This window comes from Patagioenas fasciata, chromosome 1 (genome assembly GCF_037038585.1).
Source record: "Patagioenas fasciata isolate bPatFas1 chromosome 1, bPatFas1.hap1, whole genome shotgun sequence".
NCBI classification, from domain to species: domain Eukaryota; kingdom Metazoa; phylum Chordata; class Aves; order Columbiformes; family Columbidae; genus Patagioenas; species Patagioenas fasciata.
In genome coordinates this window covers 93,666,235-93,727,182 of record NC_092520.1, presented here as the reverse complement: position 1 = coordinate 93,727,182, position 60,948 = coordinate 93,666,235, and the positions used below count along the sequence as shown (strand labels likewise).

General features: G+C 41.1%; 1 protein-coding gene and 1 long non-coding RNA gene across 2 annotated transcripts; one reads left to right on the top strand and one right to left on the bottom strand.

Annotated features, from left to right (window-relative positions):
- Positions 1 to 9,926: 9,926 nt before the first annotated feature.
- Positions 9,927 to 22,603, bottom strand: LOC139827015 (uncharacterized). Its single transcript, XR_011737193.1, has 3 exons — positions 22,468 to 22,603; positions 22,091 to 22,291; positions 9,927 to 10,073 (listed from the first exon to the last, which is right to left on the bottom strand). It is a non-coding gene; the product is annotated as an uncharacterized lncRNA (long non-coding RNA).
- Positions 22,604 to 22,946: 343 nt separating this feature from the next.
- CLDN14 (claudin 14) lies at positions 22,947 to 52,100 on the top strand. Its single transcript, XM_065852769.2, has 5 exons — positions 22,947 to 23,032; positions 25,851 to 26,036; positions 46,164 to 46,255; positions 47,597 to 47,694; positions 48,999 to 52,100. The coding sequence occupies exon 5, from the start codon at positions 49,116 to 49,118 to the stop codon at positions 49,824 to 49,826; it is 711 nt and encodes a 236-aa protein (XP_065708841.1). The 5' UTR covers positions 22,947 to 23,032; positions 25,851 to 26,036; positions 46,164 to 46,255; positions 47,597 to 47,694; positions 48,999 to 49,115; the 3' UTR covers positions 49,827 to 52,100.
- Positions 52,101 to 60,948: the final 8,848 nt, after the last annotated feature.

Genomic DNA, 60,948 nt, shown 5'->3' with positions numbered 1-60,948 from the left:
CATCAAAACTGTTTTTCTGGGGAAATTATTGTTAAAAGATTATTTAGGAGAAAAAAAGCTTCTCCTCTTCCTTCAGAAGGAAGATTAGAAATTCTGTTGCAATAGGGATGTGACTGAATGCAAATCAAAAGATTTGTAACACACGCTTAGTACAGAAGCAGGGCTACCCCCTGGATTTAGTAGAGAGCAACCACTCCAGCCTGTCTCCCCTGCTCTCCCGTCCTTTTCCGTGAGCACGCTGAAGATGAGGTATTACATTTGATGAAATCCAGGGCTGCAGATCAATACACCGTGGAATCAAGATATGCTCTGGAAAATGTAGTTCCTGCATCTTTAATATTCTCCATTTCCTTTTATCCTAACCTTCACACTCCCAGGAGCTTAATAGCTCTTTGTCAGCTTGGTGGTTCCAGTGCCCCTCTTCTTCCTGCTGCCAGACACATGCCTTCCGGCTCGAAATGCCGGTGCACGTAGGACAATCTAATTTATAATCTTAAATCTTCTGGAAAGGGTTGCAGAGGCCAGGCCATACAGGGCTTTCCAAATGAATTCTGAAAGTAAAACAGTATATGCAGCAGGCGGGTAACTTTATCTAGATTTCAGAGATTTAGTTACATGAAAGTGAGAATATAAAAACACTTTTGCATGTAGCAGAATACTGTTGAACACATTTGGAAAGGATCAAGTCAAGACTACCTAAATCATTCAATAAAATCTGCTACATAAAACATCTAATAAATTGTAATGGCAAGGACTTGAGCAGAGAGGCTGAAATTCCAGCTATGCACTGAAAATAAAAGTTTGGTCACATAGTCACTCTCTTTTCTTTCCTTTGCTGACTTTACTAGCCATTGGGCTGGAAGTGTCCAGTTTCACTGGAACACCACAGAAAATGTTTGGCACCGGTCTCAAAGGAAAAATGATTTGGTATGCTGTGATTTGCTTTATGATTTTGGGGATACTTTATTAATCCCTGAAGTTTCAAATCTCTTAAGACCATGATTAAATTAAAAAAAAAAAAAAAAAAAAAGAGTCCCTTGGTGCAAAGGCAACTCTTATCATTAAGAGAGCTGATCATAAAACTCCTGTGACAAAGCAATAAGGATTTCATAGTAAATTACGGGGTTAAATAATTATAGCATCTCACATGAAAATAAAACTTACTAATTCAGTTAAGCACTCTGTAAGTAAAACTGGAATGCTGCTAATACAATAAGATTTTTGTAATCATGTTAGTAAGAATGATAGCTGTATTTTCCATATCCTGTTCCTCACATTCAGTACCTATAGCATGCAGTGCAAGAAAAAAAACCTCACAGAATACGTATGAGTAATCTGGAAGTATCTGTTTCTGTTGTTCTTTGTTCTAGCCAATAGATTTGTTGGTTAAATTGCATTTATCTGCCTTTTTGCTGCTGAACAGCCGTAAAGACATAACAATCAAGGCTAGGAAGCTGTTCAGCACATGCAATAGCATGTATTATGTATTGGCTAAACCAAGCTGTCTCAGAGACAGGATATAAGATAGCCGTTATGAGTTATTGGTTGTCATGATCCAGGAACTAAATTCATTTGGGTGCATCTTAGAAACTGGACATGTTTTTTCTTGGTATTGTTTTTAAGTGACATTGCCCAATGCATTCTCCTCACTTTAAATGTGACTTGTGGTGTCCCCGTAATTTTAACTAATAATTTAGACTAATTTCAATGAGCACTGAAGAAGTTAACATGGAGGCACCTGGAGAAATATGTGATATATCACTACAGCCTAAGCAGGAGCAAAGGTTTCCTTAGAAACAGCTTCCTCTTCATTGCCTTCCAAACTTTTGCCTACACTTTTGAACTTCAATGTAGATGAAGGCCTTGTGTTGCATTTGAACCTATTAATTTTTTGCTTCTTAATGACTAAAGAGCTCAGTAAGGCAACAAGTCTGCACTGTCCATGCAAAAGGTGGCACACAAGTTCACATGTTATAAGCAAGTTAGCTCTGCCTGGACTTGAGCTTCCTGGGTATGGCTGCAGTGCCAACGATTTATTTTCTCTGTAGCTTCCCTCCCTTGAGTCCAGGCCAGTGATTTAGCTTAAAAGTAGGGGTCAGATTGTGGCTGTACAGCAGGAGAAGTCATACAGTGTCTACACACCAGATCTCCAGCTTGCTGCCTACACTAGGCTCCTGAAAATAAGATGAGAGTGGTATGAAGGTATGACCACAATTCAGTGAAGTTTCAAGTAAAACCAGCTGCCCAATATGGAGGGGAGTATAAAACACACTCTTAAAAAAACCCAAACCAGAACAAGTGCCATGACTGCTGCAACACAAAAAGCTAAGGAACCAAAAGCTACAAACCCAGTCTTTTCTAGGTTGTTTTTTTTGCAGTGATACTGTGACTTCCATGGGCCAATATCTGACATAGTTTTTAGCTCACTAATGTCTGCTTCTCTTTTGATTTGGGCTCAATTCCAAGCACTCTGATATTACTGAAAATATTTATATCGACTTTAATGGGGATTTGATTGGAACCAGAGGTAACAGATAACAAGTAGGGGATTGGAGAGCACTTTAATGTAGTAGAAGTACCTGAGAAGAGAGGAACAAAACAAAAAACACCAAGTGATAATAAATTCTCACAGGGTCAGAATACTAGCCTAATGGCATCTGGTCAATATAGTCCAACTCAAAGAAGACAGTAATTGACAAAGTCTTTCCTTGAGTGTATCTGATTTAGAGAATTTTATGAAAAATTGTGCATCATGGATAGCAAATTTGAATCATAATTACCTGGAGACAACTGCACATGCAAATCCCACATATTTCCAATGCACAGATGAAATTGTGCATATTATTTGAAATATTCATTACAACTCTAATTGTGAAGTATGTCCCAAGCCTTGTCCCACCCTCTTGGACTAGAAATAGCAACATAATTTACTAACAGCACAGGATAGGAAAGGCACAACCTGAAAAGTATCAACAATTTAAAGCTTTCCTCCACTGAAGCAGAACTGACAGAAACCAGCAACATTGCAGATCCCAGTGTCCAAGAAATGCTGCAGTGAGACATACACATGGCTATAGTCCAGGGGGGTCAGCTTTCTCCTTCCATTGCTGGTGGCAATGCAGCAGGGCAAAACCAACCATCAGGAAGAAAAAGGTGTTTATGGTACAAAGTCTGGACGGGAGTTTGACATAATTGAAGGAGGATTAGTGAGAGAAATTAAGGAGAAAAAAGGTGTGATAGAGCTGGGAAAGGGATGAGTGATGTCCAATGTGTGGGGTAGCAAACCTTATCCATAAGCCAAGACGTACCAGACATGAGTCACAAAAAACAAAGAGGGGAGGAAGAAAAGTGTGTTTTACTCAAAAACCACCATTTCAGGAGAGTCTTGCAATATACCCTGACTGACTATTCTCTCTCCTAAGACAAGCCTTTGGGTTCTGGCACCTCATTTTCATGACAAATATTCCAGCAAGAGCAGGAAAATACACAGCCTCCGTATGGTTTAACAGCAACTGGTAGGCAATAGAATAGGAAATGGTACATACATGAGATATTTTTATTATCGTCTTAGATTTTGTAATTTTACAGTCTTCCTTGAACGACTTATTACCAGTCAAAACCTATTCCCATACCTTTGTCCTATTATTATAACTATTATTATTATTACAACAAAACCACCATCAAGAAGAAAGTTTCCTTCTCAACACATGCTTCAGAAGTACCTTCTAGTTTTCCTACATTTGGCACTATACAGCACGTTGCTTACAAGGAACCTCGTGACTCCCAGCCAAGTTTTGAAATATATAATCAGTTGCAAATGTTTTGGGGTGGTTGACTGATGAATGCAGTAACTTTACCATTTATCACATTTTTGACCATTAGTAAATCTTAGATATTTTCAGGACAGCAGCACTTTCCCTTTTCTAGGATTAAAAAACTCAAAAACTTTTGAAAATTATCAAACCAGATGTTTAACACGTTGATTAATCTGGTCCTCATAATAATAAATACAGTAGTGGTATTACAGTGATGAACTTCTGTAAGAACTGCAGTAATAGGATAATTTCTACTATAATAAAACACAGTGTCGAAATATAGTTACCTGCCATTCTTTATACTTCATAAAAACCACTTTATTTCCTGTATTCTCATTTCAGCTTCTTCCTCTCATAATGATACACTTCATCGTTTCAGGAAAAAATTGGTGACTCACGGAACAGTTCCTACCCTGCTTTGGGCCAGAAGGCTTTGCATTTATTCATGCTCTTTTCAGTTCCAAACTTGTTTATCATTTAGACTTGCTCTTTTTTTTTTCTTTTTTTCCCATTCAGCATGTCATCTGTGATTTACACGAATAATAAAAACATTCAGAGGCACATTAGTGAGGACTTGCACATTTTGGAAGGTATATAAAGCGTTGTATTTCAGGACATAAGCCAAGGTCTAAGTAATAAGGAGCTGTTACTATATGAACAGCTTGAGCTAGGATATTTTCAAACTTCTTCATGCTGTTGGCCCCTGACCACTCTCAGAATGAATATGAACAAGGAGGACCACTGGTCTTCTCCGACATAGAAATTCCACAAGAGATTATTCAGACAGTTACAATTTATTTAGGGGGGTGTGTGTGTGTGTTTTCAAGAATTTCTTTCTAGGCTTGCCAATGAGGAGTGAAAACCAAAATGTCTCCAAATAACAAATACATATTGTCATATTAATTGCTCTGGCAAGCACGGTGTGAGACTGCTTCCACATCGGGGAAAGAAACCCCTGGCAGAACACCTGTAGGAATCATTTACTGGGAACCTACCCCTCCAGTTAGTAAAATTATCTCACCTTACTTTGAGGGCTGGAAGCCAGAGATTTTTCTCCTCCATTCATATTTCAACACCAAATGCATCCTTCTCATTTTGCAGCATTTAAAATACAGTTCTGCCACTTCAGGTTCTGGACATGTTCACAATGCATTAACCTGCATTTTCAGAATTACTAAACACTACAGTAATAAAGCAAACCAAACCCATCCTTCAGGCAAATAATTTTGATTCTCTGTTCCCTCATGTCCCCAAATAATTACATGAATGATCCAAAATACAACTACCTAAGCATTTTTTCATTTGTATGCCAAGGAGCTTTGAAATTGTCATTGGCAGTACACAACCTTAGTCCACAGCATGACACATTAGTGCACCAGCAGTCTGTAGACTGGGTTCCACTTTTGGCATTGATGTTGACCTGCTGCAAAAGCAGGGGGAAATCACTGTGCCTTACTATGTCTGTGTATCTTGTCCCATCCTTTGTCTTATATTTAGACTGCAGACTCTTTGAGGTAAAGGCTGTCTCTTTTGAGAAATTAGAGATTCAGAGTAGAAACAGTTACTTTGGTCTGTTTGGGTTTTTGGGTACTACCACAATTTAAAAATAGAAAGCACTTATTTCTGAGCCTGGATGAATTTTGCAACAAGTTACTGTAAACAGATTTCATCATCCTCCTGACTTCTGCTCTTTGGCATTCCCAAATTTTATACCTCAAAATAGGAGCTTGAACTCAGCTAATGTAGGCTGTTAAAATGTTATTTATTTCACTGACATCATGACAGTTCACACCAGCTGAAAATCTGCTTTGCACATTTGAGCTTCCACCCTGTAGATGATGTTCTATAACTTGCATAGCTAAGATAGAATTTTCAAAGTTATGCATTTCAGTCAGGGCAAGGACAATCCAGAAACAATGTGATCACACTTATCACACTCTTGTTCCCTGTAAATGTGTTGAAAGTCCATGCTTTTAGCCAACAAATCTTACAGTAACATTTGTAACTATGGCTCTGAAAGGTGTAGAAGGAAATGGCCTGTGGTTTTATTTTTAAATACGGAGTAGCACATGCCTATCTCAGTTTATTTGCTACTTAATATTTAAAAAAAAAAAAAAAAAAAAAGAGTATTTTGTTGGGAAATAAAAACCTTAAGAGGCTTCAAATTCATTTCCTACCCAGAACTGAAAACTGCACTTGCTTACTGGTGTGAAAGAGAGTATACATTAATATAACTGCTGAATCTCAACTGCTCTACAGACTTCGAATTTTGAATATTTGAATATGAAGTGCTTTTCTTCCAAAAATCCCATGACTGCAAGAAACACTAAAGTATTTTTTGAGTAAATTAGAACAAGTAAGTGTTAAATAATTGCTAATAGGCATTCAGTAACTAGAAGAACTAAAAAACTAAATACATTTTTCATCAAGTTTTATTTGGTTATTTCTAATAAAGAACTAAGAAGTACTACTGTTGAGTACAGGACTGCATGACCTGTAGCATTCAGAATCTTTTACTGCCCACACTGCATTGCAAATATTTAGGTAAAAAAAACCCCAAGGTTTCAGTCGTTTGGGTGTCTAAATAATTGCAATTTTGGGGCAGCAGTGGTGAGGGAAGAGACAAAAAACCCATCCCAGGAAGACTCTGCAAGAAAACAGCAAACTGGCACATCATCCACGTCTATACCAAGGCTCTCTGTGCATTATAAAGGCTGTGGAGAAAATATTTACTGCTGTGCTTTGAGGATATATTATCATAATGGTCCCTCTCCCCACAGACTGAAATGTATGCGGATGGTGTTAGTGATAAAGGCTACAGTAGTATGAAAACACTTTTTTGGGTGAGTGCCACTACTCCAGGATGTCACTGGCATCCCATAGAGTGTCTGTTGGTCTCTACTCCTTCAGATACTCTTCCTGCTGCTGCCTGATTTTAGAGATACTCCCTTTTCCTCTTCCTCCAGTCTTCACCTGCCTCCCTCAGTTGCATTCAGTGACTCTTCCTTCCTGCTGTATGTCTGGAGCATCACGATTTCCATCACCATGCAGGGTGCTCAGTAGCTGCTTCTGGAGTCTTGCCTTCCCTGCTTTGTGTACAGCTCAGATCTCCATGGGAGAGCAGTTAAAATGACCATCCATTACTGCAAAATCCCTGGACACCATCTGGGAAACCAAACTTTCCATCTGCTCCCTCACACGGAGAAGATGCTTTGTAGTGGAGATGGTTGAACTTTCTTCAACTGACAAAAAATAAAACTCAAGGCCTAAACATTTTTATTAAAACCAGAAGCATGTTCAGGTCCTGGTATTTCACCAAGACACAAAACGTATTTCAACAGGAAATTAATTTTTTTCAAAGTTTCCAGCACCCCTCTCCTTTAAATCTGCCCTGAACTTCTTTAGCAGCCACATGAACTCTCTGATAACCTCACTGTGCCATCAATATGGAAAAAGAAGATGGAAAAAAATCTGAGCAACACAAAGAGGAAAGGATGCCTCTCTACCAAGGGCATCTAGCAGTAACTGTCTGCTTAATCCGCTTCTGTGCCTCTGGAAACCTCCTGCCTGCTTACTGCAGAGCCAAACAGAGGCTCTACAGCCGTCTTGCTTTGCTTGGACCTACGGTAAAGTGAGTAAAGACAGTCAAGACACTGTGCATCTTCAAATAATGGCTATCAGGCCCTTGCAATTTTCTCAAGTCAAAATAGTTTTTTTACCAACACTTCTCAGTGGGTGCAATGGGATCATTGCTGAAGATTTTACAAGCATGGCAAAGTTGGGCTTGCAAAGGAGCTAGCAGTCAGGAGCACTATATGTAGCAGTCGTTCTCCACCTCCTTTTACAGCACAAAACTCATTTGGAAGAGTTGGAAACACTTTGAGCCTCACTGAGCTCAGCTTTTTTCCACTCTTTGCCATCTCTCCCAGTTTCCATTGCCCTGCTTTGCCTTCCACTTCTGCAAATACTGATTTTCATGTAGGGATAACTCACAGGACCACAGGACTAGCACAGATCCACCTATAGTTTATCCTGTCTTACTTGTTTGAAACTAGAGTTGCTTTCTAAAAAAGCTTTTTTTTTTTTTTTTTTTTTTTTTTCCCATGGCTTAGATCATTATAACTAATGTTTGTAACTTGTATTTGGAAATTTAGGTTCAGGCTTTGATCTTCTTTAAGCATATAACTTAGACAAAGTTGTTCTATTGAACTGAAAGAGACTTACATTCCTGAAGTCAAGCATATGCACAAGCATTTTAAGAATTATGGCTTCAACCTAAGTCAATCCTAAACCTTACATGAATTTTGGATATTAAAAAGAAAAATGTTTTTAAACCCAAGTCTCTAGGGAAAGCAATAAATACTTATATATGTCCACTATATTATGAAAACTACTGTACTTGAATAAGACAGTCATGAATGTTTTTTAGATTTAAGAAAATAATTTTGAAATAAAATATATCCATACACACATGATTAATGTGGCTTCTCTGTTCTCTTCTGCTCGAATTATTTATATTCCTAGTGAGAGGGAAAAAATTATTTCCAGCTAAAGAAGCAGCCTCTTTTATGAATAAAAATGAGCTTTTTTTTTTTTTTCAGATAAGTGAAAAAAGGGTCTCCTTTAAGCTTGATTTTCTGACATCGAAATAATATGGTGCAACTCTGAATATGATCTTTTCTTTGCTTTCTACCATGTCAAATTTTCATAACAGACTTCAGCAACGCTTAAAGACTCCAATGAAGAATTTGGTAAAGCACACAATAAGTAGATAATCATGGCCCAAAAAGTCTATATGGAGAAGACGGTTGGAGATAGCACAGACAGAAATAATAAAGTATCACAATTCAAATAGTAAACAGCAGTCACCTCTCACCCATTTCCTTACCATTGTAACAGAATGATTTCCCAGCATATATATTTATTATATAAGCTCCTACAGATACCTGTGTTCAGCAAGATCCCAAAAATTCAAGTCAAGAAAACTCTAAGAGGCCAGACATTTAATGAGCAAAGAAAGAAAACTGGAGAGAAGTGTAATCCACATGTCAAGTAGCCACATTGCAAAGCAGACATTAGCCAGGAAAGAAATGTTAGAACAAAAGGTTTTTGTTAGATCAGGTTACTAAAAAGTGGAGAGTTCTTGAGACAACCCAGCAATCTGGGCAAGCTCCAGAAAGTGAGAAAGGCTTCGTCCTGTAGGGTTCCCTCCCTTGCCAACTCGATACACGGTCTACTTTTTCAGATTATGGAAATTTTTCCACTTAGTGCAGTGTCTTAAGCCATTGGTGATGTCCTCATTCTCTTCTTGGGACACACTTTAATACCTGAAATTGCTACAGATCTCCTCTTGTCCTCTTGTATTTACTTATGAAATTTGCTCAAAGGTCCCAAGGAACACTTTGGGGCTTGCAGGTTTTTGTTTGTTTGTTTATTTTTGTTTTATTTTGTTTGTTTGTTTGGGGTGTTTGTTTGTTTTTCTCTCCAGACCAAATTTCTATTCCATGCTTGTTTGTAGCTGTGGGAGGTTGGGTTCTATGATCCCAGGGGTCCAGTCCAGGTGCATTTCCACTAGCCAGTCCTCAGAGCTGTTACCAACAGATCAAACACTACTGATTGCTGCACTAGCATCTTTCTTCACTTAGCCAAAGGATGAAGGTCAAATAGGAAAGACAAAAATTTGCAAAACTAGACTGGTATAGAACAAACACGGGTGTAGGAGCCTTCAACCAACATGAACAGCCCAGAGATGAGACGACAAGGTCAAACTGGAAATTGTATAGAGACAGAAAAGGAAGAAGATAGAGCGTTGATTCAGAGGAGAATAACAAGGATAGTGGGAACAGAAAGCAGTCTTTTTGAAACAGCAGTTTTCTGAATGTCTCCTCAAAAGTGGCCTTTTCCTGCTACCCCCTCCATACTGAAGAACTCTGATGACAAATAAAATAGCAATAGGTTATCAGACACAAGGACACTGCGTATCTAAAGGGTCCATTTGTAAAAGCAGCATTATTAAACTCTCCAGTAAAAATAAACTATTAAAAAAACCTCTGCTTAAATACTGCACACTGGAGATGAAGATAAGTTTGGATTACATGTTTCCCTCACCTCTCCAATGCCTCAAAAGCACCAAAGGTGAGATGACCTCTGTTGCCAGCTGTCTCCCAGCAGCTGATGAGCTGGGGACCAGTGGTGCCTCCCTGCTGTGGGCAATGCCCCGAGGCGGCTCTTGGTTTCCAGGAGGCTGCCTTGCAGGGCCTGAAACAACACAGCGGCGATCAGGGAAGCCGAAGGAGATGGGAGAAAGTTGCCTTGATGTTTAGGAATTCAAGAAATAGTATAATATGTTTTTCAGAAATGAAGGTCAGCTATTCATGGCCTTGCAACTAACTACTGCTACTTCTCCCACCTCCACCTGCAAAACCAGAGGTTTAAAAGCAGTTTCAAATCTTAATGGTTCTTCATGATTTTTTAAAAAATCACTCTCAGGGTAGCTATCCAACTGTTTCATTTACTAAATCATCTCAGGAAAAGCCTGATAAAGCCTAGTTTGTTTCCCAGGATTTGTACTTAAATAATAATAAAGACAGCAAGCTATTTGCATCAATATTGTAGATGTCAGTACTGAGCCCACTCAAGGTAACAGCAAACTCCCTTTCAATTTAACCTCACTGGGCCACTTGGCCATGCTTCTTTAGCACAGGTACACAAGCGAGTCAGTCATAAGCTACAGCAAACAGCGAATCAGGTTGCATCATTTTCCATTGGTGAGTAATAGACGGAAAATGTGAAATGTCATTACAGGGCTAGTTAACCATCTGGTAAAAGCTCCTGTATGAACACTGCAGATGAACTACATTGAAGTATTAAGGAAACATCAACTGAAGCTATTTAGCCCCTCCAGAGACCTATGCTTCACGCATGGTGGGCAGGTAATAATGTCCAATTATTCTGGAAACAACTAAACAAGTCACTGTAAAATTATCTCATGTGCACTGGATCCAACAGTAAGTATTTTTTAAAATATTCATCATTCATTCCAGGTAACAAAACAAATCAACTAATCAATCTCCAAGGAACTACCCATAAATCAAAAAGCCGTACAGAGAAGCTAGCAATTTTTCATTATTCCAGAAGTAATATTTTAAAGCTGACAAGCTGACAGGGTGGTCCAGGTCTGTGACATTATCACATCTGTGATGAAAACCCAAACTTTACACAATTACAGTAATAATTGTTAGAGTTACTCTAACAAGTTGTCACAAAACTTGTGGAACAACAAAGACTTTTTTTTTTTTTTTCAATCTACACTGACTTTACTTAGCAGATAAGTTATTAAAATCAAGTCTTGGCCAAATTAAAGGCATTTTGTTATTACCATACAGAGAAAAATCTCAGCTTGGCAGCCCCTTATGGTGATTAGCCACAGCCTTTCACAAAAGTCTTATCTTCTGAACAGAACTGTACATTCAGCATCTCTTTATTTCAGAGCAAGTTGATGTGAAAAGACTAGAAATACTTCAGTGAATGGCAAATCAAGTTGTAAATTTGAAGCTATCCTTCTCGTAAGTCGTGCACATTGTTTGATCACCTGATGGTGGTGATTGCTATCAAATAAAATAAAGTTGTCCATTGTATTCCATTCCTGCCTGCTGAGGATGTAGTTCAAGATTCTACCAATGCCACCTAACTGCCTACTGAAACAGGTAAAACCAGGGTCAACAAAGCTTCTGGTGTCATGCTGGATGCTCATCTTACCTCTTAAGCCACTCCTAACTGCTGCAATAACTTAAGGTATGAGCAAGAAAATCCTGAAAGTCCTTTAAACACACAGCCTAATTGTGCACAGTCTGGGGATGACCGGTTACACACACACACAATGAAGATTTAAAAGACAGCAGGCAAGGAAAAGAGCATAGAAACTAAAAGTCTGGTTCAACAAAGCAATGGTATTCAAACATATGGGTCTTCTTGTAGACATGCAATTTATCACTTTTTAATTTTTTTAATATTTTTTTTTAACTCGGAGCAAATACCAGTTGCATATACGGATGGTCTGGGAAAGGTTTGTGTTTTGGATAGTTCAGTTGAGGAGAAAATGTCATCCAGGCTTGTACTGCATCATAGTTTGTTGTATAGGGACTTGCAGCAGAGTGAGAAACTGCAAAAAGGAGGCTTTGAATATGGACCCTGAGCACATACAGCATTGCATACATGCAGAAACACCCCACAAGACAAGCCATCTCCCTGCGAGCGTTATGTATATCCATAGAGCACATATTATCCAGAGTGTGGGAATAATGTGTTTAGGAAACACTCTTTTGCCCTTTCTTGGCAAATGGTGTGACTGCAGCTAAGTATGGGATAGGGAGGTCACAAAAGTTTTGAGTGATATGAAGTGAAGGACTGAATGTCTGAATTACCTGCTGTTTTGCTCAGTTTGCTTAGTTCATCGACCAGGGAACTTCACATATATAAGACCTCAACATGGTGTTGAATCATATGCCCAGAAAGACTTGACTGACTGACTTGTCTGAAAGCTTCTGTATGCAGTGCTGTGGTTACACTTGGCTCTTAACTAGCTCAAATATTTGCTGACAAAAACTGGGGACAGGGCAAAGACTGTTACTTCTGCTGGCATTCAGAGACACACAAAAAAGAGCAAAGTGCTGCTTTTGCCTCTGGTCTTTTTATTTTGCCCCAAGTTTACTGTAAGATACAAGGGCCTATTTTCCTCATTTTTGTCCACTTTCTTCACCTGCTTCTCTCCCTCATCATCTTTTCTCATCTGTTAAAATAAAAAGGATTTGTAAGTTTCTACAAACTGTCTCTTTTAGAATTTTGATGCCAGAACACCAGAAGTTTAAAAAACCAAATTGCTATATATTCAGATGTGGCCACACAGCCTCTATTTTTGGACATTTATCCTCTCTATCCAAGCCTTTAAGCTTTGTTTACAGACTGAAATCATGTTGTGTTTCTCAGGCATCAGTTGCAAAGCGGAAGTCATTAGGTAGTAATACATTATCAATTGTCAAAAGAGACAACTTGCAAATTCACACACTCAAACTTCAATTCTGGTTCCCTCAACCTTTAGCAAATTCTAAGAACAAACACCATGGCACAACTCTACGTGTTTTAGAGACACCTTTTAAATCACAAAATGCTCCAAATGGCATACGACTCCATAGCCAAGAGCTTTGTACTGCTGAATTTGAAGAACTCTCAGAAATATTCTCCAAGTGAGTTTTGTTAAACTCTCAAACTGCAAATCTAAGTCTACATCTATGTTAGCAAGCACATGGCCTGATGAGAGTGGATTTATAGAGTGAAAAAATGGTGCTGAGTATCTGATGTGCAGATGATACATGCTTCAAGGGAATTTACTCCAGGCTAGTTTCAGTCTGGGCCCACAGACTGAATACGTAGGAATAATTGGAGAGCATTAAGACCAACACTGGAACACATTGTCTGGTTTCACTTAATCCAAAAGGAAACCAGTTTGTGTACTCAGAGACTGGTCTGTGCTGTGAGCCAAAGCATGTTAAGTGGCAATGATCAGGAGATCACTAATGTAGCTGCACCATAATTAAGTGTCAGTCTGATCTACCTGGAAGGTTCAAATTTACATATCCTAAGACAATTACTAGCAAATTTAGTCAGAATGGTTATATTTCTAGTCCTAAAGAAATCTCAGTGATAACCGAACTTGTCTCTGATTTGTCAAAATTTCCTGTCCCATTCTACAGATACTTTGATCAAAAATAAATTGGAAATTTCTGTGTGTCCTTGCAAAATTCCTGTATATATCAAACCTAATGACTGAGGACTAGAGAGAGAATTTGAGCCAAGTCATGGTTCATAACTCGATTTTGAGCCTGTTCCAGTAACACCACCCTGCCTCACGCCAGTTTGATTTAGAGATAGGCTTTGTGCCCGGCATCTAATTTTGTATATAATTACAGGTTTAATGTTTATACTATGGTCTTTGTAAAAGGAGGAACGTTCAAACTATGCCAACAGTCTGAATAGCTGCTTAGGTTGAGACTCAAACGCTTTAAAAAAACAAAAACAAAACCAGAAAAAGTGAATATAATAGATTAATACAGCTCAAACACGTTCAAGCTCCTTATCTGGTGCAGTACTGGCCCTTGGGCAGTGCAGGAAGCTGCCCTCTGTACAGACGTGTGCACAATGTTTAGATGGAAGTGGTAGACTGAGATTAGGATTGCCATAAAAGAGGCTTGATTTCAGCATGTAATGTGAGGATTATTAGCTATACCTCAGAGATGTGTTTTCTTTTTGGGATTCCTCTTCCATTGGCATACAGATTGCTGAAAGGCAGGAATTAGACTCTGCTAGTCAGCAGGACTGATTCTGCAGCTGCTTTGACTCCCTTGCTTCCTTCATCCTCAGAAATCTTTAGCCATGCTGTGTAGGCTTGTCCTCAATAATAAACTGGTACTGCTGGAAAATTTCTGTACAAGATTCACAGAAAATGGACAAATAACTATCAGTTTTAGGCACAGCAATGCAATGATTACAGCATAACACCTTCATATGTGCCTATATCCCCTTGTGTAAGATAGCACTGATGATAAAGCTGGAACTACATTTCAGAATTATTCAATAACTTTTAAAAATAATCCAAAAAAGAACTGATTTTTTGCCTCAGAAGTCACTCGCAGAGGAGACTTCTGCATAGTCCTGATCACAAACTGTAACCAGATCAGTACCTGTGAAGATAATATAGAATAACATAGTGCTGCAATTCTTTGATCTAAAACTGAGATCAGTTCCAGCTTTCCTCTCATGTTCCTGTGTGCTACAGCTTGACTGGTTGTGTGTTTAACAGGCACTGCCAACCTTAACGGGCATTTTGACTTCTGAGACTGGTGATACACTTTATAGACTGGGTACTCTTCAGAAATTAAATTAGAAATTATTGTTTTTACTTTTCAAATAACATACAAATATATTAAATTATTTAAAAAATATATATAAGGTCTTCAACTGCAGATTTCTTCATAGTTTTAATACCCTGAGGCAACTCCTATTGATATAAAAGCTATTTTGCTAATAACTAACAGTCAGTTTGCCACTTCTTGTGGCAGGGGGAAAATGGTGGCTTAGTTACCACATGATTAAATATGCACTGCAGTCTGTAAACCTGTATTGCATCCCAGAACTCATAACTGTCATTATTAGCATACTGTTCAGTTTAGCTGCAAACGATGTTCTTCCATATTATTTGAGGTGTCTTTTTTTTTAAGAAATCATATTCTATAGAAAAACCATCGTTCAGATATTGTCATCCAAGTCAACTTCTAAGCTTGATGTTCTGCTCCTATTAGAAAAAGGAAACGTCTTTTTAGCTAAAGTTGTTGGTGCACTGTACAAGCACAAGGAGACACACCACACAGCTGAGAACACATTTTGCACTGAGTCACGTAAGTTTTTTCTCAGCTGCAGGGCTTGGGATTGCTCCTGACTTCAGACTCTAGGAAAATCCTTGACTAGACTTTTACACCACCCAGAGTCAGGTGAGATCAAGGTCTCATCAATCTTGCCCACACCCGGCTTCTAGGAGAAAACTTGGCTGTGTAAGGCAAAGGAGAACTGTGGTGCAGCACAGACAGGTCTCTTGGCACTCCACAATGGCACAGAGCCTAAATACAATGAGAAAACCATTTTAGGAGTTGTACCTAATAGGAATGTGGAAAATGAGTGGGGAGATGTCTGTGTACAGCTCTAACCTTTCCCTGAGGAAAATAATGGTATGGAGAACAAGCTCAGGAAGGTAAAACCAGAAGAAATATCAAACAATATTTACCTCTCAGAGCAGTAAATGCTTAAAGTGTACAAGATTGGGCACAAGGGCTCACGCTGGAAAAATTAAGCCAGTGAGATGCTCATGCCAGTAGTCTTCTGAATGAAAAGTCACCTCCTTGTGCTGCTCTCCTGTCTTCTGATCATCCTCCTGACAACCGTACACTCTCCCAGATGTGGTGCAACTACTGTCTGTGTTCCCCAGCAGCTGCCTGGCAGGACCCTCTGCAGGACTGAGTGTTGCTGAAGCCCAGCAGCTGCCTTGCCCCACTCCCTTCTCATTCTGTTTCCAGTCCCCAAACCACAAGAAACCACTTTACACAAGCTGCAAGCAAGGAGAAGACTGGACTGCGCACACAGTGCTCCTTAGGATGCAAGGGTAAGGGCAGACGGAGAGACAAAATCAGAGCAACTTCGGCACTTCGCAGGTAGAAAAGGACCTGTACCATTCACTCTTTTTGAGAAAATGTTAATCGAAGAGTTTTATTTTGGTGTTCTCCCTCTCCATATCTGTTACAAATAAATAAAGAAATGTAATGGGGTAACATAGGTGACGGTTTCTTCTTCGTACGTTGAAACTTAGAAGAGCCCAACATTTTAATTTTAAAAGTTTATTCAAAGCATTTAACCAGCCCAACTACTTCACTGCTGTCACCCATATGACTGTGACAATGCCACACGGCCATGGACAGCTGTAGTCACAGGCCACTAATGGCATGTTATAAAAATCCATTTTTGCAACAAAATATATCTGGTAACAAAATGTTCAGAGCTTATTACATATGTGTGTGTAAAAGCTCACACAGAATGACATATTTTCCTTCAGTTTTCACTGTCACAAGACCCTTTTCTTTTACCTAACTGAAAGTAGCTGCATATTAATAACTTTATCAAATGCAGGTCAGAGGTGACATTAAGGAATTATTTGCAAGTGATGCTTGGAGCTAGTAGAAAAAACAAAAGGATTTGGAAGGAGTCAATCAATGGACATCTGTGAAGATTATTTGGCTGTTCTGGAGCAAGAGAGACATCTCAGAGTGAAAGGAGCTATTTCTACTCCCTGTTAACTACGTATGTGCTGCACACCTCATTGAGCTTGCCTGCTTTATAACTGGTTACAACACTATAAAACCACAAACAAATCACACACTCCTCCCATTTTTGTGTACATGTGTGAGAGATCAGGGTTCTTCACCTGGGACTTATCAAGGATAAGAGGGTCATTAGGGGCAGTCAACATGGCTTCACCAAGGGGAAGTCCTGTTTGACCAACCTCATCACCTTTTATGAAGATATAACGAGGTGGATAGATGATGGCAGGGCGGATGATGTGGTCTACCTTGGCTTCAGTTAAGCATTTGACACAGTCTCCCACAGCATTCTCATAGCTAAACTGAGGAAATGTGATCTGGATGATCAGGTAGTGAGGTGGACTGCGAACTGGGTGAAGGAAAGAAGCCAGAGAGTTGTGGTCAATGGGGCAGAGTCCGGTTTGAGGCCTGTATCTAGTGGAGTGCCTCAAAGGTCGGTGCTGGGGCCAGTACTGTGCAATATATTCATCAATGACTTGGATGAGGGACTAGAGTGTACTCTCAGCAAGTTTGCTCATGACACGAAGCTGGGAGGAGTGGCTGACACACCAGAAGGCTGTGCTGCCATCCAGCGAGACCTGGACAGGCTGGAGAGCTGGGTGGGGAAAAATTTAATGAAATATAACAAGGGCAAATGTAGAGTCTTACATCTGGGCCGGAATAACCCCAGGTTCCAGTATAAGTTGCGGAATGATCCATTAGAGAGCAGTGTAGGGGAAAGGGACCTGAGGATCCTGGTGGACAGCAGGATGACCATGAGCCAGCACTGTGCCCTTGTGGCCAAGAGGGCCAATGGCATCCTCGGGTGTATTAGAAGGGGGGTGGTTAGTAGGTCGAGAGAGGTTCTCCTTCCTCTCTATTCTGCCCTGATGAGACCACACCTGGAATATTGTGTCCAGTTCTGGGCCCCTCAGTTCAAGAAGGACAGGGAACTGCTGGAGAGAGTCCAGCATAGGGCAACCAAGATGATTAAGGGAGTGGAGCATCTCCCTTATGAGGAAAGACCGAGCAAGCTGGGTCTCTTTAGTCTGGAGAAGAGGAGACTGAGGGGTGACCTTATTAATGTTTATAAATATACAAAGAGTGAGTGTCATGAGGATGGAGCCAGGCTCTTCTCGGTGACGAACAATGGTAGGACAAGGGGTAATGGGTTTAAACTGGAACATAAGAGGTTCCACTTAAACTTGAGAAGAAACTTCTTCTCAGTGAGGGTAACGGAGCACTGAAACAGGCTGACCAGGGAGGTTGTGGAGTCTCCTTCTCTGGAGACATTCAAAACCCGCCTGGACACCTTCCTGTGTAACCTCATCTAGGTGTTCCTGCTCCAGCAGGGGGATTGGACTAGATGATCTTTCGAGGTCCCTTCCAATCCCTAACATTCTGTGATTCTGTGATTCTATGACTCATGTAAACAAAGATTTTTCAAATCTTCTTGAACTAACTGAAGTGGTGGTTGACAAGAGCAGATTAAAACGTGGTGCTGTACAAGGCTTGTCAATCATATTCTTTCTAAGATAGTGCAATATGGTAGTTCCAAGAAGCACTTCAGAGACAGCATAAGTGGAAGTTAGCAGTGATGCATTAGCTGTCCATTTTAAAGTAAATTACTCCAAATTAAATAGTGGGAAATTCTGGGGGAAATAAAAATCTCTTAGCTCGTTACAGGGAGTTAAATCCTGGATGGACATCGGAGAACATGAGCAGAGAGCTTATGGGTAAGTTCTGCTCCATTTCTCACTTCTTCTCTGCTGATGGCATTAAACATGTTGCATGTCACTCCCATAAACAGTTACGTCAAAGATTTTTAAGAGCAGCTGTTCCCATGTGCATGTGCACTCTCCCTTCCCAAATTTCACAGGCTCAGACGGCACAGCAGCACAGGCAGCACTCAACTGGAGCTCCTTGTTCAAGGCACAAGCCTACCAGGTGAGGAGCACTAGCTCTCTCCCAGCCATTGTCCTCAGGCAACATAGACCACTGCAAACCACTTGGTTTCAGTGGGTTTCCACTTTCAAAACAAATAAACTGAACGTATGACAGGAGACTACTGCTCTCGTGCAATGTCTAAGTTTCTCCAGGAGAACACATCTTCTAGCTAGGCCTCCAGTCAAAGATGCAGGCCAAAGAGTTTCAAATAAAGTTGCTTCAAACCTGGAACCCGGATATTTGTGCTTCAGCCATTACAAGATCCTCTGCTCTCCAGTAGCTTTCCTGAGCAGCCCCATCACTGGCTAACTTGGCACTCCACAGGGCTATAAAATTCCTCCATTCTCCATTTTAACCTCCTTTCTTGGCAAAAGCTGGAATTGGTTTCAGAAGCAGAACATTTAATTTTGGCAGCAACCCAAGGACAATTCATGAGAAGTCAGCTGAGCTTGGGTCTCAAAGCTATCATCGCTTAGCAGCATCTAGTGAGGCGCAGCAGTCAATTTGCCTTGGTCACAAAAGCTTTAGTCCTTTCACACAGTGAAAAATACTACTGTGGTTTCTCCTGCTTGACTTTGTCCATTCTTGACCATACTAACAACTATGATTTATTGTTATAATTATTCATAACTATAACAATATCTGCTGTTTCACAGACATTGTGAGTCAACATCTATAGTCTATATAGTTCGTAGGATTCCTCTGCATGAAAATCCTCCCCCCCAAAATGACGTCACAGCAACACTAGGAACAAGAAGTATTATTGTATTGTATTAATTTTGCGGCAATATGATGGTGGATTGCTGTGGCTAACAATACACACATACAAAGGGTTTCAGAGTCCAAAAAAAATGAACATATCAGTCTTATGATGGGCAGAAGAAAGTTTCCAAGCTGCATGGAAATAACATGTTTTAATAAGATATGTTAGGGAATTATTATTTCCTAATGTCCTATATGTTTCAGAGTACAGTAACTTGTATGTTTCTAGAATAGGTGGTCATACACTTCTGCTGTTTCCTGAAACAGAAAGCTTTAAATCCAAATTTAGGGACATAAAAGAAAAAAAAGAAGACTGTTAGATCATCTAATCCATTCCCTGCCAACCCAGAAATGTTCCCCAGGTTTGCTAGTGGTTTGTCTATTGCACTACTCAGTGAGTCAGGCAGTGGGACCTAGTGCATCACCTTGGGGAGACTCTTGCATGGTTCAGTAAGACTAGTCAGCTAAGAAATTTTTCTTAATATTGTTTTATGTAATGATGAGATCAATAGGGTGGATATCTGGCTTACCCTAGTAAGACCTGTTGCTGGGTTCCCTGCTGCATTTCAGTTTTAATTTACATCCTCTAATCTGCTTTACATTGAACAGCACTGTGCTTCCCTTAAAAAAAAAATCTCATGCTAGCTCTGTACATCCATCACAGAATAAATAAAATAGATAAATGTTCAAATACCTGACCTACTTGTTCAGGCTTTATGAAGGCTCTGCCAAACTTGCAGTTCAGATGTATATCAAACATCTGAAGGAGGCATACTCTCTTGCCTCATCACCTACAATGGTTTGTTCTGGATTTTTTTATTAAATACTAAACCTCAGGAATATTAATATTCTTTGCAAGAGACAGTCCCTTGAAACAGTATAGCAAGTAGATTTTTATAGATCTGCCAAGACTTGATGATATAGTGGCAGTGGGATTTTTTTATTTTTTAAAAATAAATCAAGAGTGAAACGTCTGTGACTGAGAAAGGCTCAGAACATGGAATCAGGAAAGCTCCAACAGCTGTGAGCACGGACAGAGAGGCCGGGTGACTCTGAACTCACATCTGGATTCAATGTTGGGCTGATGCCTCTCTTTGGAATGATTTGCACCAAACGCATCAGGCCGAAACATCCATGACCTTTCTGGGGAGGCAGGGATAGGGAGCTTAATGGCTAATGCGAAGACCTGCCTTTTGCAGACTGGGCGTTTCCTAAAGGATGTTTAGTGCTGACAGCATTCGCAAAACAGAGTGGAAATTAATAGCCTCATGTTCAAGAAGAATATTGAATAAGTCATTTAATAAATGCTTCATGATGATGCAGCCTGGCGGTAAACAAACAAGTTTCCAATTCAGATACTGATGTCTGCACATGCCCAAGGCAGTTTAATGCTTCAGCCTCATTTTCTTTAGGAAGGGGTACACACCTATGAGACTCAACCAGGCAAAGGCATCACCAGGTCCATACACACCCATTTGACAGCCCTGACTTCAGATTCATGAAGGTGTGAACGCGAGACTGCCCAAGATTCTTTCCCTGAAAAACTGCAGAACTCCAGGACAGGAGAGCTCAGCCCTGGGTCCGGGCCTGGGAGGGCTGTGCCCTGCAGCCCCGGCCACAGCCCCAGCCCCAGCCCCATTCCCCACCCCAACCTCAGCCTCAGCCCCAATCCCCACCCCAACCTCAGTCACAACTCCAGCCTCAGCCCCAACCTCAGCCCCAGCCCCAGCTCCAGCTCCAACCTCAGTCCCAGCCCCAGCCCCAGCTGCAACCCCAACCCCAGCCTCAGGTCCAGGTTCAGCCCCAGCCCCACCGCCCAGGGGCGCCGGCGGGTGTGGGCAGGGCCGTGGGCGGAGGGCGGGTTCTGCGGCCGGAGCAGCGGCTACGGAACCGGCAGATCACACTGACATCTAGTGGGTATTTGGGAAAGTACTTGGTTGTCTTCTGTACATGCAAGAATTCGAAAAAAGTACGAAGAAGCGTTTTACAGACCACTCATTTTCGTACATCAGGAGGATGTCTGAAAAGGGCTCTTGAAATCTGCGCTGAGCCACTTGTCTTTATTGCTCTCACTCCGCAATGCATTGCTGTCTGGCGAGAGAGCATCCAACCCCAACTTTGCACGGTTTTGAGGCCGGGTGAAATTCTCATCATGTTTCCCTCCTCGCCAGTTTGCCTTGCTAGCCCCAACAAGTAGAAGTTGCAAGGTATTCCATAGTGGAGGAGAAAGTGTAGTTTTCATTTTTTTTTGAGGAGATAAAGTGTTTTCCAAGATGAGAAATGTTAACTGTGTCTACATAGCTCCTGGGTGCCTTCCAGTGCTTTTTGGGCTGGGAGCTGTTACATTCACCAAAATCCAATCCTACAGCACAGGCCATTTTGTTTTCTCCCATTTAGGGTACGTATTTAAGAATTAGGGGTTAGAATAAAAGAAAACCTTTATTCCCAAAGGATATTCATCATTCTACCAATAGTGTTTCATAAGCGCCGATGTGAGATTGACCTTCACCACAGCTTTCCACAGAAGCAGCTCCCAAAGGGAGGAAGATTGCCCTATATCACCAAATAATTTGCAGCCTTTCTCCTCCTTCCACTCCATCCCCATCATATCCAGCTCTCAGAACACCAAGACAAATGGAAAGTCTGGAGGAGAATATTTATACTCACCCAAGGTGCGGTTTCTGAAACAGCTCTGGCATTAGCAGAGACGATGATGATCCTCCTCCTTGCCCCAGCTCTATTTTGGTCACAGTTCCCACCTACTTTCCAGATGCAGTCAACAAGTCCCCTTTTGGGTCTGAGAGGGAAAAGACAACTCCAAAAGCTAGAGCCAACTCAACATACCTTCCCGCAATAGGAAGTACCTCCCTGTAGAGAAATGCATCAAGAGAAAGGAACAAGGGAAAACAGACGTAAAATATTTTCAGTTACATACTCCTAATATGACTTTCTTCCCTAGTTTAGCTCCATTCCTTCAAGTTCGTGTTACAAAAATACAGGAATTGGATTTGAGAGAGAGTGGGATAGGAAAACCAATTACCCACCCTGGTCTGACACTTAAGTCTGAACCCTCACAGTGGAAAGCATACTGCTGTAGGTAAAACAGGGAGCTAATGATGTATATTAGACTGAAGAGACCCCATATTAGCCAGTCATGCCCAGCTGCACTGTTGTCTCCATCTCAGTGACCACCACTCCAAAACTCACAGGCTCTTTGTCTCTAGGAGACTGTAAATACTCAGCTGAACTCGATGCTCCCATTCCAGCATTGCATCCTCCACCAAACATTTAGGCACGTTCTGTTTCCTGATACCTCTTCTCCTATGATAAATTTAGACAGCTTGGATCATGTATTACCAGCTGGTTTCTGACACAAGTCTCCTCCTAAGCAAAGGATCTGCCTATGGCATTTGTATGTGGGAAGATGTGTTTCTAATTCCTGCTTTCAAGGTCTCCTTGAGCACTGCCTTCTGGTAGTTATTGGGCTTGTCCTCTGCAGCATCTCCCAGTGGTCCATGTCAGATGATATGAGAGAGTCCTGTAGGACACCATCTGATGCAGACGGCGGATCAGCTCTTCACTTAGCATACAGCAGGACAGCCTTACTGGGTGAGTATGTCACTCCCTGCTGGTGGCTTTCCAGCAGTGGGTATACTGTTTCCCTCTGCGACGCGGTACCTCTCAGCTCTAATCAAGTATGTGATGGTATTACCCTTTAGCACTTGTAGCCCACCAGGGATTATCACCATAAGCTTCTGTGTCGACGTTTCTGAAGTATGTAGAGGCAAGTTGCCGGGATGTCAGAGGGCTGTACAGAAAGCGTAAGTCACTGCGGTGGAAAACAGGCACTTCTTGTCTTTCCTATTAAATGCGTGGATGAGAGAGAACGAATAACAAAGCTTACTTGTTGTGTTTTCCTAAGCAAGGCATATAAAGCTGATTATTTGTAGAATGAAATATGTAAGCTTAACCTATGTACCTGTCAGGAATTTTTTAATCAGCCAGAGTTTAAAAAAATTTCAGCTCCTGCATGAATTGAGGTTATAAGAGTAGTGTGTTTATTTAGTCCCGTTCCAATGAAGATTTTCCCTACCCCAAGCTGCTAATAAGTAGGAACAAAGTTGGGGCAACACCATGTTTTCAGAAGGTATGAGACTTCGGGGAGGGAGGTGTGGAGAGTGATTTTAGGATGTTTTATTTTCGCCTAATGGAAAACAGAGTTTATTCTAGCCCACTGTGAACACAAAGGGCTGCTTTAGCTGTTTGGCGTTGTTCCTGTTGTTTGTAACTAAATAGCACTAGCAGATGAAATCTTTTGATACCTTATTGATTGCTTCTGAACAGCTTCCCTTCCATGACTGCAGAAGTCAACATCAGAAGTTTACACAGAATTTTAGGTCCAGTATTGAAAGGCTCAGATTTTAAAGAAGGAAAGAAAAAGAAAAACACATTGTCCTCTGCATCAAAATGAAAATCAGGGCAAAGATGCACAGATGTGCAAAGTTTCATTTTCCAGCAATTGTCACATAGTATTTACATTATTTCTGTAGAAGCTTCAGTTTCTGGAGCTCATGTTCTTGTTCACTTTGTATCATATGTTGCCAAAGGTCCATGGAGCTTTCAAGCTTTTGGATGTGTGCAGACAGTTCTGACTAGCAGAAACAATTTGAAAGGAGCCAGAAAAACGATTCACACACTCCTCCTGAATACATATTGAACACCTTTGCCAAGCACTAACCTAAACAGAGCCAGCCTGTAATAAAGCCCAAGAACTTATTAATTCGCAGAGTGCAGAGGCAGGTGCTATGAGTCTGCTACTTCTGCAGTTGTGGCTTGTGCTCATCTTGTGATAACTTTTCCTATTCTCATTTAACTGTTAATGTAAAACTTACCTTTCAAATACACAGTGATGAAGTGAGTTGTAATTATCAAGAGAACTCAAGAACCAAGGATATTAAATTCACACTCTTGAGCTACAAAAAACTTCCTACCTTTCTACAGTTATTACAGAAGCCAGTGAAGGGGAATAGGGACATTTACCTTATTAAGATCCAGTGGCCTACATTTTTGCTTGAGGGAAGTGCTGATGCAGTAACCTGAACCCCATCCCATTATTTTCCTAGCTCTCTGCCAGTGCAGTCTATTCCATATAACAGCTTGGTGGTGCGTGTTGCTGAGCTCACTGCTTGCATTCACACAGCAATAAACCTCAGAGTGGTGGTGGCACAGAGAGACATGCACAAACCCTTCTCCATTGGGAGAAGTTTCCATTTTTCCTGTCCAGCTGAAATTCCACTCACAGGAGTGGGGTGTTTATTTGTGAGAGAGGGCAATGTATCCTGTATAAAAGTTCAGGCAAAAAGTCCCATATAAGAAGCAAGCAGAATGTGGAAGGATTTAGATACAGGATAAAAATTGTAAAACTGGCTTTAATATTGCTATTATGCTTCCATGGGAGAGAGAGTATATGTTAACATTTTTAAATTAGAGACAAACACAATACAAAGGTAAGCCTCTGAGAGATAACCACATCTCTCTCCTTTCTACTCAGACTACATTTCTTTTTAAAGTAATAATAAGCTTCCTTCACTTAAAGAACATCAGTGCTCAATGGCATCTCAGTTCCTGGGTTGTATACATAATTATATGATTGAAACAGCAAATTTCATCAGTAAGGCTGCATTTGTCTATTACAATCATCATCCGTTAGATCATTGTTTGGTATAAACCTATGACCTGGATGTTACTTTTCCCATATAGTAGCGTGGAGCAATAGGGACCGCGTTTGAAATACATAGAAGTTCTGTTCCCCTGAGGGCTATGCTGTCACTTTGCTTATCCACTACTTCCTCCACGTTAATTTTGAATTTATCAGTCAACTTCAACTAGACTTGAGAGAGCAGAAGCCTCTGAGATGTCAGGTTCCTAAGCATTTCATGAAAAAAAAAGCAGTTAGACAAAGAAAATTTGCCCTGTGAATGCAGAACTACATTTACTAAACAGCACAGAGACAACTCAGGGATTCTCAGTGCTCCACAGGAAACCAGTTTTTTGGGCCCACTTCTTACTAAAATGGAAGTATTTGCAGCTCACCCGGTTACAGGCCAAGCATTCTCTGCAAAGTGAAGGATGAAAGTGTCCTGTGAGACGAGAGGTCTTGAGAGTAGCAGAAATCCAGCCTCATAGGAGCCCACCTAGACCTGTACAGGACATTCAAAGGGAGATGGGTGCTGGACATAAGTGCCAACTCATATGCCTGTTTCTCAAAAAACCTCAGCTTCCTAAGAAACAAAAGTACCATAGGTTGTTATTTACAAAAAAAAATCCTCCAAACAACCCAATAAATTTCCTTGGACTTAGCCCATTTAATTTCCACCAAAGAAGTAAGCTTTTGTGCAGAGCACAAAAGAAATCTTTTCTGTTCCAGATTCTTCTGGGAAGAACAAAAAGCAAACATTATCCAGCAGAAAAGAACTGGACAACCAATACTATACAGACAAGAGCTTTCACTCCAGCTACAAGGCAGCTTGGTTATGCTCAGTTAAGGCAGCCACAGCTGGAAGACTGGGGAACTTCAAAACTTCTGCTTTAACTGAAGACTTTACAAAGAAAAGTAAGTAAATGGTATAATTCTCCACACAGCCTATATTGTCCCTCCACTAACTCTCCTTTCCTCAAGTATAGGAAGACTAAGTTTCAACCTACTTCTCCCCACTCTCTTCTGCATTTAAATTCCCACTGAGGCAGAGCTGAGGACTCTCCCCACTCCATCTTAGAAATCTAAACAGGTGGGGAAACCTCTCTTCACGTGCTTGTTGTCTTGCCTCTAATTCTTTGAAGGCTGCAAGGTCTGTAACAAAGTTAAGAACATTCGAACTTCATTTCTGATGGCTCCCATGTTGCATCTAATCTTCTTGCAGTACTATCTATGGAAATTCTTGGTGTGGGCTAAAAACACCTGCTGCAAACTTGAAGTTTTCTGTTTAGTATCAAATTTTCAAGATTGTGCTAAATTCTGTAGAAATAGAACATTTGATTATCAGTGCATGTATTAATGTGCACATGTAAAATCAATGTATGTGATATGAAATGTGTGTGGTTAAAGTTATTTACGAAGATAGTGTTAGTGGAAGTATTTATAAAAACTCACTATCATTACAAACCTGGATAAAGGGTGCAAGATGAAAAAGACTTGAACCAGCTAGATCCTGCACAGAGGTCTTTAATTCCTTTCACTGTTAGTCTCAGAAGAAAGTAGGGGAAATAAAACCAAACCCACTATTTCTATTCATCCCCCAGGATATAACACATCACAAGCTTGAGTGAGAGCTATTATTCCCTGCCTCTCCTTTAACAGTTAGTAGGTGTTGCCACAAATCTCTGTGTTTGACTGATGAGGTAAAGACAGCTTTTCAATCTTCAGTCCATATTGCTTGACTTTTACAGCTTTAAAAATTATGTCAATGTTGCTTTTGCAGTATAATATTTTTGTATTTCTCCTTGAGTGTATTCTAAGTTTGTTTAAAGATAAAAGAGACGATTATTAATTTGTGTGAAAGAAAAGGCAGATCCTTAAATCCTTTCCTGCTGGAAAATAAGGTGAGGTGCGTGCTTAGCAGTGGTGGTAGTTAAGAGGTTTCTCATATTCCTCCTTTTCCCAGGAGGAAGAAGGTGATTTGTAAAAGCCCTTATTCTATAGAAGGATCTGCTTACAGTGTTTGAGGACATGAATTCTATCCCAGGTTGTGAGTTTTAGCCTTGTCGTAAAGATTACCCTAATTAGGACTACTTATCACCGCCATGCTGCTATAGTACAATAAGGTGTTTATGAAGAACTGGTCTGAAGCCCCCATTTGCAATACTCAACAATCAACAAAATATTGCTATTAGTTACATAAAACCCAGAAAAATGTTGAATATTATTCAGCTGGAACATGATCCATTCGCTATCCATTCAGCCAGATAATCAGGCCTTATAGCAAATTGCCTTGTTCTCTTTCCTATGGTGTGTTTTCGGATGCCATACAGATGCCAGTTGTTGAGAAGTGGAGCTTTCCAAAATTGTTCTGAACAAGAAAATTAGATGCTGAAGGCAACAGTGCCTTTCCTGCTGGCTTCAGCAAGAACAGACTATATGAAAAAGCTGCTGCTGGAACCCGACTTGACACAGATGACTTCTATTATATTACCCACTACTGGTGTGTGTCCAGCAGACTCCAGCTTGTGCTATGGTCCTCAGACATATGCAGTGGTGTGCTGTGCTTATTGCAGCCTTAAGCCTGGCATTTTTGTTTTGCTGACAGTGAGACATTTCTTATAATTGTAATAATCTTTCCCGGTTATTGAATTCAAAGCGATGTTCACTATTAAGCAATGGGATTTGTAGCTTTTCTCACCAGGTGACATTCTGTCCATCCTTGCAGTAAGTATAATTTTTATGGGAGAATTAACCATATGCTGCTGTTTCGTTTAATCTTGTAAGTTCTTTGGCTTAGTGTGGCATCTCTGCTCTGCCTTTAAGGAAAGCTCTGCAGTTGTTGCTTTTGTGATATAGTGGTCCTTTGGGGGAGCTCTTTCAAAAAGCAAGGCGTCCTGTCTTCTGCCTCAGTCTCGAGTTAAATGTTGGGCAGATCTACACAGACATAACTTAGTATTTGGGTTGAATTTCCTACAAAAGATTTGCCCGTAATCCGTTTGTAACCATTTCTAGTTACAAAATGAAGTTTATAGCTCATATGAAACAAGCTGTAGAAAGAAAATACTCAGGTTCTGTGACACTGGCTGCTCTCCTTGTTTCTCTCCCAGCACCATCTCTTTCCTCCCAGAGAGTAACTGCAAGAAAGCTACCATGGGTTTCCACCAGCTGGGAACTGAATGTGGGTTGCTGCTTGTAAGACAGCTCTACTCACTTCTGTAGCATCAATGTGCACTCCTTGATGGGAAACCAACCCAGAAGGTCCCAGCTTTTGCTATGTTACCATGCTAGTTTCAGTTTGTTTTTTGTATAGCAAAATATTGGTCTGTAACAATAAATACAGCAGAAGAAATTTTGTCTGCTCCTCATTGAATTAAAATGAGTTTTTTTAATGGATTGCAAAAGAGGGTTTAGGACAAATGTGGAGCATGACAACATGCACTGTATGAAATGCGGGTCACTTCAATCAGTCTCAGGGCTTAGATTAAAGAGTAAAATTCTGCTTTCTTGAACTGTAGGGTGGGTCCCTTTGACTATTGACATGAGTAAGACAAGAAGACTTGATTGTCAAAACAAATTCATTGTTCAGATCTAAACCACTTCTTAGAAGGTTCTTGAAAGATTTTTTGAACACACTGTTAAGAAAAGTACAGTGTAAAATCAGAGGATGACATTTATACAGCAGGAGAAATACACTGAGTTTGATCTTCCATACTAGCCTTATCTAGGAGAGATTAGCACTTACTGTTTCTACCTTGCCATTTTGCAGAATGGTAAACCCCTATTTTTCAGGTTCATACAAGCGTCTGATCAAAACACCTTTCTGATAGGAACCCTGGAAACATATCCTGTTGGTTTTACAGTCTGTTCTTTACATTTCTCTCTACTCAGTTTGAGCTATGGGAATGGTGATACTTTTGTCTCTGTTGGTTTTCAAGATGCTTCAAATTCAGCATGTTATACAAGGAAAAGACTCTGAGAAAGAGGCAAAAAGAGATGTGTGAGTCATGGGGAACAGCTACAAAAAGGAACTGGGGAAGAGGGAGAACATCTTTGCAGGCAAAATGTGTTTCACACCCCTTGAACTCTTGCCCTCCATCCCCTATATTGCTGCACATCTCCCTTCCCTGCCTCTCTGCTTCAGGAACTTCATGCTTCTTCCTTGTGACAAAGGCTCTGTGTCCTATCACATTCCCTTTTCACCCCCATACAGTAGATTTCATTATTCCTTATCCCAGTATTGTTTCCTTCATATCTGAGTTCTACAGTCCTCATCTACAAGGAGCTTTATTTTCTTTTAATCACTTCTTCTCAATATGAGGAGTTGTGTGCCGTTATGTATTCATCCACAATGCCTTCAGTCAAATCTCCAGATAATAGAAAAGGAAAAAAAGAAAGTTTTAATTTAAGGAAAACAAGAACAGAATTTGCTGTATGTCTACTGGAGTTTTTATGGAATATATGCTGTTTAAATATGCAGTGAGAGTCACACTGTGAATATTTCTACTGAATCCTGCCATATGGACTATTATGGAAAGGTTGTAGCTCCTACAGTATTTAACTATTTTGGAAAAATTATCCCCTGTCTTCTGGGACACTTCCACACAAAGGACCTTTTTTTTTTATATCTCAGCATGAAGCAGAGAAGCCAAGTAAACTACTGAACCCTCCACAGTGGGGCTGTGAGTCAGCTCCAGGGAGAATCTAATCAGCAACCTGTCATCTTGCCTGAGGATGGGAGAGCTTTCAATTTCTTCATCTCTTCACAGGAAAAGTGTCCATCACTTGGTTTCTGATACCAAGCACAACGCAGGGAAATGGGATACTAAGTTCTTGTTTCTGATTAAACCACATTCCTTTCTGAAGTTGAGCCCAGGAACTGGGAACACCTCTTCCCTACACATAAGATTTGTGCACTTTAGACTCTCAGAGTCCCTTGTGTATAAATGTTTCAGAAATATACAAAAGATATAGGACCTCAAGCAACAGCACTGAAAAAAAAAAAAAAAAAAGAAAGATAAAGGATTCTAAATCTCTTTTGGTACTTTGGAAAATGTTAACTGCTGTCCTTTCTGATCATAGTGAGAGGAAGAAGGAAGAAAGATGGACTGTGAGCCACACTCAGACCATTTCAAGGTTTTACAGCTGAAAGACAAGATCCTTGAAGGCAGTTATTTAACTGGACCAGGAGGCCAGAGGGTTGCAGAGGACTGGTGTGAAGTGCTTTCTTTGGCATGTCCAGTTCAGGAGACAGGTCTCATGAACTAGTTACAGGTTCTGAGTGCCTTTTTGTGGTTAACTCCAGCTTGAGAATGTATTGCTTGCAATAGTCTAACTAGAAGGTGATGAAAGCATAGTTTACTCAGCCAAGTTCCACATTCAGATGTGAGGGGCACTGTTTCCTGGCTGGTTTCAGATGAAATTAGGTGTTCCTGTTGTTATTTTGGTTTCCTGAAACAGAAGGAGCAATAGGAATCTTAGGTCCACATTCATCTCAGCTGCAAGAGGGCCAGTCCTTCCAGCAGAGATGAAACCACAGCTCCTGCAGACCTGTTGGTTTCTCCTGTTTCTGGTACACCCAATTGCTTTCTCCCAGTTATTCTCCAAAAAAGACTTTGTTGCATCTGGTTTTCAACTTTTTTCAGACTGCAGACAGCTAGAAAAAGTGTTTCCAGGTCATGAGAAAGACGGAAGACTAAGACTACTGGGATAGTGGTGACCCATAACTCACGGTGTCTTGTTCTCCTGGCTCACGGTTTGACACAGCCGACAAACAGGAGGAGGGTGATGAGACTCTGAAGAATTTTGCAGCTAAAGGTCTGAGAGAAAATCAAGAGACATAGGAATTACTTTGCCTGAGTCTATTGTGAGACCTCTGAGATGGCATATATGCTCAGTCCCTGGTGTCAGATTGCCCCGTTCTGGAAAAGGCACCTGTTTCTCTGGACTGGGTCAGTCCAACCGGTTGGCTTCCTTCTAGTGCCAGTGTAGACCTCTTGCTTGCTGCTGAGGTCCTGCCAGCTCCTATAGGCTGTATGTCACAGATCCTTGATAACGCAGCACATTTCAGCAGCTTTTCAAATTGTTGATTGCAGATTGTTGTCAGCAGTTTTTCTCTGAAATGAACCTTACACAGTTTTTGACACTTATGGAAACAGTCATCACTCGGTTAGTTTAGTCACTGCAAGACAGTACTGATGAATTTGAAATCTGGTCTGTTTCTGGCATTTCAGAGTAATTTGTGATGCCTTTCACTCACACCATACTAAATATAGAGTATCTTCCTATCAAGACACTAGTATCCTACAGCTGAGCTCTTGTGGTGGAGATTCAAATGATATCCTTCCCTGGGTTCAGAAGACCTCCCATGTTGAAAAGATAGGTAGAGTAAATGCAAACAAGTAGAGCGACAAGTATATATCTGTGTTGTGTTGATTAGAAGAGAACGCAATTTGAAAGCGTTAGTTCTAGTATTACTAACTTGGTTATTTTCAATTCTGAGCTCTTGCTGGAAAGACATGTATTAGATGTGTCATGAGAGTCTTTTTTTTTGTGGTTTTTTTTTTGTGTTTTTTTTTTAATGTCTGTAAAATTTGCAAATGTTGTACGGGCCCTTATTTACTTTGCAATTATCCTGCAAGAGCAGTGCTTGGTCTCTTGGTCACGTTTTTCAGTTACTGTAATTCTCTTTTGGTAGGCTTCCCAGATAGTGGAAGACACAGCTGCACAGTCTCAAAATGCAATGGGCAGCCACTGTCACAGTACAAAGTCTTGCTTTGCTCTTGGTGCTGAAATCTGAGACCACATCGTGGAGCCTGTCCTGAAGGCTTGCTGCCAGCGTGTGGCCGAGAAGATTTGGGCTTAAATTCATGCCCTCAGAAGGGGTCTCAGATCTGTCTGGAAAAGTTTCCTCTGAATGAAGTGGGAAAAGTGGGAATCTTCTCCAAGCACTCCTCCCCGTCTACTGCGTGACCAAACATCCTTGTACCCCCATTTGTCCTTTTGTATGACATGGATCATACTATCTACCTTCTTCTGTAAATCTCTGAGATCAAGAATTGGCTGTAGGCAGGTAGAGAACAAATATCATTGCATTCGCTGGGGTAAACACAGAAAGCCTCCCCTACAGCAAATGTGCCTCAGTTCTCCTTGGGCTGGGGGAGCAGGTATATGCCCCTGTGTTCTCACAGCTCCTATGCCCAGCCTCACTTACAAAACCTTTCCTTGTCATCACAGTATGCTGTGTTCCACACAGTGGCTATCAAAACCCATTTCTGCTCACCTGACAACATCGTTTTTAAAATGAGTAAGACTGAAGAATTTATATTCCCAAACAAACAGTAGTAAAAGCTTTTACTGACCTACTGCCACTTGCCCGAGGACCTGGAAGTGAGCTACAAATTGCATGTCACTCAATGAGCCATTATAGATTCCGCAGGCACCCTTCTGCGGGTGAGAACTCTCCTGTGCTGCTGACAGTGATGGAGAGATTGCAACCAGCTCCTTTTGCATAGGCCTGGGGATGCTGACTAGGAGGCAAAACTGAGTCTCAGCTGTCCCCAGGCTTTGCTGAGCTGTTTGCCTCTGGAGAGTTGATGACAATTTTTCTTATTTGCTCAAAGAGGGAAAGAAAGGCCTGCCCTTGTGTAGTGGTCTCTCCTTTAGGACCCACAAAGTGCCCAGTGCCCCCGACTCCTATTGCTTTCAGCAGGTGCTCAACAATTTATAAGTGACGTGGCCTGCTACACCATAAGACTTGCTTAAATTCGGTCTATTCATCCTTGAGTTTATATTCATTTCCTTTAACTGCTTAAAAAATGGTGCCATTTTGTTGATCTATCCTGTTTTATATTGGCAGCAAGTATAACACTTTCTGCATGTGACTCTCACTGGGTTTGTGTCCTGAAGCCAGCCAGGGGTAAGGAGAAGTTTGTTTTATTTTCTCACAGGTGTGCCTCTCTCTGTGGTTTCCCTCTGCAAATGAGCTCCATGGTAATGAAAATCTAGTCAAGTAACATCCTTCTTGAGTTTTTGCTTTTAGCATATTTTTAGTATAGTTTGTTGTTTGTTGTTTTTTGGTTTTTTTCTCTTTTCCAAGAAGTGATTTCAACATCTGGTACTCCCAGGACCAAAGTGGATTGCTCTACAGCTGAAATAGAACAGTATAATAACAGAGGTTTGAAGTTCAGATTGCTTTCATGGTGTGCCCAGAAGCAAGTTTTGCAAGTGTAATTATTGTCAGATAATTTTTCATTTTATTTACCTTTTTCCCCATATCACTGATTGTCAATAAGGACCATTAGGTGCAAGGGAAAATAACTTGTACTCTATTAAAAGAGCAATAACTGAATGGTGATATACAAAGATGTGGCTGGTGAGGTTTCAGGTTTGTTTTTCAGCGGAAGTTACACAATTCCAGAAGTTTGAATTTGTCATTTACTTTTTGTCTCAGAAGTCAGAGTATTCAGCCTAAGAATATGTAGTTTTTACAAACAGAATTTATAGAAATAACATACATCTTTTTTAATACAATGATTGGTAATAAACCCAGACCTCCAGCATTTTAAAGATTTATGTAAAGCCTTGGTACCAGTGACTCTAAAATGATTTAGAGACCGGCAACACAGGATCAGATTCTGCTTCTGTTCCTCAGCATGAGTCATTTTTTTACTTCGACTCAAGTCTTTTGAGGCTAATTTGCAATTAGATAAAGCTCCGTGTGAGAAAGAGCAGCAGAGCTGGACCCTGAGTCACCTGGCAGTTAGCAAAAAAATTGAAAAATGCCAGAGACACCTGAAATTTTCACTGAAGGCCGGTGGTCACCAACAAATAGTTATTTTAGTGGTAACACTGAGTCTTGGCTTCACTAGCCTTTTACTACTTAAAGTAAACAGTTACTTGCCAGGTTATTATTATCTTGGCACTTGACGTAAAAAAAAAAAAAAAAAAAAGAAAAAAGAAAAAAAGTAGTTTTCCATCTTTCTTAAAGCTGTGTATACATTTATTGAATTAAAGCATTTATTAAACATATGGGGTCAGATTCTCAACAGGCATTAAATAACTTCCTTCTGTTGCCAAGTACTCTTGCTTGTTATGTTTTATTATGTTGAGAACTTTGGGTTGCATAGGTAGAAAATGGTGGGAAATTTGTATAGGCAGAAATGCACTATGAAAAGCCAAACCATTTTGTATCTCCTGGTATCATATAGATCTGAACCTTGTGGGTTTGGATTGCCCTCACAGTTGCTTCTATATTGTAAGATCATGACCAACACAGAGATGCTAAATAGGGATTGACTATCCTAATATTGGAAGAAAGGGTCATACAATGAAACTAGGATACAGAAGGTTCAAAACATTAAGGAGAAAAAAGAGTGCTTTACCCTCTGCCACAGGGCAGTTGATATTAAATGCTTGCATGGGTCAAAAAATAATTGGACAAAATAATGAAAGAAGTCATAAGGTGAAATACTAAGATAACATTCCATGGTCAAGAATCTGTGAATGTCAGCTTGCAGGGTCAATATTCTGGGAAATCAATGCTATATGCTTTTCCTATTTTTACTTTCTTTCCTAAACCTCAAATATTGGCACTGTTGGGGCAGACTACAGGAGTGGATAGATCTCTGATCTCACTCAATATAATTTTTCTTCCATTCCTACATGAAACACGTTTTTTGAGCCAAAAATGAGAAAAACTCACACAAAGAGACTGCTGTATATTGAGATACACACTTAAGCTATTAACTGGATCTAAACCATAACCCAAATCTCTCAAATTATATGTCTTCAGACATAGGATTTGGTGTGATCCCCTCACCAGACACATTGATGGTGCACAGAATTACTAGGTGTAGGGATATCCTGACTTCAGAATTCAGGCTGATTTAAGTTAGATTGGGTGTTTGCAGTATCTGGTAAAACTTTTCCATTCCACAGATAATCTCTTCTGATCTTCCGGAGAAGGGGGCAAAGCCTGGAGCCCCTCCTCAGCTTTCCTTATCCTGGCTCAACTTCCACTGAAACAAGACTTTTGCCCACATAAAAGCATTTTGGCTTTTTCCAGCAATGACAAATATCAGTAGTCAGACCATACTCCTGGTTGAATATAGGGTGCTATTAAGGCTAAAAACCAAGATGTTGCAATGAAAGAGTCCTGACTGTGTGACAGGGGTTCAGAAGCATGAGTTAACATGCACCACTGGTTGCTGGCACACCTTCTGCAGCTCAGGTGGACATCACCAAACAAAAAGAGCTGAAGATTGACGTCGTGAAATGCTGCCTTGTATCAAAATCTTCTACTAGCCTGAATTAAGTCTTTCACTCGTTCCTCTCTGAGTTTTCAGTCAGCTGAGGTCAGCTAGCATTCACCCTAGTGATCATGTCCTCTGAAAGGTTATTGTTGTCAACAGTAGTGAAATAATAATTTGACACCACTCAGAGTTAAAAATCTTGGCACAGGACTCATTCAAGTGAATGGTAACATCAGTGGGTGCTGAGTTCAGGACTGACAGTTTTCTACCTTCGTTGATTTGTCCCATTTGTGTAGTGAAACCCAGGTAGGTAAGTCAGAAAACATTTAGGGACAGATTCAGCTGTTAGCCACAGTAAGGTCACACAGATGTCAGTAAGAGGGTCTGGAGGCTTTTATTACTTTCCTCTCTTCGCAACAACTGCTTTTTTAAATGATTCACCAGCAACACAGCACACCACACTACACTGCTTTATCTATCAGCATCCAGACAAACTACTGCTACTGGGCAATCCTGGAGGATGATTGTATCATAGCATATATTAAGCCTAAGGAAAAGGAAGATAAATATGTGTGTGTGGAATCAGGCTTATATCCATATTCTTAATAAGGCTTTAAAGCAGTTGTGAAGAGTCAGAGAGTTCTCACGGAGAATCTGATATGTAACATTAAGAAAACTTGACCCTTTTACAGTACCTTGCATCCTGAGACCAAGCAGCTGCTGTGATCTTCACAGAATGCATGATATTCCAGTGATACATGGTAGAATAGAGGAAAAATAAAACAGAAAGGGTAGGGATTAGATAGTTTAGGTCCAAAAGGCATTAAATGGCCCTTGATAACTCCTGGGAACTATTTATTGATTCCCTCTATGCATTGCACATTCCCGTTAAGTGATTTCATTTCCTTATTTCTCCTAATCACATCACTTGGTTTAGAAGTCTTTTGCTTTCTGAAACCTGGGGGTACACAGATAAGTTCAGTTTCTCATGTGGCTATACTTTTTATTACATGTGAAAAGTTGATACAGTAAAAGTAGCCCCTTGGAGCCAGCAGGTCTGGAGCTTTCATCATTACAAATCGCTGCATCAAGGAAGCACCGTCGGGTTAATTGCTGTGTTAGTCTCAGTCAGACTAACATGTGGCTTTTTCCATCTCTGTAATGGGCACTGATAAAGTCCTTGGTAGATGTGACTGCCTCTGAAAACTACATTGCCACCTTGGAAATAGTAGTAAGAGATCAGTAATAACAATACTAATAAGACAGTGATACTGTAATGGTCAAATCCTTGAGTCATTGTAACAGCTGACTCTGAAAATAATCAATACCATAGAAAAAACTTGTTCCATGTTGGGTTATAATGCTTGGAAACAACATCTTCATTTTGTGGGGTGAGGAGAGACTGGAGAAAGAGAGAGGAGTTGCTGCTTTGTTGATTTGTTTTTCCTTTAAAAATAAAGGAGGAAGTGGAAAATATTCAAATATTTTACTTCGGCAAAATAGAAAAAAAGCATCCTTTACTCGAGCTGACGCTCATGTGTCATGCCAGGGCCATCCAGTGCCGTTACTGCCCTTGCCTTAAGGAGCTGCCAATGCCCCAGGCTTCTCACTAGCCAGCCTGACGGCATCTGGAGCATGGAAGGTTTATCTTCCTTCCCTGGGAGCAGGTGGAGAATCCTCTCTGCTGTGTCCCAAAGCACAGGTGACAGCATGGGACAGCAGGGACATCACTACTTCTCCCAGGAATGGGATGATCCCGGCCACTGCACACTCCCCTTGCAGAGCTTCAGCCCACCCAAGGCAGGGCTCACCGTGGGCTACAGCTCACGCAGCCTGGCTGCTGGAACCACTCACCTCTGAGCCAGGGAAAGAAATCTGCAGCTACGCTGGAACAAAAAAGAAATGAAAACAGAGATACTGAACATTGGATCTGTTGCCATTGGCTCTGCCTGCTGGGCACAGTAATCGGCAGCTGCTAATTCCCGAAAGGTCCCTTCTTTGCAGATATTTACAGAGGCATCTGCAGCAGTCAGCTGGACGGCACCTAAACGGATGAAAAACAAACCTATGAAATGGTATTTCCTATTCTTTGGAAGGCAGTAAAAATGTGTCCTATTCCTTTCAGCACCTAAACATTCGTCAGTGTAGGAAAAGACACTGGCACACGGTTTAGGGAGATGTATATGCAGAGGAAGTAAACCTGTGTCACCCATTATTTCCAAATTAAATACCCCCATCATTGTACATATTTTTAAAAACCAGGATACCAGCAGCGTGAATAATTTTCTCCTATATGATGCTGAGCCCTTTGAAAGACGTTTTAGCGCTCTTTGTAGCACAAATTATTTGCCTTTGTTTAAAAAGGTATCCACTTTCCACTGCAACTCTTGGTCACATTTGTATAGATGACTTCCTGTGGTTAATAAAATTGCTCCAAATGTAGAGCCATGTGTGATTTAAAGTTAGTAATAAAATGGTTCATCACAGACAGGCGTAGAGTGCCTTTTCTTGCTGCAGAGGGAAGAGGACAACATGCTATGTCAGAAGCAGGTGCCTACTGTGGTTCACCCGAACTGGACACTGCCCTTCCTTTGCTTTCAGATTTCACCTTCAGCTGATGAGGGGTAAAAAGCCATCTCGCTGTGAAGAGCTGGCATTAGCCTTCAGACACTGCTTAATCCTCTTCAAGGGAGTTTAAACATGATACAGGTCTGCTAAGACCCCTCACAAGGGGAGAATTTTCACCTTAAAAGACCAGCTAATAAAAGAACTCCCACCATCTGCTCACCCCCAGAAAACCAGCCAGCAGTGGGCACAGAAACAAGTTCTTAACTTGAGATGCAAAGCAATCCGGTTACAAACCGAGAATGACCTGTGTTTTGTTTTAAATGAACACAGTTTCTCTTACTTATTATGCTACTTTATGATTCCGTATAGACAGAGCACTCATGTTCAGGGAATATGCACACTAGCAGCCATTAGATGTAATTTGTCATCTGTTTAAATCCCACATGCATTGATAGGAAAATTCAATTCAATTTCCTTTCAAGTTTAAATATCTCTAAAGATATTCCCCAATCCAGGAAAGCACTTAAGCAAGCGCTTCACCTTACGCATGTAAATGGTTCTAGTGATGTCAAGTGCTTTCCTGGAGAGCGTTGTGATCCATAGCAGAGGTACACCTGCACTGTAGAATAAACACCCAGCAAATGCGAAAAAGTTAAGGCACCAGGGTACTAGAAATACACTTGATTATTTTTGAGGTCCTACAATTTTGCTCCTGTCTGCGAGATTTTCAGTTGGAAAAAAAACCCACAACCAACAACACTAGGGAAATTAGCTACAGAAAGGCAACATTTCAAAAGCACATAGTTCTCTCAGCCTCTTGGGGAAAATTTTATACAATCCTAGTTTCAAAATAATGTTAAGGTTGCAAAATTGAGCAATCATAAAAGCCAGGAAATTTAAAAAGTTAGTACGTGTCTTTCAATGTTAACTCAGCAACAGCAAATATATGTAGTGGGAGAAGTTTATACTTGCAATTTCTGTGTTAAATATGAACTTTAAAGTACTTTTGTTGACAATTAATAAGCAATATAAACTATATTGGGTATTTCATGTCTGTAAGAGGCATCTTAATAATAAGCATTTCCTGGCCTTGGTATTCAGAGGGCTTGTTTTTGAGATATAAAATGTCACTGTTGTGTTGCTGAGTTATTTAGGTTCTTTTCTCACTTCTGGGTGAAAGTCATCACTGGGAAAGAAAGGGAATTTCACCTGTGTTATAACACAGTTCTCACACCGGAATAGTTTTTTGATGTTTATGAAAGTCTATGATTTATATAGTTAGGGAACTGACTTAATTTTTTTTTTTTTTGAGAAGTAGGAACTTCTGTGGTAAAGAGACTGCAGTGCTTCTCCCTTGTTGGCAAGAGAAGTAAACCTCCCAAAATAAATGTGTTCTACCTGAATTAATAATACGGAGCTGTTCCGCAAAATGTTTAAAATACAGAATGATCTTTCCAGGCCAGTGTATGACTTTCTCAAATCTACATGTCGTGGTTTAACTTACCATGAAAATCTAAATACAGTGTGATGGTAGTGTTTAGATAAGACAGATGTAGAGTGGAGTGCAGGCTTGGTATTGCAGAAACGCTGATCCTTATAAATGAGCTGTATAGCGTTCTGGGATTTTCCTGGCTGAGTCTTTCAAAACCCAGGCTAGATTAAATCATCACAGCTGGGAAGAAAATATCAAGAGTTAAAAAACTACTTTATGAGAGTTTTAAGAGTGTGAAAGTTTTAAGAAGTTAAATAATTACAGCACTCTCTGAAAGCTACAGGAAAGATGGATGAGTTTGTGGTCAATTGTGTCGTTTATTCTGATATCATCCTGAAAGACAAATTAAAGTGTCAAAGGTGTGGTGAGAAATTCACACACAAAGCAAACACAGGTCAAAGTGTGGTGGTGAAGACTCCCACACACCCTCAGCTCAAAGGAAAGATGGCACCTTGAATTCAGTGTTTCCACTGATTTTTATGTTACGTCTTGTGCAGTAAGTCACGAGAATCTTGAGATCTCTGCTAGTGAGGTGTCAGCTTCCTTGTTAATGGAACTAAGCCAGTCTGGGAATAAAATATATCTCCCATAAGGATATGCAAGTGTGAGGACCTAAAGCTTTATGTGATATCTCCATTAATATGTCACAAGTCCAAACTTACGGCAAGCACCCAAGGGAGAAGAAGGTCTTTGTATTGTGTTTCATTCCAATGTATCACCCCCTTAATCAGACTGACTCTGATGGAGCTGCTCTCTGCTTACACCAACATGAGTGACTTCAAACCCGTTCTCAGTTGTGTCTTCAGTGCACCCAAATGTCGTGTAAGAAAGAATGGAGATGTTTGAACAGGGCTACCACACATCTGTCGAGAAATGCGCTTGCAGTAGCATTGCTAGCTGACCCCCTGGGGTCTACCAAGCCTGGGCAAGTGGCACCATGTGCCCTTGGACCCCTTAGGCAGCACAGGTGCCACCCTGTGCTGCCCATCTTCTCAGGGTAGGTGCAGTTTGTATAGCATACACAGGCATGTAGGATGTGCTGCTCAGAGATGGCCCATATTTCTGTCTGGGAGTCTTCCCAGAAGAAACCTGGGAATCAAAAAAGGCAAACAGATACAATAAAATGTGTGAGTGGACTGTGAATGCCCACGTGACTGTGGGCGATTGGGATGAAAGCTTACCAGGCCAAAGAGGGAGCAGAAGGGAGAGGTGAAGAATGCCCTGAGTCCGTGCATGAGGAAATCATGGGGGGATGTCCCACTGACTCCGGGCAGCTTAATTTGGATCCAGCAGATGGCTTTTCCCTTCCCCCTCCTCCCTCTGCTTTGTGGCTGCTGAGTGAAGCATGGCAACCCAGATCTTATTTCAGCTTATGCAATGGTGCATATTTTCTCCCTTAGATCTTTCAACGAGAGAGCACCAGCCTCTCCGTGTGGGACCACTAATGCCCTCGGGACTGAGCCCAGAGCTGGGGTTCAGGAGGGGAGGGCTGGCTGCGGTGCCAACCATCGCCTCTGGAAAGCCATCAACAATCTCTGGAATGAGAGGATAACTGAAGATGCAGACCCCTAGCAGGTTATGCTGCTGGCAACCCAGTAAATTAGATTTCAATCTTTAAAGGTACAAATATTCAGAAGGAGTTTCTAAAACCACCTGCATCATAGAATAACACTGACCAGGAGCAATACATACAAAGGTTTTGCAACAAGCAGGTCGGTGCCAGTCTGAGTAGCACCATCCCTTTCTGAGATCAGTTTATATAATGCCTGAAGGGGCAAAGACAGCATTAAGCACAGTAAATCACAAAGCCTTGCAAAAAAGATTAAATTAAATTAGGCTGAGAGCTCTTTTAAGCACTATTAAGTAATGTAAATAGCATGAGAGTGAGGAGTAGAAGGGGAAGAGGGAGCAAGCCCAGGTAAGATGGATAGTAAAAAAGGTATGATAACTGTCAATAGGTATTTGTAAGGCATACACATTAGCGAGGTAATTTGTTCAGACTGATTCAAGGAAATAATGGCTGGGAGAAAGAGTACAAAGATTTGGTTTGGCTCTCTGGGTGTAATTTCTAAACTGTGAAGTGTAGCAGACTGTAGAGCAGGAAATGTTAGAAACTCCAAGGCTTGAGTCATTTAAAAGTTGACTGAGCAAAATCACCTGAGAATAATCTAAAGGGAAACGCTTGTGCAACTGGCAGGCTGTGCAAGCACAATGGTCACTGGTCATAAATTACAATAACTCGGATACAATAGGTAGCCAGCAAGCTGCATGCATGCAAACGGGGTGACGGAGCTGAAAACCTCTGCCTCCCAAGCTACCAGAAGCCAAATACTGTGTCAGTGTAAATTGGTGTAGCTCCATTCCCTTCACTGAGTGATGGTGAGTGGATTTATGCTACCTGAGAGTCTGGTCCAAGGGCTTCTGGCCTTCGAGCTGAAGTAGTTCCATCATCTTGTGGTATTCCTGGGTAATAAATACTCTGATTTAGCTGTTAGGCTTTTGTAATCTGACTGGGCAGGAGTTAATTTACCAGCTCACACTTGCAGACAGGAATCCTCCAGGGCACAGAGCCCCCCGTAAGTTCTGCGTCATTCTGGCTGCAACCTTTTCTGCAGATGTTTCTGCCTCCCTGTTTTTAATCTGAGGGCCTGATAAAAGGCCAGCCTATGCACGACTTCGCTTGGTTCCAGCAGATCGTGTTCCAAAAATGGATATGGTTGTTTCCAACATGAGGCTACAGGGAGACTTTCTGATGTTGATTCGGCTACTTTTATTCTGAAAGTAAAAGCACCCACAAAGACACTGGTACACAAACCAGTGGTTTCAGTTCCCACGTCTCCTTATTTTGCACATATTTGTTTGCACACCAGTACCATGCATAAATACTGAGATAAACTCTTATCTTGCGCTTTCCCTGTATATTAGCTTACAATAAAATGCTATGTTAAGTTTAGAGCAATGGTTTTGCGATCTCGCTGTAAAACATCAGTATTTCAAATGCTGATGAATTTACCCTCAGTTGAAATGATTTTCATTTTGCATGTGGAGAAGAAAACCCAAAATTATCAGAAATGTCATCCAATGTTTAGTATTTGGGAAGTGGCACCATGTACTTGATTTTCATAGTGTTGAGTATTTCATAGCACATTACCTTATCTCGTCTCCCACTGAATTTCTTAATTGTTATGCTTGTCATGTTTGGTACCCCCTGAAAATGAAATCTTGCACCTGTGATTTGCCTGACACTCCCCAGGAACTTTGGGAATAACATGGATAAAACACCCCTCACAGCAGCCTTGTACATCTCATTTCCCCAAAAATAACCCACTACTCCAGACTGAAAGAGGGGTGGGATCTAAAGAAAAAAAGGCTGCTTTATCATGTACATATACAGTACTTCATAATGTCTGTGTGTTTGTAGATGGATCCAACTTAACATTACCCAGATAGGTACTGATAATTCCAGCAGAGTTTCTTGCAAAGCCACAGTCAACAGGCAAGAAAAGAACTTTTTATTTCCAGTCTGTTAAGCTGACTCATCTAGCAGTGTTCCACAGGCAAACAAACACTTCCTGGATTCAGTAAAGCAATTTCAGTGAAAGGATTGATTTTCTGAAAAGAAATGAAGGTTTATGGTGTCTATTTTCTACAATGCTCTTTTAAGACATTAATACTGTAAATTAAGGGCAGAAGTAAGTAGCCACATTGCATATAGAGTACGCTTTATAAATGCACCATTCATCATATCCTCCTGTATGTTATACCATATAGAGGAGCCCCTTCTACATCGTGGATGTTTATTATCATTCAAAACTAGTAACCTTATGTACATTCATTAAAAAATGAGATCATGTGAGCTGCAAGTAGTCCAAGCACAAGAGCTTTTGTTACCATGCCAGCCAAATAGTTATGTGCATATACCCCGCTGTCTGAACACATCAGTCATTTTAATATATTCACAGTTTAGCTCTCAGATGATTTTGTTCTTCCGTTCTTTTTTCTGTGTCACAGATTTTATAGGTGGACATTGAGATCCAGTTATAGATGTGACAAATGATTTCAAGGTTCCCTATTCTTAGAGCTTAAATCTGACTACCACAGACGTGAGCATTCGAAGGTTTCTCAAGTTAAGCATCCAAAACCCAAGCTGCTTGAAATCACAGTAGTCCCTTGAAAGGTCTAGTCCAGATGAACAGTTTCAGAAATATACACATGTACAAGTTTGGAAATATACACATACACAGATGTATATATAAATTTTCTGGTTAGTGTCCCTTAGCCCTGTTGTCATGCCATGCAAACTGCTTTGTGTTGCAGTCCTCATCCCCTGGGCCTGAGATCACGCACCGCCTGAAGGACCTTGTCGAGGAGACCCACTCCCCCGAGCTGCCCCTATCAACCCCAAAAAGCAGGTCTATTGACTTTCACATCATTTCAGGGTGAAAGCGAATTTTTGGTTTACACCTCTAGAAAAAAAAAACAATAATGCACCCCCAAAAGTTACATACTTCTGTGATAGAAAAGAATTTGGGGTCCACTCGAGTATTTCAAAGTGAGATAACTGTAAAGCCATCAGCAACTGGTGCGGAGATGATGTGTGGTTGGTCTCAGGCAGGAGCAAGCTATGAAATGAATGGCAGTACTGCTGACAGGTGGCAGCACCCATAGTCAAGGCAGACACTCGAAAAACTGTGCAGGCAGATCACCCTGGCACTCATGAGAAGGATCTCATCCACGTAGAGGGAAACAATGAGGTGGTACAAGACCAGTGACAACCCAACAGCACCACACTGGAAAAGTCCTAGAGGCTTTGTGGATCTGAGGGGGGTTAAGGTTTCTCCTGCACATCTGGTAGAGCAGCAGCTGTGCTGCAGTGATCAATGCCAGTGTTTGCTGTGAGGACTTCTTTCACAGAGAGGCGAGTGGGAGTAGGTGTAGGATTAGGATTGGTTACATTGTGCCTTTCAAGCTTTTATTGATTTCCTAATCTCTTCTTTAAAAAAAATAAAGAGGGGTGGAAGAAAGAGAATAATTTTGCTGTGAGCTCAGTGGGCCTTATTTCCTCTCAGATCTACCCACCCTCACCCACATACATGGAAGTATCTCTTCTTACAGAGTGCAAAGTGTCAGTCAGCTTTTTTCTCTAAAAAACATTTCTACAGGGGTTAGCAATGAAAGCAAGCAGCAGGGGAGGCAAAACATCCGAGCTCACACTGTCAGAGCAGGTAACCTCACTCACCTGTCTGGCAAACGTACTACATGGGTGTGCCTTAAAGCTCTGATCCAACACGGACCCGGCCTTAGTCATTCTGGCTGTGCGAGATTAAGCAAGCATGTAAAATGAGTGTATACATAAGGGCCTGGCTCACCTGAGGTCCACAATGGGGAGTTCTTCAGGCCTGACCCTCCACTGGTCTGCAGCTGGTAAGGATATCTGCAGAGGACATCACCATATCGTGCCACTTTGAATGCCCAGTGCAGAGACTGATATGGCTACATTTCTGCATCTTTGAGATAACCGATGCAGGATTTGAGGGACTGAAGTGAAAACATAGGTTGGTAAGGATGCACAGAGAAATACTGAAATTACATAATTAAAATTAATTGGCAGAACTGTGTGCAGTCCAGAGGAAGGGAGACACTGCAGACGTAGTCTGCATGAGAAGAAGCAATTCACAAGTCTGGAGAAAGCACTTGGAAAGAGCAGAAACAAAAGGATAAGACTGATATGGGTAAGGAAATAGTAAAATGAGAAACAATGAAAGAGACAGCAGTAAAACCTGCATCTGTCATTTAATCCAGGGTAAATACCCAGATTAGTGACATAGGTTTCTGATGTTTATTTGGAGCTTACTTTGGAGCCATGTCTCCCAAGGCGAACACAGCTGTGATACAGACCAGGGGAAAGCACAATCGAGGATTTATCCCAGCTATGGCTGTTCCTGTACAACATAGGCATTAGTCAAAACTAAAGTTTGTATGGAAAAGTTGCCTTTCCAGTCCTTGTTCTCATGAAAATAAAGCTGTCATAAGCTGGCAGAGCAAGGAAATTAAAAAGTTTCACAGTTTATCTTCACAAATTTTCACATCATTTTACAATCACTCCGTGCTTGGATGGGTTTTGAAGGTTGTGAAGGCTAAACATGCACACTGTCTCTTCATCTAGTTATGGGACCTTGACATTAGGCTCCACCAGTGTATGTATTGCAGAAATGGTGCTCATCAAGCCAGATCTGCTGCAGCAGTTCAGTTAAGCTGGCTCAAAGTACAAGCCAAACTGCACCAAGAAGATGAAGAAAAAATTATTTATCTGAGACAATGGGCTTTGGCAAGAGTTCAGGAGGCTGCTGATGTTGCTGCTGGATGGGGTGCAAACAGATACCACTGTAGCTAAAAGCGGATTCCCCTGAAAGAACCAGTTCACATCTTGGGTACCCCACAGCAGTGGAGATGTGGGTGTCTGGATGAGCAAGCCAAAGACAGAGTCAAACCATTTCAGGAGCATATTTGAGAAAGTCATCCCTCTGGCAGCTGTGCACTGGGCAGTAACACTACTGCCTCCCCTTAGAAGTAAGCAGCCATTTTATCAGCTGTCACAGTTTTTTACCCCAGACAGCTGTCATCTTCACTGCCCCACAAAGGCTGGCCCTGGTTTGTTCACTTTCTAAAAAATATTAACAAACACAATGCATGCAGAAAATATGGCTCGGTTTTGTTCTTGTGTTTAACTAGGTCAGCCTACGAGAAACATCCAACCAGCTGCTCACCTGATCCTGCTGCAGTGGTCATGTTCCTGCCTAACCCATTAGCAACAAAGCTGTAAGGTGAGACATTTTAACAAGGCCATTGATGTTCTTGGAGATAAACGTGTTAAGTTACTGCTGGTTTTGCCACTTGCAAGCAGTGAGAGGAAAGCTGGTCCACAGCAGTTAAAGTGTTACTGAGCACCAGGGGCAGCTGGCATCTGCTGAGAAAGGCACATGGAAAACATGACGCCAAGCAAGTGGGGCTAATTAACACTGGTTTCTTAAATTAGAAGGCTCTTAATGGCTAATGTTTAAAAATAACACCTTAATGACATCTAAAAATAGCTGCTGCCAAGCCTCAGAGTATTCTGACCTCCAATTAAATTGGGAGTCCATTTCCCATGACTGGTGGTGTAAATCACATTTACCTTTTATATCCTGTTCTCCCTGGGATTAGCTGCAAAGCCTGATGCTTGACCTTGAAAGCCTATTTGCAAACATGCAAGAGTAACCTAGAGCACTCTTCTGAATGGTGTGCAATACGCAGATATAATGTGGGGGTTGAGTAATTGGATAGAGTATTATCTTGAGCTGCACTTATCTGCAGATGTGCACAGGGAAAAATACTGAGGGAGAGGGGGCCTATCAGACCAGGCAGTGACCAGGGATGTAAAAGGTGGTGCTTGGGTTAGGGACTGGGACTGGGACAGGAGATCCGAGCTTCATTTCCAGTTCAGTCACACATTTCCTGTGCAGCCTGGGTTCCTTGCCCTCCTGCTGTGCCCCAAAGCCATGTCTGGGTCTGCCTGGTCCTGGAGTGGTATTGCCAGGATAACTTCTCTACGCTATGTGCCATGCTTAGGTGCAATGATATGCTTCGCAGGAAACAAACAGTATTATGAAAAGGGAAAATACCGCTTAATTTTCCTTATACTTAATATATGAGCCAAACACAAATAATCTGTAAGGCAAACATGTTAAGGACTTCCAGAATTCTTACCCAAGCATGCGGTGAGAACAGAAATAAAATATCTCCACTACTGCTGGAAATAACTACTTGCTTACTTTTGCTGTACTCCTCTATGCTGTGCTTGGCCTTAATTTTTGTCCTGTCATATCACAATACTCTGTGATAGCTGGTACAAAGAGAAAAATCTGCAGTTTGACCTTCCCTGGCAGAATACAGAGAGACCTCATGGCACCTACCACATACAATGATTTCTGGTGTAAAACCCTCTGTGTTTGTCTCCGTATTTGCAAATTAGGCAAATTACTTCAACAACAACATAAACCCAGTTAGTCTCTTCTAACCATTATGTAAAGAGTATCTGAAAGGCCAGAAAGCCCTAACAGTAGAAAAATGCCTTCCTAAAACTAGCCACAGTAAAGCAAAGCTGGTCTTTGTTTTTTCTGTTTGAGGGCTGGGTACTTCTTTGCAGATCCTGTTCAACATTGCATTCCACTCCATCCTATGTCTGTGCACAGCAGAAAGGCTCCAAACAAAAGAAGAGAAACGTGTAAGTACAAGACTCTCAGCCTGCGTTGCTGTCTTGCCTAGTCCATATAATCCCTGTGCTTTCCAATGTTTTCCTTTCTTTTGGCACATCATCCAAGGCAGATCCTGTGTTGTTTCAGGAAGAGATGCCCCATCTTGTTATGCAGAGATCGGTGCATGCTGCAATGTGGTCTGGAGACAAACATTGGCACTGGTGCACACCTCAAACTCTCCTGCCTCATTAGTGAGATAAGGAGAATATGAACCAGCTTTCGTTTTTCTCCCTCTATGTTATTTCGTCGTTCTAATGGTCTTCGTTAGTTTGGCCAGATGGTTTTCCTCCCGTTGCTTGCTAAGGCCCAGTCCTGCAAACACTTATGCTTTCTTCTACGAACATAAGTTCACCACATGCATGGATCTTTGCAGAATTGGAGCCTAAATTTGTTTCTGTTTCTGAATTCCAAGTTGGATTTTGATGCAACAGTTATTTTATATATTAAAATATCAGGTTTCTGCCCACACACATAATGTATGATGCATAACAGACCTTGCTAGGCAGCCATTGGAAAAGTCCACTTAATCTGCTATTTATACAGAAGGAAGAGTTACTATTCCTTGTTTTTCAGCTTTAATTTATACATGACCAAACTGTGAAGGTGTTGCTCCTCAGAAGCTCCATGATGTACATCTGGTTTCACATGCTGTCATTTTGCCCACAACCTAAAATCATAAGCTGAAACTCCACAGAGGCTAATGAAAATTATTCCCCTTTGAGTTGCTTTATTAAAACACAACCTCAAGAAATATTGGCAAGTCAGGAAAGCAACTTTAATCCAATACTTGTTATCCTCTTCCACAGGTTTTAAATCACTCTCTTTGCTCCCTACTTCAAGGAAATACACCCTCATTGTTTTCCTAGTCCTGCTATGACCTTCTGGGAATGTTTTCATCATGTAAAGCAACCTGCAGTTCCCTACTTTATAAATCTCATTCATTCCACGTGTTAACACTAGCTAATTCTCTGCTTTAGAAAGGAAATCATGTTTATTTTTTTGAAGAGTCTGCTGGGAAGAGGAATATTTGCATTTAAAATATTTTTTCCATTTCATAAATTGTCTTGAGTTTTCTTCCCAGTGGGCAACAGAAGACTGTTTATATAAGTGAAGAGGGAAGCTTATTTTCCCATTACTTCCACAAAAGTATGATTAACAGCGATAACTATGCTAATTATTGCACTAACTGCACTTGGAATGCACCTTACTGGCTGGAGAGGTAATGCTTTTGGGTAATAATTAACTCCTTTTTTCCTCAATTACCTTTTATTAGGAGAGCAGAAGGTGTCAAAGTAAAACAGCTGCATATCTTCCAAGAAAAGCTTGTGTTTTCTGAAGGAATTCCAGCGGAGGTGCTTTATTAAGAGAACTAGGCAGGACAAACATTAACATGGCAAACTCGGCTGTTCAGTTACTTGGCTTCTCTCTAAGCCTGCTTGGTCTAATTGGGACATTAATTGCTACTATTCTGCCACACTGGTGGCGCACGGCACACGTAGGCACCAATATTATAACAGCTGTGGCCTATATGAAAGGGCTTTGGATGGAGTGCGTCTGGCACAGCACCGGCATCTACCAGTGCCAAGTCCACCGCTCCCAACTGGCGCTGCCCCGTGACCTTCAAGCCGCCCGTGCCATGATGGTAATTTCCTGCGTCCTTTCCGTGCTGGCATGCGTGATTGCTGTCATCGGTATGAAGTGCACGCAGTGTGCCAAGGGGACTTCTGCCAAAGCCTCCATCGCCGTCTCTGGGGGGATCGTTTTCATCCTGGCTGGTCTCGTTTGCCTGGTACCTGTTTCTTGGACCACTAACGATGTCGTTATGGATTTCTACAACCCCATGCTTCCTAGTGGGATGAAGTACGAGATCGGTCAAGCTCTTTACCTTGGCTTCATCTCCGCATCTTTGACAATCCTCGGTGGGGCTCTGCTGTGCACATCAAGCCAGTGTCGTGGGAATGAGACACCTTACCAGGAGCAGCCCAGTGGCGTAAGAAGGACTGCTCCCTCCTACAGACCACCAACTGTCTACAAGGGAAACCATGCCTCTTCCCTGACATCTGCTTCCCATAGTGGCTACAGATTAAATGACTACGTGTGAGTTCCCTAACATTTGCCTGCGGGACACAGCTGCTTTATAATTTCTGTGCGTGGCATAAAACAAAGCTAAGATGACTTTTAATTTAGAAGGGTTATGATACAAAGTTTACCATTGTTCGTTTCTTCCTTTCCTTTCGTTCTGGAAAAAGAAAGAATGTGAACACAAAGCTGCTTGCTGCAAAACCTGGAAAATAACCACAATGTGATATTCCAGAGACAGCACATACCTGCCTACTTTTCGTTAGAGTTTTGCAGGCAGGCAGTTCAAGGGCAGTTTTGCTAAAAGTAATGTTTTGGTTGGTAGTTTCTGCCCTGCGACGAGCACTAAAGCAGAACTGGCCACAACTTGTTTGAACAGTGTTCCGACAAAGGACGCCGTTTTGCCTAAAACAGAGAGCTTTGTGATGAGACACAGTGACTTTCGGCAGTGATTTCCTGCTAAGTTTCTCATTTCCATAATGCATGAATGTTTCGTTATGACAAGGTATTAGTTTTGTTTTGACTTAACTTTTTTTATATAGTCCCTTGAAATATGAATTTCAATAACATTATGACAGATGTACTTGACAGTATGTTACAGCAAATATTTTAAATTATACGACAATGTTTTGACCCTATCAAAATAAAATTTTAGCACAGTTTTGAAAAAAAGACAATGCATCGTGATGGAAACAAATCATCCCAGTAGATCAGAATTCAGTTTTTAGACACATCAATAATAGAATAAAACTAGACATTTGATGTTAAAATTTTATTTCAAAAATGAAAAGAAAAAATTCAGTATGAGAATTTGTCACAGAACGGGCATTTAGCTCTTTAGCAGATTTAACATTCTGTACAATCTATACATTATATATATCAGAAAAATTATTTCTAAAATCCTATTGCCCAATGTCATGTAAGTAAACGTACTCAGGTTCAGTTCCAGTGTTTTTTGCCTGGGGTCTTGACTAAAGGTGCATTAGGGTTAGTGAGAATATTCCATCTACTCCGGCAGCACTTGGGGAACTTCCATTCAGCCAGGCTTCAGTGCACAAGGCAGTGTCCATGCCAGCAGAGACTGCAATCATGGACCGTAACCATTGCCTGTCAGGAGGTGTACAAAATCATTACATTTACTTCTAGAATACTTGCAAAATGCAATAATTCCACAGTATGTTCAAACAATCAAAAAGCCAGACTACTGAACAAAGAACCCAGCCCTCTCCATTTCATGTTACAGTGAAGTTCAGTGCAACATATACTATGGTATAAAACTACCACAAAAAATGAAAGCACTAGATTCCTGCTAACCCCAGTAAGCTGCAGGTGTCTCCAGAGCAATACAGGGACCAACACACTGACATATAATGGGGTTAAAAAAAAAAAACAACCAGCTTCCAAGAACTGTGAGGCAACTACACTTGGTATACTTCATCTGGCAAAAAGCCTGTTTGCAATTACATTATCACCTGGTAACACCTCCAGAGCTGGGATCCTCTCAACATTTCCCCTTCTTTCACTCTGAACCTTCCTTTCTGCTGCTGATCACCTAGCCATTTTTTTCATGTTGAGTTGAATTGTGACAGAGTGTTTTTCAGCATCAATGCAGTTTTGATCATCACTGTTAAAAAACAAAACCAAAACAAACAAAAAAACCCCAAACAAAACAAAATGACATTTCTAAGCAATTTGCTGAGATCAACAACAGCAGAAAGGACCTGGGATCAGGTTTTGGTGATTGATTGGTGACTACAGATTATAAACTCATGTTTTATTAATTGTAGGTATTACATATGTGGAAAACAGTTGTATGGAAACTTCACTGATGCTGCAAACATCTTAATAACAGACTCTGAGATGCAAGCACATAAACTGCTTTGACAATGGCTTATTAGAGAAGAAGGAGTCAAACAGTTCATAGCCTATTACAGATTTTCTGGGATGCTTTTTTAGGACAAAAAGGTAGGCTAATGAACTGGTCAGTTACGTGGGCTTTTTCTGTATTTACATTGCAATAGATCTAGCCAAATGATTACCATATCAACTTAGAACAAGGCCTTTGGACAGCCATGAATACTGGAACACAGGTCCAAGTGCAGGAAATAGGCTTGTGTCTCATTAGGTAGCATGTTTGCACTATACTGATAAATTAATTCACTTGCCAAGCTGTTTGTGTGGTGGGAATACTTATGTGTAGTGCTATTCTTGCCACAAAAATTCCCAGCCAAGCAGCATACGTGACAGTAGTAAGAATGATTTATAAAGTCCTGGCAAAAATACCTGGAAGTGCTCTGATGTCAATAAAGAGAGGAAAATGGTTTCTTTCACAGGGGGCTGAGAAACAGTGGATCTTATTCCATGCTAAAGCTGACATAAACTCCTTTCTTCCTTTCTTCCTTTCTTCCTTCCTTTCTTTCTTTCTTTCTTTTCTCTCTCCTTTCTTTCTTTCTTTCTTTCTTTCTTTCTTTCTTTCTTTCTTTCTTTCTTTCTTTCTTTCTTTCTTTCTTTCTTTCTTTCTTTTCTTCTCTCTCTCGTTCTCTCGTTCTCTCTCTCGTTCTCTCTTTCTCTCTTTCTCTCTTTCTCTCTCTCTCTCTTTCTCCTTTCCCTTCCTTCCTTCCTTCCTTCCTTCCTTCCTTCCTTCCTTCCTTCCTTCCTTCCTTCCTTCCTTCCTTCCTTCCTTCCTTCCTTCCTTCCTTCCTTCCTTCCTTCCCTCCATTTGAAACAAAAAACATATCCATTCTAGCAGCTTTAGAGGTCTGGCTACAACTACCCCAGACCAATGTACATATTGATAACCTGAGCTCCTCCCCTGCTGCCATGCAGATGGATGGCCAGACCTGGCTCTCCATGTATGTGGAGCCTGTCTTGGTGATCCTGCACAGGCCCTTCAATGAGGCACCACTCTGAGACTTTGGCCAAGGAAGGAATCCCAACTGCCTTTCGTTTGCTGAGTAATGCTTTGGTCATCAATGGCATCAATAAGTGACAGAGTGTCAAGGAAAGGTGATTGAGTTTGCTGGACCACCAAGGTGCTGTTTATGGGAGTGTGTTCCTTGAGCAGCTTAGAACTCAGCAACAGGGGACAGGGCAGAACAGATGAGGGCTACTACATGCTTGATTCAGCCTGCATGCATCTGCTGGTGTATTGCAGAGTCCCATGGAGGCAGATTTTTATTATTATTTATTTTTTTAGATAAATACAGCTTGCTTTTTGCCTCCAGCTCACTCAAGCTGAAGTGCCAGCCTTCCCTCTCAATGGAGGCACTGCAGGGAGGGAAGGTGGGGGTGCAGGGTGGGCAGAAATTCCTTTTTAGCAGTGCAGGCATTGTTCATGCACGTGATTGTGGTTACACCACATTTTAATCGACTTCAGTGCAACGGTCCTGGAGGAGCAGGGGTGGGGGACTTGGAAGGGAGGCATAGGTGGAGGATGGGGTTTGACAGTAAGAGGATATTGTTGCTCTGCAACATGAGGAGAGAGTGGGACTCTGCTGCAGGATCAGGTAGAGGTAGAGGCAGCTGAGGCAGGGATGGTGGCTGGGCTCAGAGAGGCTGGCAGCTTCTGAGGCTGCAAGGAGCTCTTTCAAAGAGGCATCTAACCAGGACCATCATGTGAGGATGGGACAAGGTCAGCAAGGGTGTTCCCCACCTGGGCATCCTCTCTCAGGGCTGATGGATTATCCATTTTCCAGTCACCTTGGATTTTGCTATGTAACATATGGAAAGTCTTGATATTATCTCACAGAATACGCTAGATGTGTAATTCTGTCTCAGGGCATCACAAAAAAAAAAACGCCAAATACAGATCAAAAGAAATGAAGAGAAGAAAACATTTTAGTCACTTCTGTTACTGCTGCTAGAAAGTGGCTAATAGATCAAAGGAAGAAAATGTGCCATTCTGTTATTACTGAGCCTGTGGGTTTAAAATCGTGAGCTGTCTTGCAAAAGAGTATCCCACCAACTTCATCTGCAGGAAAGGAACTTGACCAACAGGCGATAAGAAGAGAATGGTCTAATGACATGAAGGCTAGGCTGGAGGTGGGCACGGAGTTATACCTAGGCCTTCCTCAGGTGCAAGGCAGGTGGGTAGAAAAAGTGATCTACCATTTGGCTTGAGGTACAGTAATTCATTGGTTTTAGGCCCCAAAGACACTATTGCGTTCAAGCCTGTCATCCTGCTCAGCAGAAGTCAAAACACTGGGGTGCTGGAGGAATACATAATCTGTCAGTGAGTTTTAATGCTGCTCAGACTGGAAGTCATAGCCTGGATCTAAGTTTAGCAGATTACATGTAGAATACAGCAAGAGTGCTCATGTCCCTGCAGACCTGAACCACAGATTCCGTTCAGCTGTGGCTTATGCTGAGCTGCCACCATGATCTATGAATCAATGTAGCACTTTACTGCCACTGAAGTGGTGAGAGCCTGTCGCCCCTGCCCTTGCTACCCCAGCTCCCAGCCACCGCTTTGCACTTTGGTCCTCTCTGTGGATCAGTTTAACTCCTTGAAAAGGCAGAAAACAACTACATCAAAAAGTGGGATCATTTTCTGACACTGAAGTTAGCTAACCTAGGTAGCTGAAAGGTAAGAGGAGACCCTACGGATGAGGGATGCCTAGGAGGACAGGAGCAGTGGGAAAAGAGAAGGATTGGAGTAAGTGAGCAAGGATTTCCCCTTTTGGCAGCATGGAGTTGGTCAGTGAGCAGCTGGGCACAGCTGCTCCAAAAACCAGCACTTGAGATGCACCGTGATGTTCACTGTCACAAAACCAGACAGAGCCACTGGCAAGCAGAAGCTCTTTGGGTCATGAACGGGTTGGTATTTTTGCTCTGTTCTTTCCACAATGCCTAGCACAAGTACTGGAGTGAGGTATCTGATAGCAAAACTTAACTCGTTTCTTCAAGAAATGTGTCTGAGTTAACTAATAAGATGAGAAAAATAATTAAATTCAGTGATTAGAAGTTCTGTTGATCTAAGAGAAAAGTTATCAGACCATTCTTATAATTGTCTGGCAATTAAGGTTTTTCACATCAGTGTTTTAAGATAAATGGAAATTCTGTGTCCGCCTGTAAGTATCTACTGCTAATTTACTGTTTACTTTGCTGTACGTCCCACAAGATGGTTTGTGTATATAAGAAGGATAGGCAAGGGTAAGGTGTTTCATGTGGTGCAGGAGCAGCTTATAAAAAGAGCTGAAAGCTTATCCTCTTTCTTTCTCCCTAGATGTTCTACTGAGATATATTATCTCTTCCTTCTATACTTTGCTGTGCAGCATAAGAGATATGTTCTTTTTCACTTATTTTCTTAAGAAATAATTCATACAGCTTAGTCCATGTGTTCCAATTATCCATATTTCCAGTTCTTACCACTAAATGGACACTGGATCATGTTGATTCTCAGTTTAATATGTATCCTTTCCTGTTCTTCTGCCCACGACATCAGAAGACATGTCTGAACCTAGTGAGGCTTGATCTTGACCAAACATAAATCAGAGGAGATCAACTGAAGTCATGTTACCACCCTTTCTTCACAGTAGATCTAGATGAGGTGTTGCCCTTTGCTGAGAAATCTGCTAGTTTGTAAGACAGTTTTCCATAAACTCAGACATCTGAGTGGGCTTAAAATGCTCCAGAGAGAAGAAAGACAAGATATACTGACCTCCCTCTTTTTTCTTTTGAAGAAGGCTTCCTGGGGTAAAAGGTTGTTAATTTTATTTTCTGCTTTAAGCATGAGGAAAATACATTCATTTAATTAGGTCACACCTAAAAGATCATTGGTAAGCAAACTGTTAGGAAGTAGACTGAGTAAAAAGAGTGAATCAATGCACAGATTTGATCTGTTAAGAGCATATGTATATACCTCATATATACGTGTGGATATACAAAATGGTGAAATTCTGTCTTGATTGACTTTACTGAGGTCAGAATTTCACCCATAAGCTCATTATTATTGTCAATACTTCCAAGTCTATTATAGAGCTTTTAACTAAAAGGCCTCCAGAGCAAAGAGAATCAAAGTCATGGGAGTTTTGCCCCTGTAAGAGAGACATCAAGGAAAGACTTCCAATGGCCATTTCACAAAGTGTTTCATATTGAGGAGAGTAGTTGTAACCAGTGGCATGTATGAGCGAGTCCCCCCTTCCACTCAAGTCAAGGACAATCAATTTTATTTTTAAAATGTCATAATCACTGATATTGATCAATAGTCCCTAATGGGGATGCTCTCGAATCTATACTGGTTTGGGCCATCGCCATTTCCCTAGCAATTCGGGCTCAATTAGGCTGCCTTGCTAATGCATGTCAGCTTCATTTAATTGCTCTCAGGCCCTCAGTGTGAGAAAAGGGCAAGCTGACAGAGTAATCCCACACTTCCACTTTGAAGTGAGCTGCCTATTTGTTTTATTTGTTCACATTTTAAAGGGCCGAGCACTCGTTATATGGAAAACACAGGAGAGCAAAAGTCAAGAAGTATTAATAAGCCTTGGAAAACAGAGTTAGAACTCAATTGCTTGTGCAAAGAATTGCTGATGTTTTCAGTACTGCGAAAATAAAGTGAATTTTGTAGCTAGGGTGCTCATGAGTAGAACTTGTTTCACAGAAAAATCAGTAAAAATTGGATGGAAGCAAATGTCTTCTAAAAGCTGCATTCTAGGGAAAACAATGCGTTTATTTGTTGTTTGGCCGATAATAACATAGCAGAAGCAACCTCTAAGGGAAGCTGCTAATTAGCTGGGGATCAGGGGTTACGGTTTCTTCCATAATATTTAACATTAATGTTAACAAATGTTAATAAATTAGGAGATGGGGGAAGAGAGGCATGGCAGCAAGCCACCCAAAGGGAAATAGCCGTTAAACACCTAAGATCTCTAAGCTGTGAAAGAAGTACGTGTGCAGCTCACATTTCCCACAGCAGAGCAGTTGTGAGCAGAAACAAAGAAATCACCTGTGAGTATCAAAGTGCCTGGCTGCAGACAGACGCTCTTGGGCCTTTGTACCTAGATCTGAAACTAAATACTGGAGGAAGAAAAATGCTGGTATGAGAGAAGTGAGGGAAAAGTGAGGGGCTCCCTAGAGCATGGTGCCCCCTTTATAGTTGGGCTATATGTGCCTGGCCACCCTCCCACCTCCTGGTTAGGTTTGCTGGAGGTAGCAAGATCTCAAGGTAATGCTTGGAAGGTGGAGTGGACTCACTGTCTCAAAGTCCCTGATTCTCAGCTCTGAAAGCCAACAGGTATCTTGGGAATCAGACCCACACCCAGCCATACGAGGCAGACTACAGCTGCATTTTGGTTTTGTTTCTTTCTAATTTTGTTATTTCAGCCAGTGGATGCTGCTAATTGAATGCCTGTCTGATATTGGGGGGAGGAGAAGCAAGGCACATCCAACAGACTTTGGTTGCCTTGATTCCCTGGAGCCAATGGCTCTGCACAAGTGACAGCGTAGTCTGTCTGGAGCAACCTGTGCCCCTCACTGTGGGCTGGAAGAAGCTGCAGGATTCAGCCAAGCTGATGTTGTCTTTCTGCTGCTAGCTGGGGGGCTTTGGAGAAATCATTGTCCTCAACAGCACACCTGTAACCCTGTCTCCTGGAAGAAGTGAGTGGTAGCACCTCATCTCCATAGCTCTGCAGTGTTGCTGTGTTTACCTGCAGAGCTGGGCCCTGTGCCATGTCTGGTGGGACTATCGTAAGAAAATATTAAAAAGACAATATGAAAATAGATTAATTCCAGTACTGGGGATGATGTGGTTTCTTGCCTCTGTCTTTCTGTTTTTTGTTGATTTCTTAAGTTTTTCTTTTTCTAGCCATGACAGGGCTCTCATTCCCAGTTTGCTCTGCTCCAGACTCTCTAGTTTGCTTAGCTTATGAGTTTACTTCCCTTCTAGTTTTAAACTTACTGAGGGTAGTGCACATCAGTCAATTTATAGCAAAGAAAACTGAAACCGCCCAAGAAAGATGTGAGCTTCAGTCTGAGATTTTAGTTTAACTGGGCTGAAAAAAATTCCAAGACTCCCTCAAGGACATACAATTATCAGTGCATGAAGACTGTCAAATGATAAAAGTGCTTAGAGAAGCCACCCAGAAGTGCTCTATGGTTCCTTATTGTTGTCTTTGAATAAAACATCTGATCATTACACAAGGTAATAGATTTGTCTGATACAGTTAGCTCACACTTGTATTCCTCTTCTACAAGTTATTTTATTAGAGTTATCTTGTATAGCATTTTTTAAGACGATAAGGTCAGTACTGTTTATTTATTTCTACATTTCAACTGTGATGTTCTTGTTCAGCCAGCCTGGTGATCTTGCAAGCATTTAAAGCACAATTTTGCAACATTATGGCCAACAGACTTTTAGCCAGAGCCAAATAGAAAATACCAAACTATTAATTTTGGCATTTTACACTTGGTTGCTCTGGTTTTTAATTGCTGTCCTGGTGTTGTTGAAAAGAAGACCATTTCCCTTTTAGTGATTTTTCCTTTCAGCTAAGTTCTTCTAAGTACCTCCTAAGCAACTGCACTTTTCTGAATATAGCTACATGTTTTCTCAGACACTGTGCTCCAGACTGATAAGATGACCGATGGAATGCAGAAGCAGCTCATGTTTAGTTTATTACTATGGTAACCAAGTTTAACTGATAATGGGACATATTTGCAAGGTGGGGTGGACAGAACAGGTGACTAAAACTGACCAACTGAATATTCGATCCCATACGCATCATACATCCTATAAAGGAGGCAGATCATGAGGGTCTCACTCTCTTCGATCATGGCCTGCATCTGAAGGGGACCCTGCCTGTTGTCCCTGCACTCCAAGGCCTGAGACCCTGCATTCCTGAATACAGTTCCGGTTTGCCGTGAAGTCCCACCCAGGACTTCCAGGTGCCTGCCCTGCAGCTGCTGGAGCCACACCAGCTCCCAGTTCCATCACCGCTGGAGTGATGTCACCTCCGCACGGGAGGGGTTAAATGCTGCTCCACCCCGGGACATTCAAGATTGGTTTTGTATATTTTGTGTCATTTTCTCTATTTATTAGTAGAATTAGTAAAGCCTTTAAAACCTTTCCAACTTGACATCTCTCTTCCTTCCTCCTTATCACTTTTTCCTATCTAAGGTGAGGGTGAGTGAGGCGGTAACAGAGAGCATCTGCCACGGTTTATTGTCACCTTGCAATTAAACCTTGACAATTGCCTAGCATATGAATCTGTTGTTTTCATCTGCTTTTCATTCTCATTTTAACTGTCAATAACCCAATGTTTTTCAGTATTGTTTTCACATTGAACAGTTAACTAAAACAGAGCACCCACAAATTTTAAAAGAAAATCTCCAAAGCTGTTTTATAGTTTTATTTAAAGTTCTTTTATATATTTTATGAAATGTATATGCTATGAGAATGGACAACAAATTTTTTTGTGTGCTACATGTTACTAAAGAAAGGCCTTTTTGGACATCTAGATATAGAAAATGCAAATTTGGATTGTGCATCCCCCACACTCCAGATTTTCTTAACACATATTTGTTTTAAATATGTTTGAGTTTTAAAAGTTACATTACACAGTTATTTCAATATAACAAAGCAAACAGAAAATTCGTAACTCCAATAACACAATCACTGCTGTCTATAGGCCACATGCCAGAAACACTAAGGCCAATAATGCACAATTTAAACTTAACTACAATCGGTTATTAGCATAATAAACATACACACATGTACCTGGTGGAATTGTCCTGAAATTAGGAGTAGCACTGTAAATGCCATCTACTTGTAAAAACACTCTGTTTTACAGTAACAACAGCATGGTTTGGAGCAGGGCAGAAGTGTCACACAATCCATTACATGTGACCAAACTAGCGAACCTGTGAGCAGCAGCCTTCAGTTGGTACAGAGGGAAATTCGCTCCCATTGAGACAGTCAGAAGCCACCCCGTCCTACTCACAATGCCTTGGCTGGGGAGAGTTGTAGCCCTTCATCTCCTCCAGCCATAGATGGGTGCCTGATTGTGACACGTGCCACCTGAACCAGCGGCCTACTCCTTGCATAGGGTGCCATAAGGGCTCCAACTCCAACATGTGGCTGAACAAGTGACGCTTATATTTTCTTGTAGAAGCCTCGTTAACTGAGTGTATGAGATGCTCCAGCCTCCACCCACTGTGAAAGCCAGACATGCCAAAACATTGAGAATTAAGCCAGACCTGAGAGTACCAGAAAAGCCTCTTTCTAAATGAGTGTAATCTTCACCATGATGCCTGCAAGCTACAGTATGTTCTTGGAGAGTCTCAGCAGGACAAGGGAAAAGAACCAGCTGCTCACTGCAATGAGACCAGTGCCACTCAAGCCCAACTCATCTCCTCAGTCCTTACCTCAGTAATGAACCAAAAGACAACGAGCCTGTTGTTTTGGCTTGCTGGCTTCTCAAAAGGAATAATTCTAAATGAAAAACAAAAGCTCAGTATGTTTCTGGTAATGTAGGTATGGTGCTTTGTATTTTCCTTAAAGTAAAGGTGAGGGATTTGGTGCACTAGGTTTTGTAATGTGCATTCCTGCTTATGCAAATGATTGATTTTTAATTTGTAATGGCAGGCTTTCTGGGCATCTCTAAGGTGGGTATGATCTTTTTTGCTGTACTTTCTCACTAAACCTTCATGTGTGGAAGGAGATGTAACAGGTTATTTTGTATCAGGGTTGTAAAATCTTCAGGATCCTCTTTAGAAACCTTGTCCCCCAGCATCCCAACAAATATAAAAGTGATTTGGTGCAGAAGCATATCCTATTTTATTTGGTTTCTGTTACAAAATCATGGGTTTAAGTTTTTTTTCTAAATTTTCTAATGTTTGTGTCATTCTCAATTATTTGCACAAGCATAGCAACTAGTTGAAAGGATTTTTTTTTTTGTTGTTGATGTGTTTGTTTGTTTTTATAAAAGAAGATCAAGAAATAATGTGAGGCTTCCCTTACCAGAATGAATAACTTTTGCAAAATAAAAAACTAGCCAGAAAGAAATCTTACTTAACATTAAATTGTTTGCTGTTATCAGATAAAGAATATCTGGACTAGTCTTCTGATAAGACTAGTAGGGGCAAGCAGTCAAATGGATATTAAAATGGAGTGTGGTCACTTAATGAAAGGCATAATGGGACATTGCTCCTTT

Bases quoted from the DNA above. Each gene is read 5' to 3' on its own strand.
- CLDN14 (XM_065852769.2), top strand. From the start codon at position 49,116: ATGGCAAACTCGGCTGTTCAGTTACTTGGCTTCTCTCTAAGCCTGCTT.